Source organism: Cervus elaphus, chromosome 20, assembly GCF_910594005.1.
Source record: "Cervus elaphus chromosome 20, mCerEla1.1, whole genome shotgun sequence".
Classification (NCBI taxonomy): domain Eukaryota; kingdom Metazoa; phylum Chordata; class Mammalia; order Artiodactyla; family Cervidae; genus Cervus; species Cervus elaphus.
Genome location: NC_057834.1, coordinates 30218107 through 30290195, shown reverse-complemented (window position 1 = coordinate 30290195; position 72089 = coordinate 30218107). Strand labels below are relative to the sequence as shown.

Here is a 72089-nt window from a genome sequence, read left to right as displayed (position 1 = left end):
TTGTTTCTTGAGGTAAGCCTGTATTGCTATGAACCTTCCCCTTAGCACTGCTTTTACAGTGTCCCATAGGTTTTGGGTTGTTTTGTTTTCATTTTCATTCATTTCTATGTATATTTTGATTTCTTTTTTGATATCTTCTGTGATTTGTTGGTTATTCAGAAGCGTGTTGTTTAGCCTCCATATGTTGGAATTTTTAATAGTTTTTCTCCTGTAATTGACATCTAATCTTACTGCATTATGGTCAGAAAAGATGCTTGGAATGATTTCAGTTTTTTTTTAATTTACCCAGGCTAGATTTGTGGCCCAGGATGTGATCTATCCTGGAGAAGGTTCCGTGTGCACTTGAGAAAAAGGTGAAATTCATTGTTTTGGGTGAAATGTCCTATAGATATCAATTAGGTCTAACTGGTCCATTGTATCATTTAAAGTTTGTGTTTCCTTGTTAATTTTCTGTTTAGTTGATCTATCCATAGTTGTGAGTGGGGTATTAAAGTCTCCCACTATTATTGTGTTTTTGTTAATTCCCCCTTTCATACTTGTTAGCATTAGCCTTACATATTGTGGTGCTCCTATGTTGGGTGCATATATATTTATAATTGTTATATGTTCTTCTTGGATTGATCCTTTGATCATCATACGTAGTGTTCTTCTTTGTCTCTTTTCACAGCCTTTATTTTAAAGTATATTTTATCTGATATGAGTATTGCTACTCCTGCTTTCTTTTGGTCTCCATTTGCATATAATATCTTTTTTTCAGCCCTTCGCTTTCAGTCTGTATGTGTCCCTTGTTTTGAGGTGGGTCTCTTGTAGACAGCATATATAGAGGTCTTGTTTTTGTATCCATTCAGCCAGTCTTTGTCTTTTGGTTGGGGCATTCAACCCATTTACATTTAAGGTAATTATTGATAAGTATGATCCCATTGCCATTTACTTTGTTGTTTTGCGTTCGAGTTTATATACCCTCTCTGTGTTTCCTGTCTAGAGAAGATCCTTTAGCATTTGTTGAAGAGCTGGTTTGGTGGTGCTGAATTCTCTCAGCTTTTGTTTGTCTGTAAAGCTTTTGATTTCTCCTTCATATTTAAATGAGATCCTTGCTGGGTACAGTAATCTGGGTTGTAGCTTTTTCTCTTTCATCACTTTAAGTGTGTCCTTCCATTCCCTTCTGGCCTGAAGAGTTTCTATTGAAAGATCAGCTGTTATCCTTATGGGAATCCCCTTGTGTGTTATTTGTTGTTTTTCCCCTGCTGTTTTTAATGTTGTTCTTTGTGTTCGACCTTTGTTAATTTGATTAATATGTGTCTTGGGGTGTTTCGCCTTGGGTTTATCCTGTTTGGAACTCTCTGGGTTTCCTGGACTTGGGTGACTATTTCCTTCCCCATTTTAGGGAGGTTTTCAACTATTATCTCCTCAAGTATTTTCTCATGGCCTTTCTTTCTGTCTTCTTCTTCTGGGACTCATATGATTTGAATGTTGGGGTGTTTAACATTGTCCCAGAGGTCTCTGAGGTTGTCCTCATTTCTTTTAATTCTTTTTTCCTCCCTGTTTCATTTATCCTATCTTCTCCCTCACTTATCCTATCTTCTGCCTCCATTATTCTACTGTTGGTTCCCTCCAGAGTGTTTTTTATCTCATTTATTGCACTATTCATTATTGATTGACACTTTTTTATTTCCTCTAGGTCCTTGTTAAACATTTCTTGCATCTTCTCAGTCCTTGTCTCAAGGCTATTTATCTGTAACTCCATTTTGTTTTCAAGATTTTGAATCATTTTTACTATCATTACTCTAAATCCTTTTTCAGGTAGACTCCCTGTCTCCTCCTCTTTGGTTTGGTTTGGTGGGGATTTATCATGTTCCTTTATCTGCAGAGTATTTCTCTGCCTTTTCCTCTTGTTTAGATTGCTGTGTTTGGGGTGGCCTTTCTGTATTCTGGCAGTTTGTGGTTCCTCTTTATTGTGGAGGTTCCTCCCTGTGGGTGGGGTTGGACAAGTGGCTTGTCAAGTTTTCCTGGTTGGGGAAGCTTGCATCAGCGTTCTGGTGGGTGAAACTGGATTTCTTCTCTCTGGAGTGTAATGAAGTGTCCAGTAGCGAGTTTTGAGATGTCTATGGGTTTGATGTGACTTTGGGCAGCCTGTATATTGAAGCTCAGGGCTATGTTCCTGCATTGCTGGAGAATTTGCATGGTATGTCTTGCTCTGGAACTTATTGGCTCTTGGGTGGTGCTTGATTTCAGCATAGGTATGGAGAAGGCAATGGCACCCCATTCCATTACTCTTGCTTGGAAAATCCCATGGACGGAGGAGCGTGGTAGGCTGCAGTCCATGGGGTCGCTAAGAGTCGGACACAACTGAGTGACTTCAATTTCACTTTTCACTTTCATGCATTGGAGAAGGAAATGGCAGCCCACTCCAGTGTTCTTGCCTAGAGAATCCCAGGGACGGTGGAGCCTGGTGGGCTGCCGTCTATGGGGTCGCACAGAGTTGGATATGAATGAAGCGACTTAGCAGCAGCAGCAGCAGCATGGAGGCTTTTGGATGAGCTCGTATTGATTAATGTTCCCTGGAGTCAGGAGTTCTCTGATGTTCTCAGGTTTTGGACTTAAGCCTCCTGCCTCTGGTTTTCAGTCTTATTTTTATGGTAGCCTCAAGACTTCTCCATCCATATAGTACCAATGATAAAACATCTAGGTTAATGGTGAAAAGATTCTCCACAGTGAGGGACACCCAGAGAAGTTCACGAAGTTATGTGGAGAAGAGAAGAGGGAGGAAGGAGATAGAGGTGACCAGGAGGAGAAAACGGGGAATCAAAAGGAGAGAGACAGATCTAGCCAGTAATCAGTTCCCTACATGTTCTCCATGCCTGGAACACACAAAGAGATTCAGAGGGTTGGGTAGAGAAGAGAAGGGGGAGGGAGGAGATAGAGGTTAGCTGGGGGACAAAAAGGAGAGTCAAAAGGGGGAGAGCACAATCAAGCCAGTAATCACACTCCTAAGTAAAAACGGGTACTGAAGATTTGATTCTTAAAGGTACAAATTTGATAACAAATACCAAAAAGCAAAAATTAAAAATCTAGAATAGAGGTTAGACTCTCAAAAATACATTATTTAAAAAAAAACACACAAAAATTTTAAAAAATATATATGAAGTTTGTTTTAAATATCAAAACAAATAAGTTTATTTTAAATAGGTGCCTTTTTTTTTGCAAGGTAATTGTAGGTTATAAGAATGAAAATTAAAGGAGTAATAGAGAACTTAAAAAAAAATTTTTTTTAAGTTTAAAAAATAATAGTAAAAATATATCTAGGAATTTCTCTGGAGCTGTTGCGGGCAGTGTGGGGTCAGTTCAGTTTCAGATAGTTCCTTGTTTCAGCTAATACTTCTCAAATCTATAGGCCCCTTCCATTGTGCTAACTACAGGGTTTTAATCTGTTGCAACTGTCACTTCCAAGGTGGTTCCGTCTTCTCTGTTTATTTTGGCTTCCTCTGTTTGCAGGTCTCTTCAGCGTCTAACTTCCGCCCTGACACAAGGGGGATTAGGTGGTCACTTATCTAGGCTCACTGTTCAGTCGCGCTGCAGGGAGGGAGGCTCACTGTAAGCAAACACCACTGTCATGTGTGGGGAGCGCTCGCAGTGTCTGGGCCGCACTGGGTTTGCCCCTGCTCGCGGCGTGTGTGCTTTCCCAGTCTACACTGCTCAGGCTCCATGTTGCTCTGCCGGGAACTGTCTACAGCAGGCCCTGGGTTGCGTGCACTTGCCAGGTGTAAGCCGCTCAGGTTCAGGTTCTTGGGTACCCCACAGGGGCACAGACTCACTTGGGCCTGTGTTTTGTGCCCTTCCCAGGTCTGAACAGCTCAGGCGACCAGGTGCTTGGCCAGCGCAGTCTCCCCAGGTGCGGTGCGTCTTATCTCCTCCCCCGTCCCAGTCGCTGTCCACGTGCCAGGCATGCTGTGTGTCTCTTCTGGGGAGCTGATCTCTGGCTGCGACCTTCCTGGTGGATGTCAACCATTCAGAATCCCAGGAAGTCTTGGTTAGCAACTGGGAGCCTGCACGCAGTTTGGTAGGGGATGCCGTCTCTGGGGCCGAGATTGTCCCTTTCCTTCTGGCTCTGGCTGCCGCCCGCCTGCCTCCCTGCCTCCAGCAGGGGATGGGCCGGTCGGCAGCCACTAGCTCTCCTCTGGTATTCACTCAGTCCTTTGTTCTGTGAGCGGGCCAGGCAGTTAGGTTTAAGAAAAGCCTTAGGTTAGAGCTTTTCGTAGGATAGTTCTTTCTCTCTCTCTCTCTTTTTTCTCTCTCTGGCTATCCCACAGTTCTGATTGCTATCTCAGATTGCCCTCGGGGCAATCAGGCCTGGTCCTTACCCTAAGCAATGCAGCCCACACCTCCCTGCTCAGTCCCTGCTTGCTGGTGGTGGATGCAAACCTCTGGGCTACTTCTCCTCTGGTTAGGCACGTAATCTGTGGGTTTTATTTATTTATTTTTCCTCCCAGTTATGTTGCCCTCTGGGATTCCAAAATTCCCCACAGACCCGCCAGTGAGAGGGTCTCCTGGTGTTTGGAAACTTCTCCTCCCATTCCTGGGATGAGTCTCTGTCCCTAACTCTTTTGTCTCTCTTTTTATCTTTTATATTTTGTCCTACCTCCTTTTGAAGACAGTGGGCTGCCTTTCTGGGTGCCTGATGTCCTCTGCCAGCGTTCAGAAGTTGTTTCGTGGAATTCGCTCAGCATTCAAATGTTCTTTCGATGAATTTGTGGGGGAGAAAGTGGTCTCCCCATCCTATTCCTCCGCCATCTTAGGACCACCACCCTAAGTATTTTAAAGAAAGAAAAATAAAAAGCATATGTTCTTGGCTTACTTCACTCTTGTAGTCACAAAAAGTCTAAGTCAGAGTTTACAGTCAGGTTCCATGGAAACCTCACATGTGAGTTCAGCAAGAAATTGTGAATGAAAACTTACTGTTTTTATATGTTGTGTGCTGCTCAGTGCTATCGCTTACAGTGAGGGATGGTGACCCAACAGCCCTGCTAGCAATTTCATTCAGAGGGCTTTTAGCCCCACTGTGTGACACACAGGTAGGACCATGCTCGTTAAGTTAGCTCATTCTCAGTTTGCAATGTGATAATTGCTGAGGACTGTACTGCATGGATGGGGTGATTATACGCTGATGACGTCAGCCTCTCTTTTCCATTTGCCTCCCCAAACCTCCTCTTGTAAGCCAGCAAGCCACCAGCTGCCTTAAAAGTGGTGAGGAAACTTACCTAGTATAATGGAAAATCACAGGGAAATTTTTATTCTAAAGAAGGAAATTTGGTGTGCCACAACTCAGCTCTTCATGTAGCTTTGCTATTATTGTAAACATTGCAGAACATGGATTATTTGTTGTATGTAAATTTTAAATTGTATTGTAAAGTATTCACATTCCTTGCAATCTTTTCACTTGGTTGTGTTTTTATACCTTTCCATTTTATATTAATAATTATGTTTTACATGACCAATGATCACCTGTGATGATTTTCAAAGATGAGTCATAAGATGAAAGAGAAACAGTTTAGACCTAGGCTTGTGGAAAGTTCTCTTGAGGTTAATGATGAAAATGACAGTCATCTGAATAACTTCACTGCACTGATAAAATAAAAGACATAAAAGAAGTTCATTTTTACAGTAAAGGGCGATTATCAATGGCTTTCACATGGACTGGTATTTGAAGTTCTCCTAGTCCATTTTGGTGGGCTCATGTTGACAGAAGTCCACTTCTGATCCCCAGAACCTGTGAATGTTACTTTATTTGGAAAAATGGTCTTTGCAGATGTGGCGGATGGTTTTAAGATAAGGATATTATCTCATATTGTATGGTGATGCAGTTACATGTTCTTATAAGAGGGAGATGAGAAGGGTAGCTGACATAGAGAAGAAGGTGATGTGAAGCCAGAGCAGAGTTAACATTCACAGTTTCCAGGGATATCTTTAGGGGCCATTATTTAGTCTACTGCATGTAATATGAGACACTGAGAATGTTCCACTCTCAAAAGTACAACAAATCAACAGCAATGACAAGTCACACGATACTGAAGAGGCTTTGTATAAGAAACTGAAGAAGCAGAATTTCTTTACCCAGGTTGATGAGTTAACAGACCTCAGAAATAAGTATTCTGTAGTATTTGCAAGATTTTTTAATGATGATAATATTTAAGAAAACCTTTTCTGTGGCAAAGTGTAGAGCAAAGCAAGAAAAACCCAGGAAATGTTGAGTGTCTTAGTTTCTAGAAAAGATGGTTATCCTGGAGGCGAGTACAACTAATGGTGTGCCATTAATGGCTGGTTCCATGAGAGGTTTCACCTTTAGTTATTAAAAAAAAAATCCTGATATTATCACATCAGACTGACTTCTTCAAAGAGAGGTGCTATTGAAAAACCCTGGGAAATGATTTAAAAAACTTATGGTGATGCTACAAAAAAATGCTTAACTTTATTAAACAGAGACCTATTCATTCAAAAATGTTTAAAAGTCTATGAAAAAAAAGCTGGATAAAGAACACACGTGTCCTGCTACCCACATATATCTGGTGGCTGGCAAAGTAAGACTTCTTAACAGGGGGTTTGAACTGAAAGGTGACTGCTTTCAAGAAAATAGGAGGCCAGATTTTGCTGGGTACTTTGAAGATGAAGAATAAGTACAGAAACCAGTGTTCTTAGCAGGCATTTTTGATCCCATGAACAAGCTGAATAAGTCTCTGTAAGGCCCTGAAGAAAATATCTGAACTTAAGTGACAAGATTTGTATTTGTAAATATAAATTAGTAAATACAAGATCTTCTATTTAAGAGGAAACTGAGTCTTTGAAAAAATCACATTGTAAAGCAAAATTTCACTTTTCACTGCTGCTTGGGATTAGAAGAAACCAGCAAGTTTCGAGTCTTACTGAAAATGGCCTGGAAATAACAGAGAACAAAACTGAACAGTTTTTTTTTTTTCCCTCTACTTCCAATCCAAATGGATGACTGGGTGAGGAAACTTTTTTTTTCCTGAATGTTCTGTGCTTGGCTTTGATAGAAGAGAAAGAAATTCATGATCTACGATTTGATCACACACCAAAGATGAGATGTACTGTCTTGCCCCTGGACAAGTTTTGGATTTTGCCATTCATAGAAAAACAATAATGGAATTCCCTGGTGGTCCAGTGGCTGAGACTTCAAGCTCCTGATGCAGGGGGCCTGGCTTTGATCCCTGGTCAGGGAACTAGATGTCACATGCCACAACTAAGTGTTCACATGCTGCAACTAAAGATTTCACATGCCGCAACTGAGACCTGGCACAGCCAGATTAAAAAAAAGAAAGAAAAACAATAAAATTTTGCTGCAGTATTCAACTACTTACATGGGTACGAATGTTTTTTCTGGTATACCAAGCATCACGAGGACAGACAAAAATGATCTTACTTCATTTAATTCTTTACATAAATTTTTATTGAAGCATTGTTGCTTTACAGTGTTGTGTTAGTTTCTGCTGCATAGCAAACTGAATCATTTTTTTGTATACATACATCCTCTCATTTTTAGATTTCCTTTCCATCTAGGTCACCACAGATCAAAAAATGATCTTATTTCATTTTAAAATGAAATTTAAATGAAATCCATTTAAATGGATTTTAATGAAATGAAAATGAAATTCACTCCAAGTTCAACTGAAAATTAAATATTTGTGTAGCAAAAAAAAATCTGGCACAGATTACACATTACAGAAATAAATTTTATGCTTGAAACTAACACAACATTTTAAATCAACTATACTTCAACTTAAAAAATTTTTTTAAAGAAAGTTTTTCTGCACTTGTAGTTTCAAAAATAATGCTTTAATACAAAAAGTCATATATATATTAATTTTGTTACTGCTGCATTTATATTTGAGCCAGATCACAGCAAACAGCAAGAAAATATTTTTTAGTTCTTGTATAAATTTGTATCTTAACTAGATTTCTATTCAGCTTGTTTGGCTTATGACTTAAATAGATTAACTATTCAATAAGTATTAATAAAATGTCATGTAGGTAGCATTAATTAAAATAAATATATAGCTGTTATTTAATCTAAATTACCTAAGCCTACTTTAGGAAAAATTAAGTCTTATTCAGTTTAAGTCAGTTATCCAACAAAAATTCATTGTTTCCTTATGAATTTTAAAAAATTGTGAAAAGAAAGATTGATTTAAAAAAAGATAAGCTAAACTTAATTCCAAAATTTTTCAAGAAAGTCTAGCTAAAAAGTAATTTTTAGTTTTAAATAGGAGAAACCTGGGAAATAGTACACATAGTATATCTCATTAGCATCTCACAGAGCAGGAATTTATTAGAAGACTTTTAGGCCTCGTTGGATAAGGTAAAAAAGTCAAGGTAATAGAGGGAAAACTTTGGAAAATTAGAAAAGTTTTCTCCATCTACACTAATAATTTGTGGTAGAGTTGTGATCCTTTGTAGGGAGGGAGAACCACACAAAAAAATACAGTAGTAGGTGGGTCAAAATAAGTAAATCTGCAGAAAATCATCATTTTCTTCTAAATAGAGCATTGACCATTATTACCTACACCTTCCTGATAATATAAACAAGAGATTTAATAATTTCTAAGTAAGGCTTCCTTGGGACCTGAAAATTATTTCCGGGTTTTTTTCCAGGGTAAGTAGATTGAGAAAGGCTGGCCTCAGCAGTCAATTGGCCTCCTCTTCCTCTCTCATTTATTAATCAGGATCCAGTTAGGGGTCAGACACCACACTAGTAATTTGAGCAGGCAAAATTTAACATAAGCATTTCTGTGGTAAAAGGCAGTTAACTGAAAGGGCTAAGAGAAGACACTAAGGAGCACAAGAAGAGGAAATAGAAGAAGCAACTTCCACCTCCAGGGCTGAGAGAAAGAACATCCAAAGAGGAAGCAAAGACTTTAGCAGAGCGTACCCACCACACAAGGCTGAAGTTCAGATCCTGGGGGAGAGAGTGTGGCCATGGGACAGGCTGGGGACTGGGACCCTTTGCCGCTGTGCTGCAGTGTTCTCCTCCAGCCACAAAACACAAAGAAACCATATGGGACTAAAAATAACTGTGCACGCACAGTTGGGACAAATTCTGAGTAAAAGATACAAAGAGACTGGAAAACCCACTTATGAAGAGTCCAGAGCAAAAGTATGGGGTTGGGAGTAAAAGCAGGGTCGACATCTGGACAAACCCTTACCCTCACCCCATATAAAGAACAAGCTCGCCCCCTCCAACCCCTGGGGAGTGAGCAAGCAAGGGAAAATGTTGTCTGTTTCACTCTCCTTCTGTTGCAGCAGGAACCCCAATAAAGCCTTGCCTGGATTTCTTGTCTGGCCTCTAGTCAATTTCTATTGACATGGAACAATAGACTGGTTCCAAATCGGGAAAGGAGTACATCAAGGCTGTATATTGTCACCCTGCTTATTTAACTTATATGAAGAGTACATCAGTCAAAATGCTGGGCAGGATGAAGCACAAGCTGGAATCAAGATTGCTGGGAGAAATATCAATAACCTCAAATATGCAGATGACACCACCCTTATGGCAGAAAATGAAGAACTAAAGAGCCTCTTGTTGAATGTGAAAGAGGAAAGTGAAAAAAACTGGCTTGAAACTCAACATTCAGAAAATGAAGATCATGGCATCTGGTCCCATTACTTCATGGCAAATAGATGGGGAAACAATGGAAACAGTGATAGACTATTTTCTTGGGCTCCAAAATCACTGCAGATGGTAACTGCAGCCATGAAATTAAAGGACGCTTGCTCCTTGGAAGAAAAGCTATGATCAACCTAGACAGCATATTAAAAAGCAGAGACATTATTTTGCCAACAAAGGTCCATCTAGTCAAAGCTATTGTTTTTCCAGTAGTCCTGTATGGATGTGAGAGTTGGACCATAAAGAAAGCTGAGCGCCGAAGAATTGATGCTTCTGAACTGTGGTGTTGGAGAAGACTCTTGAGAGTCCCTTGGACTGCAAGGAGATCAAACCAGTCAATCCTAAAGGAAATCAGTCCTGAATATTCACTGGGAGGACTAATACTGAAGTTGAAGCTCCAATACTTTGGCCACCTGGTGCAAAGAACTGACTCATTGAAGAAGACCCTGATGCTAGGATAGATGGGAGGTAGGAGGAGAAGGGGACGACAGAGCATAAGGTGGTTGGATGGCATAACCGACTTGATGGACATGAGTTTGAGCAAGCTCCGGTAGTTGGTGATGGACGGGGAAGCCTGACGTGCTGATGTCCATGGTCTCAAAGAGTCAGACATGACTGAGTGACTGAACTGAACTGAACTGAACTGGGGAAGGCCAAGAACGTGGTCAGTATCCACTGCAGCTTAGTCTACAGGGAAAAAGAGAAATTCGCTGGACAAACTCACTGTAAGGTGCTTCTGTCAGGCCTCTCTCATGTCACTTGCAGCCACACTGGAGGTGGAAAACAAAGGACTCCAGAAGTAGAGAGAGAAGCCCCCTCCTCTGGTAGAGTCCCTCCAAGTGCCCTCAATATTATTAACAGAGACAGCTGGCAATGCAGAAATGTTCATAGTGTCCCAAAGCAGGCCAAAGAAAGATGGATTTGTATCAAAGGCAATAAATTGATAACTGGCACATTGCATCTTCCTGCTAACCAAGACATCTCCCAAGTGTTCTACTTAGGACATTCTATTTCTGTTAACAGAGAATGGGGAATATTTCCAAGCATATATCATCACATAATTATATCTTTATAAACTTTCTAACTGAACATATTGAGTGTAATTGTTCCTCAACAGAATACATTTCCCATCCTCTTAATGTATTTCTATTCTGATCAGTGAAAACCATATTAAGTAGATTGTACTTTTCATCAACAGTTTAAGTTGATGGCTTTATGGGAATGTCATTTTCAAGCTTTTAAAGCCATATGATGTTTCAAATGATACAGCTACAATAGCTTAAATTTTCACTGTCATCTTTCAAGTAATAAGATGATATTTTCAATACCTGATGGCTTGAGATTTTTTTGTGTGTGAAATAAAAAATCTAGGGAGCACTGAGTTCCAAAAGAATCATTCTAGTCTACATTGAACATTAGTGCTCTATAACGCACTATTGTTCAATAGTTTCACCAAGGGGTTTCTTGTGAAGCCTGAACTGACTAGCTTGTAACTCACATGACTCTCCCATTTTATATTTTCTTCTTATTATGGCTGATTCACTAGTATATTTCTCTCATACCCTTTTTGATATTCATGATCTTTTGCCTAATTTATGTACAGGTGTATTATTTCATTAGTCTCCAATACTACATGTGCAAAGTTAATACACACACAGAAAATATCTTCCCTTAGGTTTTCTCTTTATACAGAAGACTAATACAGAAAATCTTAGGTGCAAAAACCCTATGTCTAAAAGTTTAAGTTGTTTTGATATAAAGGTAAAAACTTATAGAAAGTTGCCTAACTGAATAGTGTTTGTTTCAGAATAATCGGTTTTACCAATTTTTAAAAGGGTCTTCCTGACCAGGGATGGAACATGCGTCTCCTGCATTGGCAGGCAGATTCTTTACCACTGAGCCACCAGGCAAGCCCCTGCCATTGAATTTTGTCTAGTCTTGGTAGTAACAACAACCAGAAGACTAAAAATAATTCTTGCTTTTGGTAAAAGGTGTGGAAAGTGGCTATGGCAACCAAGTAGTATTCCTGCCTGGAGAATCTCACAGACAGAGAGACCTGGCAGGCTACTGTCCATAGGGTTGCCAAGAGTTGGACATAATTGAAGTGACTTGGCATGCACGCATGCAGCAACTAATGAAGATTTCATGTCTTGAAATATTTTTTGGAGAACATAGTTTTCTGACAGGGCCAATGTATCAAGTTAAAATCATTGTGTGTGTGTGTGTGTGTGTGTGTGTGTGTGTGTGTGTGCACTCAGTCATGTCCAACTCTTTGCAATCCCATGGACTGTAGCTTGTAGGCTCCTCTGTCCATAGAATTTTCCAGGCAAGAATACTGGAGTGGGTTGCCATTTCCTTCTCCACGGGATCTTCCTGACCCAGGGATTGAACCTGCATCTTCTGCATTGATAGGCCGATTATTTACCACTAGCATTAAAAAGAAGATAGTTTTAAGGGTAATGTCTTGGGTTCATGATCACTTGGGGAGGGGAGGGGTTTGGAGGCATCAAGTCTACTCATTCAATAAAACACACTGGCTAAATTTCAGAGAAAACAGTCCAAGATGGGGCTCAAAGATAAAAGAGAAGAATTTTTCCACTGCGTCAGTTCAGTTTCTTGCCTTCTACTTCATCTGCTGTTCCAGCTGGCATCCTTACTCATTAGATCTTGCTGAGGGGTTCCTGATCAATGCTTACCACTATCTTAGAAAATAGAGCAGATGAGGTCATAGCACCATCTGTAGGTCCCCAACCAGCGAGACAGTTTGAGTTCTTCAATCTGATTCTCCGAGGCAGTCTGAGGGGTCACATGGTAAATAAGTCAAAATCCAGAGAAGAATAGCTAACATCTATTGAGTGCTTATTCTTTGGCAACCACTTTAAACACAGTATTTCTTTTAGTCTTCATAGTAACCAAATGATGTTTTACAGTTGAAGAATTGAAAGTTTAGTCAGGAGAAGTCACTTGACTGAGATCACACACATGATGGCAAAGTAGTGAATCCAGGGTTAGGAGCAAGACAATTCAACTCCAAAGCTTATGCTTTCAACCATCACCCTGGATGTCTTAATACATCATCTACAAAGAAATGGTATTACCCAACTGGGAATTCTGCTGAGGTTTGCTACATACTTGCTGGACAGAGACTTTAGATGATGAATACTAAACATATTAGACACACTATCTTCTTGAGAAATTTCATTTGCGAATTTATGGATTTTTATTTTTAAGAATTTGCTAAATCTACCCTTCCTCCAACCCCACATCCTCCAACTAGAAAAGTTTAGTGTTTTTTCCTTTCTGACTTTCTAAGGTAGGCTCTGTTAATGCACTATGTAATGGACTGAACGTCATGGCGGCTACCATGTGGAGAGAGGTTGAACACTTTAGTAAGAGAGGAGCAAGATCCACTTTGGGGAAAAAGAAAATGTTCTCCTTGTTCTTCACCCTTCCTTACCACATTGAAGAATTGTTGCTGTTCCTTGTTAGGATTGAGATACGTGTGCCGTGAAGTGAAAGTTGCTTAGTCGTGTCCCAACCCAGGGGTCCCAAAGATCGAACCCAGGTCTCCTGCATTGCAGGTGGATTCTTTACCAGCTGAGCCACCAGGCAAGCCCAAGAATATGAGTTAGTAGCCTATCCCTTCTCCAACGGTCTTCCCGGCACAGGAATCCAACCAGGGTCTCCTACATTGCAGGCGGATTCTTTATCAACTGAGCTATCAGGTAAGAGATGGGTGTAGATATCAATAGAATAGAATCTATCTTTTTCCACTAGAGACCAATTAGGTTTCTTTGCCAATATCTCATCAATGTGTTTCATGTTATAATACAGTTCAAGATTAACCAAGGGGGAAATAAAAAGAAAGAAACTTCAAACTGCTTTCACTCTGCATCCATTTCTTTCCAAAAGAATAAATATGATATAAAATTGTATTAAAAGATATAACATTAAAAAATATAGTACCCATATACGGACATGGTAATTTAGCAAGGATCAGCAGCTTAATATCAGATATGAACTCATGAAACAAAAAGTTTAATGAAATTTGCTCAAACCGTAAGAACCAGGATAATAATTCATAAGTAAAGTCTTGAGATTTTAGAGGAAAAACTATTAGCACTTGAAGCAATAATAATGCAGCTCAGTGCAAATTAGTAATTAAGGCAATTTGTGATACTAAGTAAAACAGTGACAAGTGACGATTTATATCTCTCTGTTATGATTTTTATTACTTCGGGATCAAGAATATAAACACAGTACTTTTGAATCTAGAGACAATTCTTAATTATATATAACTGTTCATGAAATTTCTGGAACATCAAGGCCTTTGATTTTCCTTGGTTTAGCTGATTCTCTTTTCACTGTTCAACACTCCCACAAGACGTTGGCATCACATAAATGTCATTGTCTGCAAAGATGGCTGTTGTAAGAGTTGGAGCTGGGAGAAAAAGGGAGGAAAGGAAGATAGGGACATGAATGGCCCGAGAGTGTTGAGAGGAGACTGTAGGAGGACAAGCGTGGAAGCAGGAAGACCAGTTAGGAGGTTATTTCAATAATCTAGGCAAGAAGTGATGGAAGCTTAGACCAGGCTGGTAATTAGAAGTTGACTTTTAAAAAAAGTGGTTGAGTATATTTTGAAGGGCACTCCTTGATAGCTCAGTTGGTAAAGAATCCACCTGCAATGTGGGAGACCTGGGTTTGATCCCTGGGTTGGGAGGATCCCCTGGAGAAGGAAAAAGCTACCCACTCCAGGATTCTGGCCTGGAGAATTCCATGGGTATTTTGAAGATGGGAGAAAGATAAAAATCAAAGGATAACTCCAGGGTTTGGGAGCTGACTGGGAAGAAAGATCAGGGGTACAGTTTTAAATATATTAAGCTTGAGATATTAGTAAAGCGTTGACTTGGCATTCCCAGGTCAAAATTTTTTTTCGAGACAATTAGTTGCTGGGGCCGGTTAACAAGAGTGACATTGAGGCATACCCCCACCTCTTACTTGGTCTTTTCCTCAACAGTGTATATAATGCAGAACTGCCTCCTAAACATTATCGAAAATCCAGTCTCAAATCTAATTTCAAAATACACTCTACCCTCCACATTCACAGTTTCATATTCAGAATTTTCAGTCTTCTCTGGGTTTGGTTGAATCTAAGAATGGGGAATCTGCAATATGGAAGGTCCTCTGGGCTATAGAATTTTATATAAGGCAATTGTGCATCCGTGAATTTGGTATCTACCGGGGTCCTGGAACCTCTGCCCTGCTCTGATCACTGCAGGACAACTATGTACCATTCCATTTAAACCCACTTTTGAATCTAGAGAAGCTTAGTGCCACCCTCTTTCTCAATACATTTCACTGAAGTTATTTTCTCTTTCAATTTCCACCTCTTTTCCCTTCCCTCTTGGGATGATGATATCACACCACCGTAATGGGAATGCTTGGGGTCATCTGTGTTTTTCAGTTTACTAGATTGCTTTCCCACAAGCATTATCTCAACTTTCTCCAGTCTTAAATAATGAGCTTTTTCTTATGTTCTAAGCATAGTTCATCACTTGTATTTATTTTTCTTAAATCTGATGTGTTTCCTTCACCAGACTCTGAGTTCTGTGCCCAGAAATTGTAGTAGCTCTTTATAAATATTTATTGAAGTCAGGAAAAAATGAATGAATGGTTTCAAGCTACCTAGCTTTTCTGCCTTTCTGGATTTGGGCTCACAGTCCTCTCTCTAGAATATTCTATCTCTCTTGGTCTTAAGGCCAAGACTAGACTGATTTTCATTAATGCTTGAGTAATAAGTGTTTCTGTTATTTAGACCCACCTGTATTATTAAGCACCCACTTTTCATACAAAAGTGGGTTGGAGACTTACATGATCTATTTGTGACTTCTCCACTTTTGCTGCCTTCATCTCTAAAGGAAAATAATGATAATACCATGTTTTATAGCTTTGAAACTCTTTTCAAGCATAGTACTTTGTTTTATCCTGACAAGAATGAGAGTTGGAAAAGGCATACCTAACCATAGGCATAGCTGAGTTACTCTCTCTCTCCTTTTATATCCCTTCAATTTATTCTTTTGGGTTTTTGATCCCAAAGTAGCTTGAAGGAAAAACCATTTCTGTTTAGTTTTGCCATGCTTCCTTTGAGAAGATAACTGCAAAGGGTGATATAGGGTTGTAGATAGGAAGCAGTAATTTTGTACAGTTTTTGAAGAACTACTGTTTATCAAAGAGCCCTCATGATGTAACAGCTCACAATAAGTCCTCTATAAAGTTTAGTTTCCATATTTTCTCAAAACAATCTCTCCTTTTTGATCACAGATTAGTTTTTTCCCCCAAGTCACTCTACCCCTCCTCGGGCTCTATTGCTGCAGCTCCAGCATCAGAGAACCTGCCTAGCTCTCTTGTGCCATTTGGCCAAGGACAGTGCTCCTGCGATCAGACCCAGTGGGTGAATCAGCTGTCCCTCTCAGCCACCTGTTTTACAACCTGGGGGGCAGAAAAAAAAAAAAACAAAAAACAAAACTGTATCTCTGTTTTACTCTGAGTTTGGGAGACTATTTCTGCAGTTTTTGTGACATAGCTCTAGGGCCTCAGAGGCTGTCATTTCTCCATTGTAACAACAGAGGGAACCAATGCACCCTCTAAATTTAACTTTCTCCCAGATCACGTGAGTCACCAGTAGCCTCCAGGACATTAAGATTTCAAACTTTTGGAGGTGACGGAATTCCCTGTCATAGCTGGCTCACACCGACTTTCCAAAAAGTGTCTGCAGAATGAATCCTGCATCACATTATCCTTCTCCATCTGAAGGGCAGTAACCTTGACAGGAAAAGAAGTGTGATTCAGTCCTTTACATACCACAAGGGGACAGAATACCTGGAGGAAATATTTAGAGGTAGTGCCAAGAAACCCAGTTAGTCATCTGTAGGAACTTTGCAGTCCCCTGAGGAGGAGTCATGATGAGAAAGGTTCTAGTGGTCACTCTAAGTCCAAGTGTAGAATTATAGAAATAAGCAAATCTTACTGAGATCCCACCTACTGTGTGTCAAGTACTTCATGAGATAATCTACATTTGTTATTTTATTTAATTATAGCAAGGCAAATGGACTTCCCTGGTGGCTCAGATGGTAAAGCAAGGCAGATATTTCATCCTGTCTTCAAATTAGCCAAAAAATCTCTGCCTAAGAGAGTTTGGTTAGTTTACTCAGAGTTACATAGACAGTTAAATGGTAGATTGAAATTAAGTCTGACTCTGAAGCCAGGGTGTGGTCTCCAGACCCACAGGAAAAGCACCAGCCAAAGGCCCTGGCTCAGCCTCCTTCTAGAGCTGCTTCTGACATTAAAGAGGATGTGGATATTGAAAAGATGGTAAATGTCGTGACAGACCACCAAAATGGTTCACCTACCTTAGGTGTAGAACAAGGCAATGAGAACAAAGTCTCTTGAAATACCAGAAGAAATGGGTTCTATTACAGGACTACTCGGGTGGCCCAAAGTTTATGATAATCATTGTGCCTTAGCTCAAGCTGCTATAACAAATTACCAGAGACTGGGTGGCTTAAATAACAATTTATATTCTCATGATTCTGGGGGCTGGAAGTCTGAGATCAGGGTACCAGCATAGTCCGGTTCTTAATGAAACTCTCTTCTTGGCTTAGAATCTGCCAACTTCTTGTTGTGGCCTCACACAACAGACAGCAGAAGGAGAAGGTGAAACCACTTGGTGTCATTTCCAGGGCTCCAAAGAGCTCTGATAACACAGCCGTTTATGTCTCAATACAGCAAGAATTCAGTGAGAGGCAAAGTGATAGATAAGAAGTGATTTATTAGAACAGGATGCTTGTGAGGCTTACAGGCAGACAGGCAAGAAATGCTTTGTCCCAAGAACTTACTGCACTACAGTTTTATAATGAAAGGAAAATCAGGGTGGGGGAGAACTTCTTGTTCATTCTTTTTTTTTTTACTTTTTTTTTATTTTTTATTAGTTGGAGGCTAATTACTTCACAACATTTCAGTGGGTTTTGTCATACATTGATATGAATCAGCCATAGATTTACACGTATTCCCCATCCCGATCCCCCCTCCCACCTCCCTCTCCACCCGATTCCTCTGGGTCTTCCCAGTGCACCAGGCCCGAGTACTTGTCTCATGCATCCCACCTGGGCTGGTGATCTGTTTCACCATAGATAGTATACATGCTGTTCTTTTGAAATATCCCACCCTCACCTTCTCCCACAGAGTTCAAAAGTCTGTTCTGTATTTCTGTGTCTCTTTTTCTGTTTTGCATATAGGGTTATCGCTACCATCTTTCTAAATTCCATATATATGTGTTAGTATGCTGTAATGTTCTTTACCTTTCTGGCTTACTTCACTCTGTATAAGGGGCTCCAGTTTCATCCATCTCATTAGGACTGATTCAAATGAATTCTTTTTAACGGCTGAGTAATATTCCATGGTGTATATGTACCACAGTTTCTTTATCCATTCATCTGCTGATGGGCATCTAGGTTGCTTCCATGTCCTGGCTATTATAAACAGTGCGTGATGAACATTGGGGTGCACGTGTCTCTTTCAGATCTAGTTTCCTCAGTGTGTATGCCCAGAAGTGGTATTGCTGGGTCATATGGCAGTTCTATTTCCAGTTTTTTAAGAAATCTCCACACTGTTTTCCATAGTGGCTGTACTAGTTTGCATTCCCACCAACAGTGTAAGAGGGTTCCCTTTTCTCCACACCCTCTCCAGCATTTATTGCTTGTAGACTTTTGGATAGCAGCCATCCTGACTGGCGTGTAATGGTACCTCATTGTGGTTTTGATTTGCATTTCTCTAATAATGAGTGATGTTGAGCATCTTTTCATGTGTTTGTTAGCCATCTGTATGTCTTCTTTGGAGAAATGTCTGTTTAGTTCTTTGGCCCATTTTTTGATTGGGTCATTTATTTTTCTGGAATTGAGCTTCAAGAGTTGCTTGTATATTTTTGAGATTAATCCTTTGTCTGTTTCTTCATTTGCTATTATTTTCTCCCAATCTGAGGGCTGTCTTTTCACCTTACTTATAGTTTCCTTTGTAGTGCAAAAGCTTTTAAGTTTCATTAGGTCCCATTTGTTTAGTTTTGCTTTTATTTCCAATATTCTGGGAGGTGGGTCATAGAGGATTTATGTCGGAGAGTGATTTATGTCGGAGAGTGTTTTGATCATTCTTGAATAGATGTCATGCTTCTATCAATAGCTTCTCCTCCAGGTTTGGCAGGGGAGTTTTCTGGTCCATCTGGTCAAGGCTATGGTTTTTCCAGTGGTCATGTACGGATGTGAGAGTTGACTATAAAGAAAGCTGAGCACCGAAGAATTGATGCTTTTGAACTGTGGTGCTGGAGAAGACTCTTGAGAGTCCCTTGGACAGCAAGGAGATCCAACCAGTCCATCCTGAAGGAGATCAGTCCTGGGTGTTCATTGGAAGGACTGATGCTGAAGCTGAAACTCCAATACTTTGGCCACCTCATGCGAAGTGCTGACTCGTTGGAAAAGACCCTGATGCTGGGAAAGATTGAGGGCAGGAGGAGAAGGGGACGACAGAGGATGAGATGGTAGATGGCATCACCGACTCTATGGACATGGGTTTGGGTGAACTCCGGGAGTTGGCGATGGACAGGGAGGCCTGGCATGCTGTAGTTTATGGGGTAGCAAAGAGTTGGACACGACTGAGAGACTGAACTGAACTGACTGACATGGTCAAGCTAGGTCCACAAATTAGTGTTTTTCATGTGTGCAGAGAGCATCTCCTACAGATCATTAACTTACTGAGCTCATTGTGCAGGATGTGGGTCCCATGGCACCATTGTTTTATTGCTTGGGGGCATGTCTCATGCTTCTGTTGCATGGTTTTGTGACTAAGCAAGCCTGCTTGGTTTTGTGGCTAAGCAAACCTGTTTTCTTGGATAATTTTTAATTTACAAGGGTCTCCCATATTTTTTCTACTTACTATCCCCTAGTGAGATTCATTATTTAATCACCTACTTTGTCCCTTTACTCTGTCCCTATCAAAAGCAAGCTTTCCTGCATTTCTTCTTAGAAGGGCACTAATCCTACCATTAAGGTGGAACGCTCATGACCTAACTACCTCACAAAGTCCTCATCTCCAAATACTATCACATTGATGACTGGGGTTTTAAAATATGAATTTGGGGTCACCAAGAAGTTCAATCCATAGCACATTGCAAAGAGATATTGTTCAGGAGAGAAGAAAGAACAAGAAAGAAAGGGGCAGTATATTCCTTTCAGTTAGAGACTGAAATTCCAAGTGGGTGGCTAGTATTTCCTGGTGGGTACCAGCCATGTGGAAAGACAAGGATCTAATCAGAAAGAACATTGGAATAAGGAAAGTACAGGGGAAAAGGAAACCTACAAGGTGATTCTGCAAGAAAACATACAGAAGAGGAAATTAAAATGGCTGATAAAAATATGAAAAAGGTGTACACTACTAATAATAACAAAAATAAGAACCATATCAAACATCATTTATTATTTATAAAATTAAAAAGAAAAAATTTTAATGATTTATATTGATATGTTTATAGTAAGTCATGCCTTCTTTGCTGATTAGAGCGTAGATGTATACAACTAGTCTACAAAACAGGTTTGTGACAATCATAAATTTTGCAGACATTAACTATATATTTATTCCCTTCTAATTTCTAGTGTTTTTTTTTTTTTTACTACATAATAAATTACTCCAAAAGTTAGGAACATATAATAATACATATTTGTTGTCATAATTTCTGCAGGAATAAACTCAAAACTATCTTAGATAGGTGGTTCTAGCTTAGGGGGTCTCTCAAGGGTTTGCAGTCAAGATTTCAACCAGAGGTGCAGTCATTTGAAGATCTGCCTGGGACTGGGTGCTTTTTGATGAGATAGCCACAAGCAAAGTAGACTATGAGGCACAGAGGCCTGGACATCCAGAATTATAGCCACAAGTGACCATGGGTGTGGAGGTGGTAGTAAACTCACGCCTTTAGTTTTAATAAGTGGGGTGTTCCCTCTGAGACACTGGCTACCAGAAATGCAGGCAGGGTTTTCTTTTCCTAGGTTTCCAGTGGTGAGGTGCCTCAACAGGAAAAAAGAGGAACTTTAGTGTCAGGTAGCCGTGGGTGAGGGGTTTCCCAGGTGGCGCAGTAAAAGAATCAGCCTGGTAATGCAGGAGACACGGGTTCGATCCCTAGGTGAGGAAGATCCTCTGCAGGAGGAAATGGCAACAGATTCCAGTGTTTGTCTGGGAAATTCCATGGACAGAGGAGCTTGACGGGCTACAGTTCATGGGGTCGCAAAGAGTCCGAGGCGACTGAGTATGCAGGCACGCACAACATGCGTGAGACCAGTTTATGAGGGGCCTGGAACAGTGAGGACTCCAAACTTGAACACCTCTCAACCTCCGGCGTCTCCTCCAAGCCTAATTCGATCCCGTCACTCCTAGGCCCTGCCCCCTCTAGGCCCGCCTCCTTCAGCCGGCAGGATTGGCTCTTCCCCTATTTCCGGCTTCTGGGACCTCCCTCCCCACCCCGCCCCAGGAGACGGCTTCCGGTGTTATGGCGGCTTGAGGTCCCGGCAGTCGGTGAGGCGGCTGCAGGCCCGTCCCTGCGGAGCCGCTGGTCCGGCGGGCGGGGATGTGACCGCAGTCCCTGCCGGCCTGCCCCGGGCGTCGAGTCAGCTCCGTGTCAGCCCCCTCAGTCCGCACCGATGGCGGGATCCGGCTGCGCGTGGGGCGCGGAGCCGCCGCGGTTTCTGGAAGCCTTCGGGCGGCTGTGGCAGGTACAGAGCCGCCTGGGTAGCGGCTCCTCGGCCTCGGTGTATCGGGTGCGTTGCTGCGGCACACCCGGCTCGCCCCCAGGAGCGCTGAAGCAGTTCCTACCGCCAGGAACCACCGGGGCTGCGGCCTCGGCCGCCGAGTATGGTTTCCGCAAAGAGAGGGCGGCGCTGGAGCAGTTGCAGGGGCACAGGAACATCGGTAATTGCCGCTGTCTCCCTTCTTGTCTTGCCCAGATCCCAGTTTTAGTGTGCTGTCTCTCAGCCTGGCGTTCCGTCTTCCGTCTTTTAGGCTGGAGAAGTGGGTCTCGCCCTGCACTCATCACCGGGTACAAGGCCGTTTCCCATCCCCCTTTCACTCTGCAGTACGGGGAAGATTGTCTGCTTTGCTCGTAGTAGATGCTCAGTAAATTCTGTTTTGCTTCAGTTCTCATTAGAGAATGTTGCACAGAGAATTATCTTCTCAGGTGAAAGGAGGTGTATCTTTAGTAGATTGTCATCTCTTGTACGGAAATTAAATATTTCTCGTACTTGTGACGTCAATACTAATAACTCGTATAGGTTGTTCTTGATACATATTTGGTATGGATTTGGGAGAAATGACTCCTAAATTTTACATAGGTGTTCGTATGGAAGTGTGAAAATTATACATGTGCACTTTATACTTTTAGCCAGGTAAGACCATGTTTCATCATTCAGATATTTAGAATGTAAGATATATGATGATTACTGGTGATTAATCTTCGAAAACAGTTTTCATTCTTATTATACCAACAGAGAGCTTATAATTAGTTATGGCTTTGGCTAATAAATGTCTTCCTGGCAAACATGATCCATATTTAATTTGAAGAGTGACCTCTTTAATACTACCATTGAAAGAAGAATTTCATAATACTAGTGTTGCTTTTTTTTTTTTCCTTTTCTTTTTCAAGGGTTGCTAAATGGTGTATATAACCTGGCTATTTAGGAGGGAATTTTTTTGGCCTAAGTACTTGATGAATCTCTAGGAGATTGTTAAAACGTCATCTTGAATGTCTTAATCTCTGCTTTTAGTATTTAGATTATAGAGTGCTATTTTGGATCAGGAAAGGATCTTCAGTTTTGATTTTGCATGTTGTGACATTTACGTTAAGAATACTTAGTATTTGGATTTTTCTTCTGATCAGTTTTGCTTGGCACCCTAAGTGCATATTCACCCATCACTGAGTGCTTGGGAAACACAGTTTGAATTATTGTGTCATATTTAATATCTTTTAGTAGTAATCTGCTGCTGAAGGTCATCTCATCTTTTTTTGTTAAGATAAAATAACCGAGTTGCCCAAAAATCTTACTCATGGGAAAAATAAATTACAGTGGCTTGCTCATTAAAGCTATCCTTATCTAGACTACCCCAGATTTTTATCTACTTTAATAGTCACTTAGTCTGGTTTTTAAAGTGTTGTAATTAATTTCTTTTTCCAGTGACTTTGTATGGAGTCTTCACAATCCACTTCTCTCCAAATGTGCCATCACGCTGTCTGTTGCTTGAACTCCTGGATGTCAGTGTTTCGGAATTGCTTTTATATTCCAGCCACCAGGGTTGCTCCATGTGGATGATACAGCATTGTGCCAGAGATGTTCTAGAGGCCCTTGCCTTTCTTCATCATGAGGGTTATGTCCATGCAGACCTCAAGCCACGTAACATACTGTGGAGTGCCGAGAATGAATGTTTTAAACTCATTGACTTTGGACTTAGCTTCAAAGAAGGCAATCAGGTAAGACATACTTTCTCTCTCCAGCCCCTCAATGGTCTAAAACAAATATTTTTAAATAACAGAGGTGATTTAGTAGAGACTTAAGAGATATTTGGGGCTTCCCTGATGGCTCAGACGGTAGAACATCTGCCTGCAATGCAGATGACCCAGGTTTGATTCCTGGGTCAGGAAGATCCCCTGGAGAAGGGAATGGCTTCCCACTTCAGCATTCTTGTCTGGAGAATTCCATGCACAGAGGAGGCTGGCAGGCTATAGTTCACGGGGTCTCAAAGAGGCGGACATGACTGAGTGTCTAACACACGTTTGAGTCAGGTAGGAGAGAGCTAGTACAAGAGGGCTCTGAAATTATTAAAAGTACTTTACATAGAACACTTTATTTTTCTTTGAGCGTTTGGTTAATTGTTGAATTACTATTACTGATGTCTTCAGTGATGGAAGAACTCATGTGACAGTTCTGGCAAATGGTCCATTCGCCATAGTTTATCTGCTCTTTGCAGAGTGTCCTTATTTATCAGCAGTGCCTCACAGGCAAGAGAATATCTAAAGAAATGAGCAGTTGTATGGAAAATGTACAGCTTGCCTTCGAGAACTATCTAGTCAATGAACCAAAGAATTATGATCCCCAAGGACTAAAAATTCTGGCATTCAGTTTGACATTGGCTTATCACACATTCTGAGAGGTAAATACACTGTAGAGATGGATGGAAGGTGGGCAGTTTTTGGTTGGTTATAATACTTACTCATTTTCTTTAGGATGTAAAGTATATTCAGACAGACGGGTATCGGGCTCCTGAAGCAGAACTGCAGAATTGCTTGGCCCAGGCTGGCCTGCAGAGTGATACAGAATGTACCTCAGCTGTTGATCTGTGGAGCCTAGGAATCATTTTACTGGAAATGTTCTCAGGAATGAAATTGAAACATACAGTCAGATCTCAGGAATGGAAGGTAAACTGAACCAGTGTTTCGCTTTCAGGTCCTTAATCCCACTGTAAGAGTACTCAATTCATAATGATTTTTGTTGAGGACTCTGATTGCTTTATCTCCTCCATATTCTCCTTACTGTTACCTTTAATGCTACTCCTCAGTCCCATAGCTACAGATGCGCTAGGGAGCATTGCATGCTCACTGTTTTTAGCTGGGGCCTGGCATGTTATAAGTGCTTAATAAAGTGTTTGAATGAATGCCTTTTCCTGAGGAAGCAAAAGTGGTTTGTTTTACAAAACAAAATTGTAACAAAAACATGTTAACAAAATGTTAACAAAATGTTAACAAAAACAAAAGTAATTGTATTACATTCTAAAGCATTACTAATACAGTAGTATTCTGTGAGGATTGTTAGAATGGATTTTGGTTATTCTTTTATGCGTGAAAACCTGGAGGCACGAATACGTAAAACCACTAGCTCAAGGTCATACAACTGGATGTTCTGGACCAAATTCTGTCCCTAGTAGTCAGAAGTTCAGTGTTCTGTCCATAGTTCCACACTGCTACCTATTTGTGCTCTATTTGTAAACTATCCTGAGAAAGTGACTGCTGCTTATAACATTGTTTGCTTGGGAACATGGGTTCTAAGTTCCAGCTAACATAGGAATTTACTTTTTGTATATTTGTGAGTTAAGAATTAACTGCAGTATGTTTTCAAACATATTGGGGCTTGAATGTTGTGATGGTATCAGTCCCTTTTAGGCTAAGTGTTTGAAAAGCAATACAGTGTTTAGGGATTACTGATTTTGATATGAAGGAAGTATTTTTTTGAGCATATAATACATAGTGTGTGTGGCTGTTACACAGAGTTTTATTTCTCTTAAACCCCTAGTCATCTATATCTGGTGAAATAGTTGTTAGAAGGAATACTTTAATAGCCTAGTAATTGTACCTTACTTTTGGCAAAAAAAAAAAAAAATGCTGCCATGGGAGTAAAACCATTATTACTCTTTGTCATTAGTACCTGCAAACAGTCCAGTGTACTTTGGGGGTACTTTCTCTAGTGCTTATACAGATAAACACATCAATTTCCTGCATTAGGTTTGACTAACTTTGAATTCTTCAGACTTTTTCTGCTTAGGACAGGGCCAGGTAGAATTAGATCACATTCAGTGATCTAGTTAATTATTAAATTAGGCATTTAATTTTTTTTCTTTTTTGGTGAAATTTAGAGGCTGATGTGTATTAAAGCAGTCCCCCCTATTTGCCCCTAGGTAAAAGTATCATTCTATATTTTATCACTTTCCTTGGAGGCACAATTACCAAATATGAGCTTAGGCTCTGAAGTTAAATCTCTAGGGTTTATATCTTCCCTTCACCTCTAAGTTAGTTATTTAGTTTACTAAATTACGGTTTACTAAACTGTAGTTTACTTTCAGTAAAATGATGATAAGAGTGTTGAAATGATATCTAATTCTTAGCATAGTGTGTGACCTGTGCTAAGTATTGATATTTGGTGATAATGATAAATTGAGTATTTTTACTCATGTACACACTTCCATAGCACTCCTAGGGAAAATGTTTTGTTTCACAAGGATTTAAGGTATGAATAATGTGACAGATGCAATTTTTAAATTCTGCCCTGGTTTCTCCTTGATGGTTTATTTCCATCTGAAAACCAGTTGAGGACTCATCATGAGGACACTCTGAGTCACCTAGCACACATTTATTTTCTCAGTTTGCATTAAATCACATTTCTGTGTGGTTGCCTTGGTATTTGTTTCTTTATTTATTCACCTAGTAAATGTTCACACAGGGTTAGATACTGAGAATAGAGAAGAAATGTTCCTCGTCCCTAGAAGTTTTATAATAATGTATGTAATCTCCTTCATTAAGATTATAAACTTTCAGAAGAGAGTGTTTTCTGTTGTATTTAACTTACCAAACTGTTAAGTGCTGTGTGCCTAGTACTCAACAAATAAGGACTGAATTGAATAACCAAAGAAGGACTTTTTTGTCTTTTTAGGCAAATAGTTCTGCTATTATTGATCACATATTTGCCAGTAAAGCAGTGGTGAATGCCGCAATTCCAGCCTATCACCTAAGAGACCTTATCAAAAGGTACATTACATGTACTTTAAACTTGCTTTTTTTCCTGGTTGAATTTATATTATTTTCTGGTTTGCTTAATCATGTAGAGGTTTTGCTTCCTTAGAATTAAAAATCTTTAGATATTCTATACAGACTGGTTTCTAATAAGAAACAAAGTAGTCAAGTCATTTTAGTAAATTTATTTTCAAAAGAGTGTTCTTGGCAAGTACCAGGTATTAGGCTCTTACTTCGCGCTGTTCAGTGGAAGATGGGTGACGAGTCACTGTATGTTGGGCCTTCTGTAACTCTGGCAGTTCTGTAAATGATGGGGAATAGGTGTTTAAAGAGTCTTTACTAACTAAAGACCAAGTTTACTTTGGAATGCCAAAATAATGTTTCATGTAAAGTAATTATATATTATACTTTAAATAATTACCATTGAAAACTCTGGGGACAGATAGAGTGTTTTGCTTTCACCCGCTTCCCTTAGTGGTAACATCTTAAAAATCTGAGTACAATGTCAAGACTAGGAAATTGATATTAGAGTCCATGGAACTCAGATCTCATCAGTTATACTTGCACATATTTGTGTGTGTGTGTGTGTGTTTTTACAAATTATAGTAGTTTTAAGTAGCTGCTAGTAGCTGATTGATACTAGGTATTGCATGTTGCATTTTACTTTGAAAAGAGGCAGTGTAAAATTATATAATGGATTCTAGGATAGAAGTCAAATTATATAATGGATTCTAAGATAGACTCAGAAGTCCAAGTTCTAGCATTGACTTTGTTATTTAGCTTGAGAGTTTTTTTGTTTTTAATGATAACTTTATTCTTTTTCTTTCTGCAACTAGTACTAGATTTGGAAGCTATAAAAAATCATGATGAGAAAAAAATTATAAGCTCATTTTCTAGTGTTAGCACTTTGCTGTATTTTCAGTATTTTCCTTCGTATTTTGTTGTGTATGCATGCAAATTATTCACACCTTTTTTTTTTTAGAATAAAACATAAATACTGAAAAAAAATGCATAGCCTAGTGAATACTTAGGAATATTATTGTATCTACCATTTAGGTTGAGAAATAGAACTTTACCAGCTACTCTAGAAGTCCTCTGTGTACTCCATCCCAATTGCAAGCCCCTTCTTCGTCCCTAAAAGAACCACTGCCCTGATTTCATTGTTATTACTTCCTTGTTTTTATTATAGTTCTGTTACCTAAGTTTGCATCCCTAAACACTATAGTTTATTTATTTATTTTTTTGGATTTTATTTTCTTTTTTCTTTTTTCATTTATTTTTATTAGTTGGAGGCTAATTAACACTATAGTATAATGTTGCTGTTCTATTAAGAATCCCTTTTAAGTTTCATTTACTCTAAAAGGTCCCTTTCCATCTCCTACCCGCCTTTTCCCTTGTTTATTTGTTGAACAACCTGGATTGCTGACTCAGTATAGTTGTCCACAGTCTGAATTTTACAGATGGTGTTATTGTAGTATAGTTTAACATATTGCACTATTTTCTGTAAATTGGTAGTTGTATATATGGTACTGTGTGTTTTTAGGTTAGCACATAACGTGGCTATCTCCATTTGATGTGTTAACAGCTATTAATACTCAATGCTCAGATCCATTACTTTGTTAGGAGTTGTAGAACAGTGATGTTCTTAGTCTCCTCGTTTAGTTAACTAAAGATGAAATAAATGCTTGGTTCTCTTAATTGGCTTGTTTTCATAATGAATTGATTCCCTATCATCTTTCAAAGTGGATCGTTTCCTTTTTGAAAGGTCAAAATATCATTATTAACTGATGAATCTAAATATATTTGGTGTATTTCAGTCTGTTCCAGTTCTTATACTAATTGAAGCTGAAATTATCTCATCTTTGATAAACTTGAGGCTCTGCAGGTTAGCTTTGGCATACCTTATTATCTTTAATAGCTTCATCACTATCTGGTGTGATAAGATGTTTCCAGTTCAAAGTATGCATTTCCTGCTCCAGACCTGGAAGTAGCCGTTTCTCCAAGAAGCCTGGTTTCTTTTAGTAGGAGGTAGTGTTTTAAAACCACAGTCTGGGATGTGAGGCGATCTGGTTGTGACATCTGTCACCCGTTCAGCTAAACTGGCTGACTGGGCAGCTGTCTCCTCCCTCCCTCCCAGCTCCATGTGCGGCCCTCCCGGAGCTGTGCGCTCGTGCGAAGGGGATGACCATCCCCGATAGAGGAGAACTGGTCTTTGGTCAAGGGTGTTCGAGTAGCTGTGCTCTTTGCTAGAACCTCCAAGTAAAAGGCACTCAGTCATGTTCGACTCTTTGCGACCCCCATGGACTATACAGTCCGTGGAATTCTCCAGGCCAGAATACTGGGTAGCCGTTCCCTTCTCCAGGGGATTGTCCCAACCCAGGGATCGAACTCAGATCTCCTGCATTGCAGGTGGATTCTTTACAAGCTGAGCCACAAGGGAAGCCCAAACAAGCTCAAAACCACAGTCTGGGTATTAAGAATACTCATTGCTATTGGGGTGATCATTGTTTCTAGGCCTGTTAAGTGGGTGGTGTTTTTACTTCTGTTTTATGTCTCTTTTCTTTTATGTCAAGAATTATGGTTCTTAAGGACAAAGAGAATGCCAGATTAGAATATTTCATTATTACTCATTTGCTTTATTCCACATTACACTAAAACAGTCTCAATAATAGTGCTATAGTAAGATTACTGAAAACAGTTGCTTTTGCATATGCTCTTCCTATTCTCCCCTTTGAAAAATAGTTGTAACCTTGTTGTCAGATTATATGGCTATTACATGCTATGCACTCTTTATTTTTCAAATGCTCTCATTTAGTCTTAGTTCTGTGTGTAACTAGATATTTAATATTCATCACTGGTGCTTGTATTCTAATCATTTTAGTCTACCGAAGCTTGTTCTTTTGATCGTAGGGTTAATATTCTCTGAGCTCTTGCTTATTAACAATAGTTAAACTGTGTTACTACACTTGAAAGTCTGTTTATCTGTTTATAAAAATCCTTGGCAGACATTTTTCTTGAGCATTTTAAACATATTACAGTTGATCGTTGAACAGCATGGGTTTGAACTACGTGACTCCGTAGTTCCGTTCAAACACAGACTTTGTTACTACATGATGTGCAGTTGGTTGAATCCGCGGTGCAGAACTGTGGATACAGAGAAACTGGATATGGAGGGCCAGCTGTAAATTAAATCGATTTTCAGCTGGGGAGAGGGTGTGCTCCTAACCTGAAGTTGTTCAGGAGTCAACTGTAGTCCATTTTCTTTTAGCAAACAGTGTTGCTGTTGAAAGCAGAGTGCCAATGACACTTTGTTTTTAAGTAATTTGGTCTTTTGGTCTAAATGCCATGAGAATTTCATGTTTTTGTTAAAAGTCTAGTGATTTTACCAGAATAATACATTTTGATTGCTCTGGGTCTGAATTCTCAGGAAATATGTAGTTTTAGATCTTTTTGTTTGTTTTATGAAAGTATTCTTAAGTTATAGTCCTTAGTGTTTGTTCCATTACTTTGCTTTTTTTTCTTTGAAGCACTCCCATTCTATATGCATTATTAATAGATTTTCTCTAACTATTCAGTATTACCACTCTCTTGAATAGTTTTTTATTTATTTCTTTTTGATTTATTATTATTTCTTTTTGATTTAACAATTTTTTCTCCTTTCTGCCTTCTGTTTATCTTTAGGACATCATCTTTTGTTTTTATTCATCCTTATGTTACTTCTAGCTTAAGCTTAGTTTATGAAATGATTTTTTTCCTTTTATTCCTAATTCTTTCCTGAGTTTTGTTACCTGATTTTTGGTATTTTCTAATTTTGATTTATGTTACTCTTTAGTATCTTATATCTTTGTAAAAAATACTTTGGGCTCATTTTCAGATGGTTGGTTACAGTGTTCCTCTGTGTTGTGGTTATGTCTTTCTTGCATGCATTTGCTGTCTGAGGGCAGGTTATTTTGTAGTCTTCTTTCCTTGTTTAGGAACTTTGTTGTAATACTTTGTGTGTGGCTCATTTTTATGTGAAATTCATTTTCCTAAAATTAGAGACAAAGATGTAGCTTTTCTAACTGTACACAGCTCCTCCTCCTGTTTTTTTGTGTGTCTTTTTTTTCTTGAGATCCTGTGGGCTCTTCCCGTTCCCTACTTTTTCCTGATATCTTTGTCTCTTTCTTGCTCAGTTTTTATTTACCCCATCAGTGTGGGTTCTCTTCCCGAGATTTCTTTTCTCTGCGGGACTCTGCCCTAGAAGGCAGCTTCAGCTGATGGTTTTGAGAGGTTCTAGTGTCTAGATTACTTCAGCCCCGTCAAATCTTACAGAGGACCCCTTGCATTCATTTGGAATGTATAATAACCCCTTGATTAGTTTAAAGTGCTTTTCTCAAGTTGGTTTTTTTGTGCTTTCCAGTGAATACCTGTTTTGGGGGATTATTTTTTTCTCTGGGTCATCAGATTAACTGTTGTTTCTCTCTGCTTCCTTCTGCATAGAAGCCCATCTGGTGCAAGTCTTATTGCTATTGATGGTTTGTCCCTAGCTACTTGGATTTTGTTGTCTAGTGAGGTTACTTACTTTTGTTAGAGATGTTGTCCATAAATTTTTTTATTTTGCTATCAAGTTGCTTTATTATTAGGAGGCTTTAACAAGACAAAAGTCATCTCACCTCTTTTTTTTTTTTTTTTAATTCAGTTACCATAATCTGTGTCTAGCTTTTTTTCAGTTAGTGTTACAGGATGTGGATCATTTTCCCATGTTGTGTTTATTAATCAAAAACATTTTAAATTAAAATATAGTATTATGTCTTCAGTTTAGTTCAGTTCAGTCGCTTAGTTGTGTCCGACTATTTGCGACCCCGTGAACTGTAGCACGCCAGGCCTCCCTGTCCATCGCCAACTCCCAGAGTTTACTCAAACTCATGTCTATCGAGTCGGTGATGCCATCCAGCATCTCATCCTCTGTCGTCCCCTTCTCCTCCTGCCCCTAATCCCTCCCAGCATCAGGGTCTTTTCCAATGAGTCAACTCTTCGCATGAGGTGGCCAAAGTATTGGAGTTTCAGCTTCAGCATCAGTCCTTCCAATGAACATCCAGGACTGATCTCCTTTAGGATGGACTGGTTGGATCTTCTTGCTGTCCAAGGGACTCTCAAAAGTCTTCTCCAACACCACAGTTTAAAAGCATCAGTTCTTCGGCATTCAGCATTCTTCATAGTCCAACTCTCACATCCATACATGACCACTGGAAAAACCATAGCCTTGACTAGATGGACCTTTGTTGACAAAGTAATGTCTCTGCTTTTTAATATGCTATCTAGGTTGGTCATAACTTTCCTTCCAAGGAGTAAGCGTCTTTTAATTTCATGGCTACAGTCACCATCTGCAGTGATTTTGGAGCCCTAAAAAATAAAGTCTGACACTGTTTCCACTGTTTCTCCATCTATGTGCCATGAATTGATGGGACCAGATGCCATGATCATATGGCATGTTGAGCTTTAAGCCAACTTTTTCACTCTCCTCTTTCACTTTCATCAAGAGGCTTTTTAGTTCCTCTTCACTTTCTGCCGTAAAGGTGGTGTCATCTGCATATCTGAGGTTATTGATATTTCTCCTGACAATCTTGATTCCAGCTTGTACTTCTTCCAGCCCAGCGTTTCTCATGATGTACTCTGCATATCAGTTAAATAAGCAGGGTGACAACATAGAGCCTTGACGTACTCCTTTTCCTATTTGGAACCAGTCTTGTTCCATGTCCAGTTCTAACTGTTGCTTCCTGACCTGCATGTAGGTTTCTCCAGAGAGAGGTCAGGTGGTCTGGTATTCCCATCTCTTTCAGAATTTTCCACAGTTTATTGTGATCTACACAGTCAAAGGCTTTGGCATAGTCAGTAAAGCAGAAATAGATGTTTTTCTGGAACTCTCTTGCTTTTTCGATGATCCAGTGGATGTTGGCAATTCTTCTTCCAGTGGATGTTGTGGTTTTTCTGCCTTATGTCTTAGGTATATATAATAATTTATTGAACTGTTTACTCATAAGTGGCATTTATATTTTTTGTAGTTGAATGATTCAGAAAGTCATGCTAATATAATTAATGTTGTGCTGAATATTTAGATGTTTTTATTTTCTTTATTGGTTATATTTTCAAAAGATTTGATGTACAGATACCTATTTTTGTGTTTTAGCATGCTTCATGATGATCCAAGCAGAAGAATTCCTGCTGAAATGGCATTGTGCAGCCCATTCTTTAGCATTCCTTTTGGTAAGTTGTATACATCTTTATTTTTTCTTGGTTATTTTATAATCAAGTAAGATATCAACTAATTTATATTCCCAAGCTCCTTTGCCTAATATTCATCAGTTTATTTGGAGGAGTTAGCATTTAACCGTGTTGTAATGAATTTAACAGCCCCTCATATTGAAGATTTGGTGATGCTTCCTACGCCAGTGCTGAGACTGCTGAATGTGCTGGACGATGATTATCTTGAGAATGAAGAAGAATATGAAGGTCAGTGCTTCCTAAATTTTATTTTAATGTGTCTTTCCTGTGTAGAATAGACATACCATTTCATAGCTTTCTCATATTTTGCTAGTTTATATAGTGAGGATATTGAGCTGTATGATCTCTGAAGTACACTTACTTTTGATGCCTGCTGCAGATTTAATGTGTCCCCCACCATTTTCCTATGAGAAAGCTCTAAGCCCCAATATTGGAGCTTTAGGAGGTAATAGGGTTAGATTAGGTCATGAAGCTGAGGCCCTTCTGATGGAACTAGTGGCCTTTGAAACAGAATAGACAGAGCAGTCTTTCTCTTTGTTCTCTTTCTCTGCCCATGTGAGTATACAGCAGGAAGGCAGCTGTCTACACCCAGGCACCAAATTTATCTGCACCTTGATGTTTGAATTCCAGCCTTCAGAACTATGAGAAACAAGTGATTGTTGTTTAAGCCACTTAGTGTGTGGCATTTTGTTAGAGCAGTCCAGGCAGACTGGAACAATTCCTCAGATCCTTTTACATCTGGTAAACCTTTACTAAATACAAAAAGAAGATTATCTTTCCCAGCAACTTCTTTCTTTCTGTCTGTGCTATTCCTGCCCTATGCTTTCACTTCTTTTTAGCTCTTATTTATTTATTTTACTTTTAACAGTTCATTCACTCAAAACATGTTTACTGAGTATGCACTTACCACCATGGATTTATTTCCTGTCTTTAGTGTAATAGGGGAGACAGTTATATAAACAATTACAAGTATATAAACAGTTATATAAATTTGAAGGTTATAATAAAGTACTGAGGCAGAAAGGAGGGCTATTTAACTCAGTCGGAGTGATGCATGAATGGGCATCTCTACAGACATGCAATATCTGAGTTCTGTTAGTAATTGAAGTTGCTTGACTAAAAGTTGAGGGGTTGAGCTAAAAGTAGCTCAGAGACACAGAAATGAGAGAAAGTGTGGCATATTCAGAGAACAGCAAATTGTTTGGGATGGCTGTATCTTAGGATATTGGGGAACAGTCAGTTAAAGCTAAAAAGGTAGCCAGAATACAGATATCTAGTAGACTTGTTTGATATGTTTAAGAATTTGGACTTTAATCTCAGAGATAGTAACACTGGAATATAAATTACACAAAAGAACTTTGTATCGGGGTAGAATAGTTCCTGGCTTCTGATAACTATTCAATAAATATTTGTCCATTGTAAAATGCAATAAAGAGCCGTTAAAATTTAAACTAGGAGAGTGTTATAGTCAAACTTGGGTTTAATAAGAGCATTCTGGAAGCAGAGTGGTGAATGGACTAAAAAGCAGGACCAAACTTAAAAAGATCAATTGTGCGCATGCTAAGTTGCTTCAGTCGTGTCTGACTCTTTGCAACTCTGTGGACTTCAGCCCTCCAGGCTCCTCTGTTCATGGGATTCTCCAGGCAGGAGTACTGGAGTGGGTTGCCATTTCCTCTTCCAGGGGATCTTCCCGACCCAGGGATTGAACCCAGGTCTCCTAGGTCTTCTGTGTCTCCTGCATTGGCAGGTGCGTTCTTTACCACTTCCCCCACTTGGGAAGTCCAGAAATATCAGTTGCTTAGTGCTGAACATTTTCTTTGTGGAAAATTAAACCATTACTGATGGAGCTAATTTTACCACACTGTTTCTTGTGAGGGTAAATCATTTTATGTCCCTCAGTTTTATATAGTTACCTAACAAATGAAACAAACCTGATTTCTTTGAATCTGTGACAGTAGTAGGAATCTCCAATCTATACTTTTTAGGATGCCTTTTTATCTGGAAGAATAGTCTTACCCTCATCATTATTTTGGAATTCCCAGGTGGCTCAGTTGTGAAGCATCCGCCTGCAATGCAGGAGTGAAGTGAATGGACTCTTGCGTGTCTGACTCTTTGCGACCCCATGGACTATACAATCCATGGAATTCTCCAGCTCAGAATACTGGAGTGGGTGAAATGAAGTGAAGTCACTCAGTCGTGTCCGACTCTTTGTGACCCCATGGACTGTAGCCTACCAGGCTCCTCCATCCATGGGATTTTCCAGGCAAGAATACTGGAGTGGGTAGCCTTTCTCTTCTCCAGGGGATCTTCCCACCCCAGGGATCAAACCCAGGTCTCCCGCATTGCAGGCAGATTCTTTACCAGCTGAGCCACAAGGGAAGCCTGGAAAGGGGACGCTGTGGCTGCATGGGCCAAGAAATGAACCTGGGCCTCCCTTGTGGCAGGCGAGAATTCTACCACTGAACCACCCATGCGCAATTCAGGAAATGTGGGTTCAGTTCCTACTCTGGGAAGATTCCCTAGAGAAGGAAATGGCAACCCACTCCAGTATTCTTGCCTGGGAAGTCCCAGGGACAGAGGAGCCTGGCGGGCTGCAGTCCATAGAGTTGCAAAAGAGTTGGATACCACTTGGCAATTAAACAACAACAGCATTGTTTTAATTAGGTCATTATGGTACAGTAGTTCTAAATAATCTCTTGACATCTATTTCAAATTATTAAGTCTTTTTTAAGTGTCTACCTACTGTATTTAATTCTGTCTCCTAATAATTTTGATTGCTATAAAATTCAAGCGTGGACTTTCTTGAGTAAACCTTAGGATAGAGTGTATCTGTTCTTTTCTGTGTATCTTGCTGTCTAACACCTTTTTTCCTACTTCGAAATACATTAAGCATTTAAATGCTCAAATGTTAATTTAAACATTTAATGGCATTTAAACATTTAAATATTTAAATGCTATTATATCTTACTATTTAAGAGTCTTACATGAACTAAAGTGCAGCAGACTTTTTAGTACCATTAAATACCTTTGTTAGTTCTGATTAGCAAGGTCATCTTCAAATTACAGTAGTTTTAGGTAAGTTTGCCTTGCTGGAAATATATATGTTAGGACAGCTGTCTTATAATCTTGATGGTAGTGGGGAAGAAGTTAGATTCAAACCTTCCAGTGAGACCAAAATAAATTGCAAGTTTTGTATATGTTAGAGTATTAAAACAAGGAAGAAGGGAGAGGGTAAGGAGGGAAGGAAAAAGGGCAGGCAGGCAGGAGCGGGTAAAGGAAAAAAAAATTAGCTAAAAAATCATAGGAGATTAAAAAATATATATATATTCCTGGAGTGGAGAAGGTACAGTGTGCACTAGTGTGCCCAGAATTCAAAATTATAATTCAACAAATTTTACCTTGACGTAACCACCATAGACAAAATATTTACAGTTCCTACCACAGAAAGAACCCTTATAAAGCAAGCCAAGAGATACTGTGTAAAGGACACAAACAATTTATATGAAAGGATGTGCAACATATCTCACACACATTTCATTCTCATTTGTTGAAATATTAATACTGTACTCTGATATCTTTGTCACTTGTCACATCGACAGTGAAGATGTGGGTGAGGTATAGGAAAGCATATTCTCGTATGTCACCAGAGAGAGTATAGGTTGGTGAACCTATATGAAAAGCAAATTGGTAACTCTAGCAATTACACGTTCATATTAATTTTGACCTAGCAGTTCCATTTCTAGAAAGTTAATTTGTAAGTACACAAGTGAAATGAGATGTATATACAAGTTTATCTATTACAGTATTATTTATAATGACAAGCAATTTGGGCATAATTTAATTATTCATCAGTAGGACACATTAGAGAATTTATCAATCTTTTATAGAGTGAAATATTAAGTCACCATAAAAATAAATGAGAAAATTTTGTGTAATGATATTGAAAGGTCTAAAAATGTAGTTTTAAAAAAGAGTGGAACTTTTTATTTAAAACATATATGATTATGTTTGCTTGTGTAAGCTTATAAAGTTTTTGGAAGGTTACAGAAGAAACTGATAATGCTTATTGTCTTCAGGGAGGGGAACAGGATGACATTTTGGAAAGTTGCAAGAAAACTTTTCATTTGGATTTCAAATTATTTGACTGTATTAACCAAAACAGATTTAAAATATAAAAAGAAAATTATTAAATGCATTAAATTTATATTATTCTTAAGCATAATTTTAAAAGTTAGAGAAAATGACTTCATTACCTAGATATGGATTCTTGAATTCTTGAATTTAAAATCTGAAAATAATGAATGCTTGCAAATTACATCAAAGTGATTACTGCTGTATTTATTAATAATCAGATGTTGTAGAAGATGTAAAAGAGGAATGTCAAAAATATGGACCAGTGGTATCTCTGCTTGTTCCAAAAGAAAATCCGGGCAGAGGACAAGTAAGTGAATATTTTTCATAATTTGAAAATGATTCAGTGGTTTTTAAAATCCTGTACAAAATGTTTTAATTTTATAGAAAGATACACACAAAATGTTGCTAGAAATTAAGAATTTGCATTATCACAGTTTTTACTTTTTTGTACTGCTTTCTTTTTCCAAAAGTTCTATAATATGCATGTACTTTTTATCAGTTAAAAAAATTTTTTCTTAAGTGTTAATCTACTTTTAAGCCATTATACACAGCCAGCTGAATCATATGCTAATTTAGGTCAGGGTCAGCTACAGAAATATTTGGCCCAGTTTTTTCTAATTAAGTACAGTTGGAAAACCATTTAGGTTAGGTTCTGATTGTAATAGAATTATCAGTGATAATTTAAACAAGGAAAATGTACTGGACTGAGAATCCTGAAAGCTGAGTTCAAGTTTCAACTTGGCTTGTTTTGTGAGGAACCTTAGTTTTTTCATCTATAGAATATATAAGCTAAAAGTATGATCACAGTTTCTGAAGAAAACTCTGTGATCCTAAATTAAGTCTTTCTTGTATCTGTAGGTTTTGTTTTTTTTTTCCAGAAAATAGAATATAGTTTTATTCTATTTCTTAATCTTAACATCACTGACATTTGAGCTGGATAATTCTTTGTTTGGGGAGCTGTCAGGTACATTATAGGATGTGTAACATCATCCTTGGCCTGTGCTCACTGGATTGGTCTCTTTCCACCCTCCTCCTCAGTCGTGACACCAGGAATGTCTCTCTAGCCAGTGCCACATGTCCCCTGGTGAAATCACCTCTGGTTGTGGATTTTGTCTTTCATGGTTAAACATTAGGAAAATTCTTGGCAACTGAAAAAAAGTGAAAGAAATTTCACTCTCCTCTTAGTGAAAAGTTATTATTGCCAGTCTAGTAATAACAGCATTTACCTCGTTCAGTGTCAGGAGCATACTAATAACTGCATCCTTGCTGTTTGTTTATTCAACCATATTTGTTGAGCGTAACAGGTGGGATACAACTCTGAAAGAAGCAGACAGAACAATGTATAGTGATAAGTGCTGTGGAGGAAAAGAGATGGTAGAAGAGATATAGAGAGTGCTATGGAGGGGTGGAGTGCAGTTTTAAATAAGCAGGTGAGGAAGAACATAATGGATTACACTTGAGTCAAAATTTGAAGGAGGTAAGGAAGAGAATTCTAGCAGAGAGAACAGCAAATTTCAAGCCCCTGAGTATGCCTGGTAGGTTTGAGGAGGGCAGTGTGGCTATGCAAAGTGAGAAGAATGGAGAATAATGGGAGATTAGCTCAAGGAAGTATGGGAGTATAGGACAGATAAAGGAATGAGAAGGAAGGGTGTTGGAAGATTTTTGAATTAAGGATTAACATGATCTGACTGAATCTGAGTGGCAAGATAGAGAAACCGGAAAAGTCTTTTCAGGGGAGAAGTATCCATCTTTTAAGATGATAGGAAAAAAATAAGTATGACCAAAAAGAGTAACAGCAGCGTGGTGCAGCTGAAGTGTGCTGGGCCTGTGACCGAAGGTGGACGGAGCAAAACCATCCTCTGCTGTCAGCGCAGTTTTGGGCTTCCCTGGTGGCTCAGCTGGTAAAGAATCCACCTGCAGTGCAGGAGACCTGGGTTCCATCCCTCAGTTGGTAAGATCCCCTGGAGAAGGGAATGACTACCCACTCCAGTATTCTGGCCTGGAGGATTCACCCCTACACATTCCATGGGGTTGCAGAGTCCAACATGGCTGAGCAACTTTCACTTTCATGAGCAAAATGACATTGGGTTTATCAGTGCCGAAGAATTGATGCTTTTGAACTGTGGTGATGAAGAAGACTGAGAGTCCCTTGGATCTCACGGAAATCCAACCAGTCCATCCTAAAGGAGATCAGTCCTGAGTATTCCTTGGAAGGACTGGTACTGAAGGTGAAACTCCCAATATTTTGGCCATCTGATGTGAAGAACTGACTCATTGGAAAGGACCCTGATGCTGGGAAAGATTGAAGGGAGGAGGAGAAGGGGATGACAGGGGATGAGATGGTTGGATGGCATCATTGACTTGATGGACATGAGTTTGAGTAAGCTCTGGGAGTTGGTGATGGACAGGGAAGCCTGGCATGCTGCAGTCCATGGGGTCACAGAGTCGGACACGACTGAGCAACTGAACTGAGCTGACATGACTGAGCGAAAGAAATAAGTTTCTTTATCAACAAAAGAAATAAGCTTCTAAGTGGAAAGTGAATGCAACTTTTGATAAATTCTTAAAATCACAGATTTAACGTCTTTCAGTTATTGAAGATGTTGCCTAGTTGGTAAAGTCAGCATGAATTTTTCAGTTCAAAATAACATGTTAATTTTTTAAGGAATATTCAAAAAATACTGGAATATAGATTATGCTTCTTACAATTATAAACAGTAGTCAAGATTAAAATGATAGAACTCTAATGTAATTAATTACATAATAAGTTATAAAATGTGTTTCCTCTATTTATTTTACAGTGATATAATGTGTAAAACTGTAGGTTATCCATGAAGCAAGAAGTAAGATAGGAAGCATTGTATTTCTTGTATAAGTGCATGTCTACTCATTTATTGAACTTTGGTCTCAATAGATTTTGGAGTAATTACTAATCAATTTAAAAAATCAAAAAGAACTTCATATTCTCATTGGACATCATTTAATCTTCCTTTTATATTTAATGAAAAAGTATTTATTGCTAGAAACTACAGCTAAACACATCGGTTTTGGGAAGAAAAAGAGATATAAAATATCAACTATATCTAAGATGAGTAAAATGGGCATCAATTTTTAGCATTGGATGGTCTCAAACTTTTTCTTTTAAGAGCAATGCATAGCTTAAAATGTCATAGAATGGAAGAGGCAGAATCAGTTCTACATGTCCATTTTACAATATTAATGAATTCAGAACATGCCATCACAGGCCAAAATATCCTAGGTCTAATTGTCACAGTTTATCCTTAACAGAAATATTTGCATGACCAATCATAGGCAGAAATATTTGCATGACCAATGCAGGCAGAGTCCATTAAAAAAAGAAAAAGTATTGGATTTGAAGTTGTTTCTTTTTATGTCCTGGAAGTTTTTATGCCCTTTGGAAATACTTTGATTTTTCAGCTAGGAAAAGGGTTCCTAAGAGAGGGGAAGTGAAAAGGGATAACCTGCCTGAACTTATAGGTAGGTCCACTTTTAGGAAAAGGTGCAAATGACAGTTAGGAATCTGGAGATTGATGTCTGTCTCCCCTCGCATCCACCTTGAAAGTCTCTTGAGTGTCCTAGAGTGCTGGCACCTCAGTGTGAAGAATGTTGATGGAACAAAGGGGGCATCCGACTGAGGTGGGAGAGGCAGTTCTTCCCCTGGTTCACACACTTACACAGTAACTGAGGGTCAGTCAGTTCACTCGCTTATAACTTTTGCTTTAGATTGTCATAGTAAATTAAATTAGACTAATAAATTAAGCTATTTCATCTACCTAGGAAAGGAAATTACCTAGTTTTAAATTTCTTCCTTACTATAGTTATGGCTTCTACAAATCTTTGAGGCACTGTTGAAATGTAGTTGTTCTCTGGGCTGTTCGACCCTGTCTTCAGCAAGTGTTTAGCACTGTTCCACATACTTTTATAAACTTGGCAAAAGGATGTATGTTTTGATGGAACTTTTTTCAGAATTGAACTGAGTTCTAAGTATTCTAAACTTGGCTGGTCCGTGGACCAGCAGCTTTAGCATCTCCTGAAATCTGGTTTAGAAATGAAGAGACTCAGGCCCCACCTTAGATCTACCAAAGCAAAATCTGCATTGTAACAAGGTCACTAAGTGATATACACACACGTGCACACGCGTGCGTGCACACACACACATGTGCAAAGTTGGAGAAGCACTGTTCTGAAACAGTTTTGATGAAAATGAAGTTACTTTGTTTTGTCTGTTCTCTTACAGGTCTTTGTTGAGTATGCCAATGCTGGTGATTCCAAAGCTGCTCAGAAATTACTGACTGGAAGGATGTTTGATGGAAAGTTTGTTGTGGCTACATTTTACCCACTGAGTGCCTACAAGAGGGGATATCTGTATCAAACTTTGCTTTAATCAGTAACCTGAGGACTGTTTCCTGTTTCTCCTCTTCCATTTCCTGGGTTATTCTACATCTGAATGCAGGAGTACCCCCCTTATCATTTTAAGGGAATACTTTGTATATTTATTCAATCCTACTAATGTGCAGCCATTGCGCAAACAGTGACTGCATTGCAGACATTTGGCTCTGAGTAGGACAAGACCTCTTAGCTGTACATTGAGGGGTTTTAGAGCATCCACGGGGCATCTTTTTTTGTGCAGTAGGGCAAGTGCTGCTCTTCAGTATGTAACTTAAAAAGATATCAACTATTTCATGTGATCATGAAGCAGGGACGAATACTATCCTGTCATAGGAATATTAACAAATTTGTTAGCGTTGGTGACATCACTTACAGATTATTCCTTTATGTTGTCAGATGGTTCTTCCTTATTGATATCCGTAGTTGGCACTGGATGCTGTCAGTAATTTTAAGTAATTGTCAAGCAGCAGTTCCCTACTGTGTTCTTAACACTGAGTTACGATTTTTTTTAAAGGAGTACTGTAGTACTGAATATTCCTTTAAAGAAACTGCGGTGAGCCTATCTCTATATTTTTTTTTTTAATTAAGGCTTTTAAATAGAAAGCTGATGCTTGATCTTGCACAATTTTTATGTCTAGTATGTATGCTTGAGTGAGTGTGCAGGTATGAAAGGTTAGAGAATATTTGAGTAGCATTCTTTATAGTGTGAATCTTGTGGGTTAATACAGTCTATGCCCATCTCTTCCCTACCTGTTTAATGTCTATAAGATTTAGGATACAGGTTTTTTGGGAGTTGGTGTGTCTGAAAGAATGAAATGAGAAAATAGTCCATTCCTGAGAGGCCCAGAACACACAAGTCTAGACTGGATTACATTGAAACTCTCTTAAAGTGAGAAAACTCTTGTAAGAGTTTTGGTACACATAGATTGCCCCATCTTTCAGGGTCTGCTTTAGACCCTGCATTAGCTCATCTGTTTTATACTGACTCTTCTAGGATCATTATAAGATTTCTCAAGATAGAGTTCTGCCTACTATGATGGAAAATTTATGTTGGTTAAAAAGAAAGAATGAATTGTTCAGTGAAAGGAAAAGAAAAAAAATAGGTGAAGGGTGCATAATCAAGGATTCTTTATTTCTTCCTTTTTCTCTCATCTCCCTCCCACACCTTCTTTTCCTCTTCCCCCATTCTTTACCTCTATCCTAAGCTGAAGAGAAGTTAGAGGAAAGCATCCTAGTTGGTCAGGTGGTCTGACTTTTGACTGCAAGGAAGTTAAGAAAGGTGTAGCTATAATAAGGTGGAAGTAGAAAGAAAGAAAAACTCATGAAGAATTCTTAAAAGGATTCATAGCAATCTAACGTGACCCCAAATAGAGGCTACTAGTATTCCTAAGTTCATGGGCACAGATTGATTACATGGTTTTAGGAATGATAATCAATGGATTCCTCTCATGTTACAGTAGATTGTCTTCAGAGGTTTAAATCTTAGGAAATCTTTATAAAGCACTGATTATACAAAAAAAGTTATATACAGGTTATGAGTTTTTGTTTTCTTAACTAAAGGAAAAATTTATTTATTTATTTATTTTCCTAAGGAAAACACTTTTATATCTTTCCCTGCTGGAAGGCTCCTCGTAGAGGTTTTCCCTGTGGGTGCCATGCAGGTTATTGAGAGCCCAATTAAGAATTTATGTCTTAGAGGATGAATTATTTTACCCTGTTCACACAGTTACTATTTGATATTTTAGTTAATCATAGTTACCTAATTCTTCAAAACTCTCTTTAATATTTATTATGAAGCCAAATTTGGTATAAGGAGGACAAATAATGAATTGCCAAAAGACCTTGTGGCCTGGTGCCCAAGGGAAATTTGTATAAGTAACTTCTAATATGTGCCCTTAGAAGGAAGAGCTATTCTTTTTCATTTTGGCCCTTTCAGAGGTTTATTAGCTGGTTTGGTTTCAGGTAAAAATTCAAGAGAGTATTGTGGAGACCTAAGCTTTCCTAAAACATAAATATTTGTATGGGTAGCAGCTTCTATGATGATTAAAAACACCAGGTCCTTCCATACATACTGATGAACACAGTGCAAATAAGTTCTTTTTAAGGGCAAGTATTTTAGGTTAGCACATACACCTTTCTCATTTCCCTTCCCCACCACCACCAAAAAGAAAAGTCCTTACAAGTAAACTGCAGGTGGGCTTCTAAGCGTAGTGCTGCAGTGTGCTGCTAGCATCTTCATGCTGAATTTCACAGCATTCTTTGATCGTCTTATTGTTGATGAGTATACATCATGAGTATATGGAGTGTTTAACACTGTAGAATTTTATTACAGCAGATGCTAACTAGATTTTAAGTGTGCTGAGGGAATAACTGATGAGCCTAAGTAATCATGCATTGAATTAAATGTTTCATATTTAAGCCACAAAATTGAAAAAAGATGCCTCCTTTGATTTAAATTGTTATTTTATAGCTCTTAGCCCATTACTACCAAAGATGACATTTGCAGATTTTTCTCCCTCTTCTAATATTATGAGAAGTTTAATCTTGTTAACTTTTTTAAACCTGAACCAAATATTAAAAGATGCAGTTTTCATCATCCTTTAGGATGAAATATATACACAGAGATTTTGATTCCTTGAAGTTTTAAAAACAAATTTTCTTTTGGAGAGGTAGGGTAAATATACGAAGGTTCATGTTCACGTAACCCCTACCAGTTTGGGAAAATTTTATCTCAGGTAATTTTTCTTTCCCTGAATTAATATCTGTGCTTCCTTCCCTCTTGCCTTCAAGTTTCTTCCTTATTGTCCCATGATGTTGTCCTGGTACATTTTTGTCCCAGAAAAGGCATGTAAATTGATTATTCTGTAGGAAATCTTTGGTTCTTTGGAAACATATTTGGAGGAGGTGGCTAGTTGGCCACTTTCAAAACTTTAATGCTGTATTTAGAGAAGAATAAATGGGATTGGGTGCCTCAGTAAAAGATAGCACTAGCTAAAAGAAACTATTTGCTGCATTTTAAAGGCATAATAACAAAATGAGCCTCTTGCAATAAGAGATTGATTGCATTTATTATTACTGGATGTCTTCCCTGTCTTGTGGCCATGAGTATAGCACATCTTTAGAAAAAAAATTCTCTGCTATGCCTTGGGCCACTACTATGGCTGCTTTTAGAACAAAACCACAAATACAGTTTTTCTCATCCTTCTCCCTGTTTTCATTGAGACAGGTATTGCCTTCTTTTTAAAGGTACTCTGGCTGCTAAATAAAAGAGTGCTGAGCTATGTTAAATTAGCCTTTTAAAAAAAAATCTGAATTATTATTTAACTTCTCTTCTAGAATCATGTTACTTGTACTTATATTTTAACCTTTGAGCAAATTTATTATAAGGGATGCTGCCAGAAAGAGTGCTGCCATGTAAAGGAAGTTGAAGAGAAACTATGGGCATAATGTTTGTTTCTGTCTTAGTACACTGGGCTTTCACCCTGGTAAGGGAATCAGTTACCTTTCTGGAATAAATTATAGTCAGAGTTACAGTACTCAAATGCTGTTTTAGGACTCATTTGAGTTATTTCTCAAATGCAGGTAACTGACATTTTGGCATCCTTTTCTTAGACTTTTGTCCTAACCTTATAAAATTAGGCCTAGCTTACATAATTTCTGCTACTAGTTATACTTGGCAGTGTGACATGTTATTTTTTATAATTTAATGAAAATCAGCACCATAGTAACTGATGGTAATTATACTGACATAGTTACTGGGTGAGGGGGTGGGGGAGACACTCAGTAACCACGTGTTTTACCTGGACTTTCATGCGAGGGTACGTGCCAGGTGGCTTTATTCAGATTAGGGTGCAGATGGAAGCGCATCATGACTTTTAGTCTGGTGGATGTGTAGACAGTCAGAGATTTAAGCAAGTGCCTTGTGTTTCCTGGAAAATACTAAACTCATTTGGGTGAAACCTTCCCAGATGATAGTAGTTACTGCTCCTTTCCCTTCCCCTGGAATAACTTCTGGTTTGAGTAATGTAGTATAAAATTCCCAACATTTCTTTGGTTTTTCTTTTTTTTTTGGTATGTGTGAAACTGTTCATATTTGTTTTTTTTTTTTTTTCCCCAGTATTACATATAATGGAAAGCCAGAGTCGTCTAGCAGAATCTAATTCTTCCTTGGATGTAGTTCCATTTTTAATATTACGTTCCTTCTTCAAATCTTACTACTCTAGCTCTCTGATAAAATTTATTTCTTGTTAATTGTGGTCACAATACAGACCAAACTTTGGTCACAGCTCAAAAGAATTTCCATTTCTTAAGGTGCTCAATAAATCACCTTTACTTTTGAGATGTTAGCCTTTTCAGGTTAGTATCACTTCCTAGCTTTCTCAGTGAATAAAAGAATGTTGAATCTCTGTGAAATGGAATTCATCTGAGCCTCTTGTGGTATATATTTGGGTAAGTTACATTTTCTTAGTGTTAGAGGAGTATGATTGTTTTTGTTTTTGAAGTACCCCAAATGTTAGAGAGTTTATTCTGTTTTAGATTAGCGTCTTCTCTGACACCACAGGATATATCATGTTTGTTATCCAGTGTTTTTCACTGCTTTTTAAATTCACACAGTGATTGACCAGTAGATTTACACAGTGATTGACAAGTACTTGTGGACATTTAAGAAGGTAAATAGTTTTAACTGCTGCAATTCTGGACTTTTATAGGAGAAATAGGCTGTAAAAGAAATACCTGTAAACCAGAGAGCATTTAGAAAATTGTCTATGGGTGGTCATGAAGGTGATCTTCAGGATATGAGATACACAGTTTACATAACCTTTGTTCTCCTGATGTGAAGTTTGTATTCATTTTCCTACAACTCAGCACTTTTGTTGTCCGTTACACTATTTAGAAGGATTGTTTTATTTGCTTTATTTGTGCTTTTCAGAGAGTTGTCATAATCATGGCAGTTACATTTGTGGCACTATCAATGCCAAAATTCATGGGAAATTTATCAAATGATTGCAAGCTATTTCCCATTAAATAGAGTAACTGTCGCAGTATCCTAGAGGAAACTGAGAGCTTTTTTGAAAGTCATATATGTTTTATGATTAGCTTTGTGGTCAGAGAGAACAGAGCATTCTGTCTTGTTTTGCCTTATGTGACCATTGATCCATGTGACTGTTGATCCTTGTTGTGAAGTAAAAGAGCTTATTTTGTTATACTACTTTGTATAATGAAAATAAGTCACATTCTGAAGAAAAAACCCCAAACTGGAATTGTCAAAATTTTTATTCCTATTTGCAAAACTCTTAGGTAATAACATCAGAGCTATTTCTTATCATAAACTCTTGATTGTCAGCAAGAGAATTGTATGTAGTCGGTTCTGTCCCAGTTGGAATTCCCTTCCCTTTCTAAACTCTCTCCTTAATAGTATTCATGATGTCAGAATAGTGAGTGTGTAAAAGAAAATGTAATGAGGTGTTCTGTATCACACATCCAAAATCATGTATTTATGGACTCAAAATCTTTTCACTTATTTGAATTATCTGTAGCTATATTATTTTATTACCATGGGTTGTCAGAAATCTACCAGATTTAAGAGTAAAGAAGAGAAAAGTAATATAAACAGATGAGGGGAAGAAAACGGCTTCCTTTTTCAGGTATTATTAATTGTTCATATAGTTTATGACCTAAAAATGATATTTATTTTTAAAAATCCAAGTTTGGTACCTGTGACATAGAAACATTGCCTTTTCTATACATTCCTCATCATTGTTTCCCTGGAAAATTATTTTAAGAGTGTATGAGACCAGATTAAATATCCATATTCAGTTTGGTCAAATTTTTAAAAATAAATATTTAAATGAGACTCTATCTTTTGTGTATTTGGCATACATCAACACTTATGCAAATCAAGGGTCAGAAAGAAACGGGATTCGCCATCTCTGTGTTTGCCTTTGCACATTGGGTGCGGTGGGTGACATAGTATGCACTAGCTGCAGTGTTGTAGCATCTTACGAAAGTAAGTAGTGTTAAGTACAATATCGAAAAGGTTAAGATGCATCTCGGTGGAATATTTACTTTGCAGAGTATAAAGCTGTCATATCTCTTTCCAGCAGAATTTAACTCCTTCATTCTTTTCTTTTTTTTTTTTTTGAAAAAAAATCATAAATAATTTAACATTCCTTTATATCCTCCTAACTGTCAAATCTGGGGTAGAACAGATTTTTTCCCCCCAAAGGACTCCATCTTTGTTCTTTTGTTCACTCTTTGAAATCCAGTTATGATCAACAGATTTTGATAATTTATGGCTTCCTGTATCGGCACTGGAGTGGTTGGTTGTGAATATTAAAACCTACTGCTGTTTTCCCTCAATAACATGTAATAGCTGTGTTTTTGCTTAGAAGGTATGGTTAGAAAAATGTGAATGATCACTTAAACCAAAGCCAGTTATAAGGAGTATTCTCTCCTGTTGGTTTACCTTCACCTCAGAACTACAAGAACATTACAGTACACAATAGCTGTCTATAGCATTTGTACCCGTTGTTTCAGGAGTTTATTGGTCTTGGCATTTCTTGGCACAATGGCTCTCTGTTCTTGGTGATGTCTTATTTTTTTGTGATTTTTTTTTTTTTAATAACTGAGTGGGACTATAAATGTAGATGTGTATCAGTACCAAGAAATTCTTTTCTCAAATCTCTGTATTTCTGATTTCTATTCAAGTCTTTTAAACATGTTTTTTCTTGCTGAGTAGCAAAGAACTTTTATTTTCCACTTTCCTATATGCTAAAAATGTATGGACACAGCATTTCAATTAACTGAATTGCATATAGTTTTTTTGCTGAAAACTCTATCTGTAAACACAATTGCCTTGTTCAGTTTTGTTGTAAACTGACTTACCATAAGATGCACTGTTGATATGCTTTTTGATGTGTGTTTGTTTGATAAGGGTGATAAAATAAAGCTTAAAAACAAATGAATTGCTTTTTATATTTCAACTATTTCTGTGTTTAGTATAAACATTCAAGTTTAGATAACAGGTAAGTATACTTATTTATGATTTAATTTTTACTGAGAGCTACCATTGAAAACTTTTCATGTAGCTTCATTCATTTCTAAAGAGTATAATTTTTCACTTTTGAAAATAGTGCATACACTGACAATACCAAAATGTAATTTTTTATTTTGGAGTAAATGTTTTTGATTACGTAGAAACAGCCTAATCTCATGAAAAGAACCAGAATTCATAATTGAGAAACTTGTGTTCTAATCTTGGATCTTTTATCAAGTTGGATGACTTTAATCGAGTGACTTAATTTCTGACAACAGTATGAGATCGTAGGTTCAACCATCAGTTGTGGAGCATCTCCTAGATGATGGTACTATTTTAGATTATGTCATGTTTAATGTTCCCTTTTACATTTATGAAAACTAAAGCCCTAATAGGATAAGTAAACTTACCCAACATTTACTGTGACTTAGAGATGGTAATCATATCCTGGTCTCTCTAGGTGTGGCATATTTTTTAGGAAACCAGTGGCTGTTCTGTATGATGAATTCAAGGGAAAGAGACTGCCGAGAAGGATACCCTAAGAGACTGTTTCAAGAGCTCAGACTAGGGAAAATGAGTATTTAAATTAGTAATTCTCACACTCCGTGTATAACAGAATCACCTGGGAGGGCTTGCTAAAATGTAGATTGCTGGACCCCACCTCTAGAGTTTATGGCTGTAGTTTTTGCTGGGTTTGAGACTTTGCATTTCTACCCAGTTGTTGGGTTATGCTGCTGCTGGTGCTCTGGAGACCATCCTTTGAGAAGCACTGGTTTCAACAAAAGGTGTGGGCTGTAGGATTGAAAAGCCAGACCAGATTCTAGCTAATTGGGAGTCGTTTTCAATCCCTTCTTGCTCCCTGATAATTGCAGTAATAATAGTAACTAATTAAGCACTTCTTTTGTACCAGGCCCTGTGCTAAATGCTTTTTTGTACATTATCATTTTTTACCCCACATTTAATCCTTAATCACAAGCCTGTGAAGAAGATACTGGTATTCACTTCATTGGGAGGGAAATGCTCATTTAGATGATTTTACTGCCGATGGTTACATAGTAGGTAAATGAGTGCCTGGCTCTAAAATAATGCTCTTAACACCACTATGCTGGATTGCCTTCCAGCTAGCTCAACAATTACGGGCCATCTTCCATTTCCTCTAATACTACTTATTTTAGTCCTTGATCTCCTTACTTTATCTTCTAACAAGATCCTCATCTTTAGTCTCATGCCCTCCAGCCTCTACTTTGCAATGTTAACAGTTTTAATTCTCAAAAGTAAACCTGACCATGCTACTCTGCACTTCAAAAATTCTTCACATTATTTCCTGTCTCTTTTCCTGCCTATTTGCCTTCAAAATAATACCTAATTCCCTTAGATTGGCACATAAGATTTTTCACAATCTGGCTTCTACAAATCCTGCTGCGTTTCCTCCCTCTCTCTGTTTATAATGTATGTCTATACTAAACTAGCCATCTTTTTACACATTCCATGCTTTTTCCTATATTTGAGGACAGGTACCGTGCATACAAAACCACTAGTGCGGATCTGTTGGTGGAGAACTGCTAAGGTCAGGCACAGGGACCAGTGTTGTCATGCATCTGGACCTGCAGAAGCTAAGTCTGCCCAACCTTTTTACAACCATGAAAGCTTTATCACACACTTGGGATTTAGCATTGATACAGAAATATTCAATACACAGTCTATATTCAGTTTGTCTCACTGTCTCAGTATCTTTTATAACTTTTTTTTCCCTCCTCCCTAAGACCCAATCAAAACTCTTTTGTGTTTAAAAATGCCTATTGGGAATTTGTGGGATGTTAGTGTCCTGCAGAATAGTTCGCAAAACACTAGCTTAGATTTATATTTAAATCTGTCCCTTTTCTTGTAATAAATGCTAATGCTTCATTTAAAATGTGTTTTCCAGCCATTCCTTGGTGGTCCGGTGGTTAGGACTCGGTGCTTTCACTGCCATGATATGGGTTCAGTCCCTAGTCAGGAAATCAAGATCCTATAAGGTATGTGGCACAGCCAAAAAATTAAAAAATTAAGTGTGTTTTTAGGGGAAACAATATTGCCTGAACTGTATATTTTATTTTGTGGATTTCTCAATCCACAGGGGAAGTAGAACTATAGTTAGTAAGACTATGTCTGACAAAATAGTAAATATCCTACAGAAAAGTAACTATTTTCAAGACCATGCCTTTGAGTTTGTGAAAAGTTTTATTCGTTTGCTTTTGGCTGGGGTTTTTGCTGGGGTTGTGTTGCTCTGCGGGCTTGTCTCCGGTTGCAGCGAGCAGGGGCCGCCCCCCAGCTGCGGTGAGCAGGCTTCGCGTTGCAGTGGCTTCCCGTTGCGGAGCACAGGCCGTAGGGCATGCAGGCTTCAGTAACTGGGGCACATAGATTCTGTAATTGCAGCTCCCCAGCTCTGGAGCTCAGGCTCAGTAGTTGTGGCACATGGGCTTAGTTGCTCTGCGGCCTGTGGGATCTTCTCAGAAAGTGAAACTTGCTCAGTCCTGTCTGACTCTTCATGAGCCCATAGGCTATATAGTCCATGGAATTCTCCAGGCCAGAATACTGGAGTGGGTAGACATTCCCTTCTCCAGGGGATCTTCCCAACCCAGGGATAGAACCCAGGTCTCCTGCATTGTGGGCAGATTCGTTACCAGCTGAGCTACTTGGGAAGCCCAAGAATACTTGAGTGGGTAGCGTATCCCTTCTCCAGTAGATCTTCCTGACCCAGGAATCAAACAGGGGTTTCCTGCACTGCAGGCGGATTCTTTACCAGCTGAGCTACTAGGGAATTCCGGGATCTTACCAGAACAGGGATCAAATCTGTGTCTCCTGCATTGGCAGGCAGATTCTTTACCACTGAGCCACAAGGGAAGCCCTATGCCTCTTAAATTTAATGTACAAGCAAGTAGATTTTTTTAAAAAAATTCTGTTTCTAATGACATAAATTCTATGGTCACAGAAAACTTGGAAGAATTAAAATATGTTTCTTTCCTGTCCTTTTTCTTTGTCACTAAATGTGGATTTAGGGCAGAAGAATTGGCATGCTGAAAATGGCATATGCTTCAAGGCCTAAACTTAAAAAAAATAATTTAATGGAATATGTGACTTTAAAAGGAAAAGGAAGGAACAAGTAAGATCCAAGGAACCATCTTAATTGACAGATGTCTTCGTGATCTTTAATAAAAAAGATAAACTTTTATTGCACAAAGTTCCGTGACGAATAATGCTTAACACATGTTTGGGAATCATACCACACAACATCCCAGGGGCCTGCTAATTTACCAGGTGTGGTAAAGTTTTGACTCCATGAGGCATTCTGGTCATCATTTGTAGCTAACTGGAGAACTCCTTCCCAAACTCTTTAGTGAAATCAGTTGTACTGTATCCTGACTTTCTGTATTCTGTGAATTAGGTGACAGGGTATCAAAGTTGTCCACTAGTAGCTGGGTTTTCCTGAAAGAAGATGGAAAATAGCATGAACATTCTTGCTCGTCTGGAATAAATGCTACTATGTCAATTTTGCATGTAGAAGTTTCTTTCTAATACAGTCTGCCATTACTCATCACTTATATAGTATTATTAGATTAATTATGTTTCTAGACTTTAATCATACTTAATAACTTGAAAAGTTAGGGATAATTCTGTTTTTAACCACAGAAACCAAAGGATCTTTTTCATGCCCTCAGAAATAGCAGGTCTTTGACTTTCCTCCAGAATCAGTGTCCTGTGTTGTGGTTCTTGTTGTTCAGTTGCTCAGTCATGACCAACTCTTTGCGACCCAATGGACTGCAGCATGCCAGGCTTCCCTGTCCTTCACTCGTCTACCAGAGTTTGCTCACTCATGTCCATTGAGTTGGTGATATCATCCACCATCTCATCCTCTGTTGCCACCTTCACCTCTTGCTCTCAATCTTTTCCAGCATCAGGGTCTTTTCCAATGAGTTGGGTCTTTGCATCAGGTGGCCAAAGTATTGGAGCTTCAGCTTCAGTAACAGTCTTTCCAGTGAATACTCAAGGTTTATTTCCTTTAGGATTGACTGATTTGATCTCCTTGCTGTCCAAGAGACTCTAAAGAGTCTTCTCCAGCACCACAGTTCAAAAGCATCACTTCTTCGGTGCTCAGCCTTCTTTATGGTCCAACTCTCACATCCATACATGACTACTGGAAAAACCATAGCTTTTGACTATGCAGAGCTTTGTCAGCAAAGTGATGTCTCTACTTTTCAATATACTGTCTAGGTATGTCATAGCTTTTCTTCCAGAGAGCAAGAGTTTTTAATTTTCTGACTGTAGTCAACATCCACAGAAAATAAAATCTGTCACTATTTCCACTTTTTCCCCATCTGTTTACCATGAAGTGATGGGGCTGGATGCCATGATCTCGTTTTTTGAAGATAATGGATGCCATGATCTTCGTTTTTTGAATGTTGAATTTTAAGCCAGCTTTCTCACTCTCCTCTTTCATCAAGAGGCTATTTAGTTCCCCTTCACTTTCTGCCATTAGAGTGGTATCATCTGCGTACCTGAGGTTGATATTTCTTCCGGCAACCTTGATTCCAGCTTGTGAATCTTCCCACCCAGAATTTTGCATGATTAGTTATAAGCAGGGTGACAGTATACAGCCTTGACATACTCCTTTCCCATTTTTGAACCAGTCTGTTCCCTGTTTAGTTCTAACTGTTGCTTCTTGACCTGCATCCAGGTTTCTCAGGAGACAGGTAAGGTAGTCTGGTGTTCCTGTCTCTTTTAAGAATTTTCCACAGTTTGTTGTGATCCACACAGTCAAAGGCTTTGGCATAGTCAATGAAGCAGAACTAGATGTTTCTTTAGAATTCCCATGCTTTTTCTGTGATCCGGTGGATGTTGGCAATTTGGTCTCTGATTCCTCTGCCTTTTTAAAATCCAGTTTATACATCTGAAAGTTCTTGATTCATGTACTGTTGCAGCCTAGCTTGAAGGATTTTGAGCATTACCTTGCTAGTGTGTTAAATGAGCACAATTGTCTGGTAGTTTGAATATTCTTTGGCATTGCCTTTCTTTGGAACAAAAACTGATGTTTTCCAGTCTTGTGGCCACTGCTGAGTTTTCCAAATTTGCTGGCATATTGAGTGCAGCCCTAGCACGTTAATCCTCTTTTAAGATGATTATATTTAGCTCCTTTCCTATGATCTAAGTGACCATAGCCATTCTCACACAACCTCAACCTGTATGCCAAACATGTATTTATCGAATATGTATTTCATCCCAGCCATTTCCTCCCTTTGTTGCACACCAGACTAATATATCAAATATCCTACAGATATTTGCACTTGGATACTTCAAATTTTGATATGTCTGAAAGCCAGTATGTGATCTTTATCCCTACATGATGCATAAAATAGAGCTGAATTGAATAGAAAAGAGACAAAAAATATCATAAGGCTGAGGTTATGAAATACATGGGTAGCAATGTAGCCAGTGTTGCCCAGACGTAAGGACCAAAACTGGGAAGCTGCCAGTACTCTCTCAGGTTACCTTGTCACTCTCTGCTAGCTTCGGGGTGTGCCTGCTTTAGTCCTGTCTCTCCTCTTCCTCTTCTTCCTGCTGCTGCTACTACTGTTACTTCTGCTGTTTTCCCTCTGGATATGGTTGCCCACAGCACAAACAATTAAAATTCCAGCCACGATTTAAACACTTTGTCCTTCTATAGATCTGATCTCAAGCTATCAGAAAAGATTAACTATTTGGCACAGTATTTTTAAGTGTCCATTCTAGATCAGTAAGATATGACCAGATGCTGGCCTCCATTGTGCAGACTATTGTGACTCTTCCTTTGGCAAGGAGCAGCCCTTGTAAAAGGGACAGTTGCTCATTAGCTGAGGAGATATCTCAAAACTTACCTTGAAAAAAAATTGAGTATTTACTTCCCTGGTGGTCCAGTGGTTGAGACTCCATGCAGGGGGCGTGGGTCTGATCCCTGGTCAGGGAACTAAGATCCTACATGCTGTGTGGTGAAAAAAAAACCTGCCTTGATTGTCCTCTTTCCTGGTAATAGCCTATCCACCCAGTTACCTATGTTGGGAACAGGAACCACCCAGTTTCTCCCTCATTGTCAATATGCAGTCAGTTAAGTCCTGCCCATCCTACACCTTAAATACCATTTAAAATTTATTCCTTGACCTTTATGCAGTTCAGGTGCATGACTACAAGCTTCCTAATACCATACCGTAGAATTAGACTTAGCATCCAGTGACAGCCTCTCCCAGAAAGTGCAGAGGATTTGCTACTTAAGCTCACCAAATGGCTGACATTTGCAGAAAACCTATGCTTTGTGCAGAGCCAGAGAAAAGATGAGTTATGAATGCCCCACTTCCTATTCCCAAATTTACCCTTTGGTTCACTCACGGTCCTCTAGACATGAGTAGGTAAGAACATGGACTGATGGCAAGGGTGAAACTCTAAATGTGTTCCTTCTACATGGAACAGCAGAAGTGGGGACCAAGTGTTCAACCAGCACTTTGATTCAGAGATGGTTCCCAACTTATCATCTCTTCTTGTCATTGCTGCATAGTCATCAAGGACCTGAGCATCTGACTTTTAGATGGTAGCCAAGAGAACTTGGAGGTTGGTGCTCTGATGATAGGTCACATGGAGCTGTAGCCTCTGACCTAGGCTGCTTCAGAGTAGTGACTTGGTGTCATTTTCAAGGTTTGGGCAGATTGGAATTCTGCCACTCAAAATGGCTTCCATAAACTTATTCATATACCTGTTTATGCACATAATCACTTTCTTCTTCCAATTCGAAGGAAAATCAGCTAACTGGCTAGCCTTTAGGAATAGGGACAATCTATCTGGCAAGGCCTATTGATGGAGCAACACCGATTGGCATTACCAGTTGGACATAATGGCCAGGGTTAAAGGAACAGAAGGTTCTTTTTCTTTTTAGTATCTGCTCTTTTCAATGCCGTTATTTCCCCCAGTATCTTTTTGGACACTACATCAGGGCTACTTGTCTGCTTACAAAGGCCAAATTACTACAATAAAAGACAGAGATAATCTGATGCCATACACGTGAGTGTATGAGAGAGACAAAGAGAAAGACACAGAGATGGAATTAGACATTTAAAGACCAGGCAAAGGAAGTGACTTGGAAATGCAGACAGACTGGTAAGTTTGAGTGATAAGGGATTGTATGATTCACCATCGCAGTTTTAGACTTGGAGAGACCATCATATGTTAATACCATGACTTAAGCAGCTGCCTAGGGCTTCCGTGGTAGCTCAGACGGTAAAGAATCTGCCTGCAATGCAGAAGACCCAAGTTGGATCCCTGGGTCAGGAAGGTCCCCTGGAAAAGGGATGGCAGCCCACTCTAGTGTTCTTGCCTGGAAAAACCCATGACAGAGGAGCCTGGCAGGCTACGGTCCGTAGGGTCCCAAAGAGTCAGACATGCACGCAAGCAGCTTCTTAAACTCTCCAAGCCTTGGTTAACTCATTGTAACAGAGATAATGGTTGTAATTACATCATAAAATTGTTATGATGACTAAGTGAGCTAATTCACATGAAGTGCCCCATTAAGAGTTTCTTCTTTGCTTTTGCATTGTTTTCAGCAGCATCCTGTTTAATCGTATCAGGCGACATGTTGAACTTTTCACAGCTTTCTCCTTTCAGTATTATCTCCATTTTTCCGACCCTGTTGGTTTAGTACACAGTTAATCCTGACCACATTTGATGTAAGAAACATCCCAAATAGAAGGGTTTTTTTAATTTTGCAAATCCGTCCTTTTTTATTTCTAACAAGTTTGCAGTTGGAAAAGCCATTTCTACTTGGAATTGTTGGAAAATGTGTCAACTATGGTGGATTCAGAGTATAATTATTAAGGCTTTTTCATTCTTCCCTGTTATTACTGTTGTTATTATTGTAAGTTCTTAAGCCTTCCTTGGGAATAAGTAAGTATAAACTATATATTCTTTACCCTTTGATGTTGTGGGCAAAAAATAAATACTGCAACCATCAAATTTTTATTTCATATAAAATTATTATGAAGTTAACCTCATTAATAGAGTTTTGCTATCAGGCAAGTCTAAATGAAGATTGGAGCAAGATTTTTGTTGTGGATTTTAGTATTCTCTTTTCTCTCCAAAGATTTTGAGCATTTCACTTTGTGTATTGCTTATAGCTGTGTGATTAGCTGAAAGAGGATTATTATTTCAGGATGAAAAACTTAGTAGATTGCCTGATAATTAATTTACAAAAGATATTTTTCTGTCAATGTAGGTGCGACCCTGCATGAGCTAATTTTGCTCTTAAGCTGTTGGTTTAATGTGTCAAGAGTAAATTTTGTGACCTAATTCAGTCTATCCCCAGTGTGGCCAGGATTTCCAGCCTTAAGTCCCTCCTTAGGTATGCTTTTCACAATTGGCTTCAACATCGCTGAACAGTTTTGTAGATATGCTCCACATGCCTATGCTCTGTGTAGGCAGACTGTAGTGCTTGGATAAAGTCCACACTTCATTCATTGCTTATGATGTTTCTTTGAGTTCCAGAAACATGATCTGGGACACTAATTTTCTCGTTTTTCGAGAGAAAACAAAAATCACACACACTAGTAATGAGTGACCTCAGAGGATGTGAATGGGCTTTGACCACGACATGTCTCAGCCTTCTGGTTGCCTGACTTCACAGGCCTTTCATTATTCTTACACCACACCACCGTTCAGCCCTTCTAAAGTTCCTCAGCAACATAGAGACTTGAAACTTTGTTTATGGAAAAACAAAGTTCTTAATCAAGGTAAGTATGATAACTGATCTCTGTTAGAACTGCCCAGCAAATGCTCGTAGCCCATTTACAGAAGAGGGCAGGTTTGCCTGGCCATGCTGAGTTAGCAGCCAAGCCTGCAGGATAACATAACCCTTCTGTGATAGATGAAGTTGCATTTCTCCCACCTAAAGATATTATTTGTAATAAAACAGGTACCATGTTAAAAAAAATTAGATGGAATAATTAAGATACTATAAATAAGATCTGAACAAGAAACCAGGGAATCCCTGATCATTTTAACAGAGTTTTGAGGTGACCATCACAGATTGCAAAAATACTATGATTTTACAAGTTGCAATTCGTAGCTCCAGCGAGAATTCAGCTTTTCTTTGGGGGAGCAATTTAATGGGCATTTGGGCTGCGTAAAGGTAGTACTCACAGACTAGCGTGTGGAAATAAGGAGCCAAAACTGCTTTGTATAGCCAGGACTGTGCTCCTTGGGTACAGAGAAAGTTGAGTGGTCACCTGATTTTCTGCCAGTGGGGAATCCAAACACAAGAAATTGGTATTATTTTGTTTGGATATCAAAAATACGTTGCTCTCAGGAAGCTAAAAACCTACAGTACAGGTGCCATACACATTGGGTCCACTGAGATAGTTTGGAACTCTGGTGCAGTAACAGCATACATTTTAGACTAACAGCTTCCCTAGAACTGAGTCAAGAGCAGGTCCTCATCATGGCCACCAAATGGGTTTTCAGAATGCCCGCTGACTGGTCCCTCAGCCTCTTCTTCCACACCCCCTCTTCCCTCAGTTCTCTGTTCTCTCACAGCCTCTGCCATCAAAAGCCCTCAAATGAATCACCCCACAGCTACTATTCTCTTGGGAAATTCTAGCCTCACCTACTGAAGAAGGAACTTTTTCTTCTCTCACTCTTCCTCAGCATTTCAGGGAAATGCTCCCAGCTTTGGTTAAACGATGAAGATGACTCCTTTCCAGACTGTGTCAGCTCCTGGGATAAGGGGAACCCGCTGTTCTTTCTGGACTGAGCATGAAGAGAATGCTCCAGTTCCAATTGTTTCCCCATCAATGACAGTAACCAGAGATTTCCTATTGACTTCACCTAAAGAATGAGTAAAACTCAAACTAACCAAGTGCATTTATTTTTTCCCTTTAAGAAATATGATAAAACATTAAAGATGACTATTAATTTGGCTGCTCCTTTCAACCAACATCCCCTTAGTTATTGAAGATTTGCTTTTTCCTAGGCCTGGCTATAAATACTTCTTGTTTCCTATAAAAAGGGAGGGTGGTGCTGACTCAAATTAAGATTCTTTTCTTTCTTAGTCCAAGTTTTCTCCTGATGGTAGTCCATCCTACTGTCAATGATAGTTTTTAAGAGCAAATCAGTCTCAGTCCATGTTATATTTTAAAGATTCTTAAAGGATGAAATATGTACTCACAAGGAAGAAAAGTTTTGCATATCAAGAGCAACATTGTTTTTTCTTTTGGAGCTAAACATCTGGTTTCTCCTTAAAGAACAGAATCTTCGTTGATCTTTATGTAACCAAAATGTACGTCTTAGGCACTCTTCAAGTTCAGAGGGCTATAGCTTTCTCTTCTACCCCAGTAGTTGGTAGGAGAAAGATTTTTTACGAATCTTGGAAGAGGGCTATGATCTTCAGAGCAATAGGAGATCTGTGTGCACCTCCTGAAGCTAATGTTAATACAGACACACAAACACACACAGATTCAAAGGAGAGAAGGGGAGAGGGGAAGTAGATTATGATATTATATATGTCTTTCTCTAAGTGGTATCATTATAAAATATTTCTGGAGAGAGAACTCTTTTCTGTATTCAATTTTTCAAAAACAAATTATGTTGCATTTACAATTACAAAAAGCCCACAATCATTATTTTGAAAAGAAATAGAGCATTAGAGAATGTATCACTCCAGTGGCCTGGTATATATGCTCAGTGAATGTAAGTCTCTTCTAATCTCTGATGAAAAGGAACTAACTGTACTTCCAGCAGAAAAAAGTTATAATGTGATATTCTAAAGCAATAAATTTCTATGATAGTACAGAAAATCACTTCTACTGCCCTGAGCAGCCAAAATTATAAAGTGTTCTTAAGTCAGTGGCTGTTCTATGGGTTAATTCTTTGAGAATATCTAATCTATATAAAACCAGAGAGCAGTATTTCTAGCAGAAAATGTTCTTCAGAAACAAGTGTAAAACTAGACAAAATTTTCAAAAAACAATCATTTCAGGAGTCTGGGAAAAGACCAAAGACAACAAATCAGGAAGTATTTACTTGTGAGAAACTGCTGAACTTCTGAACAAGCAGTGGGAGTCTGTGGCATTCTTGCCTGGGAATATTTCCTCTTCCCCAAGCCCAAGCTTGATAGTACTACCAAGGTGGGGCTGGCTGTATAAACCAGCGGCTTCACTGCTAGAAGGGGCTGGGTTGATTTGGATGGAAAGTGAGAAATCCATATTCACTGGCATTGTCAGTAAAAATGGCAAATTTTATGAGAAACAAATGAGTGAATTTCATGTTCTAGAAAACTGTCCTTCAAAATGAGAGCAAAGGAAAAGGAAGGAAAGTTACAAATATTCCCATATGTTAAAAAATGTTAGGAAATTTATTCCTAGTAGGCTTGCCTCCAGGAAATGCTAAAGGATATACTGCAGGCTGAAAGGATATTGTGATGCCAGATGGCAATTTGAATACACACAAAGAAATGAAGAGTATCAGAAATGGTAAATATGTGTGCAAATATGACTTTAAAATACATTTTAATATTTCTTCTCTTAACTTTTTTTTTAAAAGATCTAAGATTGTCTTTGTTCATGCACTCAGTTGTGTCCAACTCTTTATGACCTCATGGGCTGCAGCACACCAGTCTTCCCTGCCCATCACCATCTCCTGGAGTTTGCTCAAACTCTTGTCCATTGAGTTGGTGATGCCATCCAACCATCTCATCCTCTGTTGTCCCCTTCTCCTCCCACCTTCAATCTTTCCCAGCATCAGAGTCTTTTCAAATGAGTCAGTTCTTCACATCAGGGAGCCAAAGTATTGGAGTTTCAGCATTAGAATCAGTCCTTCCAATGAATATTCAGGGCTGATTTCCTTTAGGATTGCCTGGTTGGATTTCCTTGCAGTCCAAGGGACTCTCAAGAGTCTTCTCCAACACCACAGTTCAAAAGCATCAATTCTTTGGCACTCACCTTTCTTTATAGTCCAACTCTCACATCCATACATAACTACTGGAAAAACCATAGCTTTGACTAGATGGACCTTTGTTGGCAAAGTAATGTCTCTGCTTTTTAATATGCTGTCTAGGTTTGTCATAACTTTTCTTCCAAGGACCAAGCATCTTTTATTTATTTTTTTTCCTTTATTTATTTATTCAGTGGGTTTTGTCATACATTGATATGAATCAGCCATAGATTTAAATGTATTCTCCATCCCGATCCCCCCTCCCACCTCCCTCTCCACACGATTCCTCTGGGTCTTCCCAGTGCACCAGGCCCGAGCACTTGTCTCATGCATCCCACCTGGGCTGGTGATCTGTTTCACCATAGATAATATACATGCTGTTCTTTCGCAACATCCCACCCTCACCTTCTCCCACCGAGTTCAAAAGTCTGTTCTGTACTTCTGTGTCTCTTTTTCTGTTTTGCATATAGGGTTGTCGTTAACCATCTTTCTAAATTCCATATATATGTGTTAGTATGCTGTAATGTTCTTTATCTTTCTGGCTTACTTCACTCTGTATAATGGGCTCCAGTTTCATCCATCTCATTAGAACTGATTCAAATGAATTCTTTTTAATGGCTGAGTAATATTCCATGGTGTATATGTACCACAGCTTCCTTATCCATTCATCTGCTGATGGGCATCTAGGTTGCTTCCATGTCCTGGCTATTATAAACAGTGCTGCGATGAACATTGGGGTGCACGTGTCTCTTTCAGATCTGGTTTCCTCAGTGTGTATGCCCAGGAGTGGGATTGCTGGGTCATATGGCAGTTCTATTTCCAGTTTTTCAAGAAATCTCCACACTGTTTTCCATAGCGGCTGTACTAGTTTGCATTCCCACCAACAGTGTAAGAGGGTTCCCTTTTCTCCACACCCTCTCCAACATTTATTGCTTGTAGACTTTTGGATAGCAGCCATCCTAACTGGCGTGTAATGGTACCTCACTGTGGTTTTGATTTGCATTTCTCTGATAATGAGTGATGTTGAGCATCTTTTCATGTGTTTGTTAGCCATCTGTATGTCTTCTTTGGAGAAATGTCTGTTTAGTTCTTTGGTCCATTTTTTGATTGGGTCATTTATTTTTCTGGAATTGAGCTTCAAGAGTTGCTTGTATATTTTTGAGATTAATCCTTTGTTTCTTCATTTGCTATTATTTTCTCCCAATCTGAGGGCTGTCTTTTCACCTTACTTATAGTTTCCTTTGTTTAAGCATCTTTTAATTTCATGGCTGCAGTCACCATCTGCAGTGGTTTTGGAGCCCAAGAAAATAAAGTATGTTACTGTTTCCACTGTCACTGGATGGATGGATCATTTTCACGGATCCATCCATCACATGATGTACTCTGCATATAAGTTAAATAAGCAGGGTGACAATTTACGGCCTTGACGTACTCCTTTCCCAAATTTGAACCAGTCTGTCGCTCCATGTCCAATTCTGTTTACTGTTTCTTGATCTGTATACAGGTTTTTCAGGAGACAGGTAAGGCATTCTGGTATTCCCATCTCTTTAAGAGTTTTCCACAGTTTGTTGTGATTCACATAGTCAAAGGGTTTAGCGTAGTCAATGAAACAGAAGTAGATGATTTTTGGAACTCTCTTGCTTTTCCTATGATCCAGCAGATGTTGCCAATTTGATCTCTGGTTTCTCTGCCTTTTCTAAATCCGGCCTTTACATCTGAAAGTTCTTGGTTCACGTACTGTTGCAGTCTAGCTTAAAAGATTATGAGCATTACCTTGCTAACATGTAAAATGATTGTGTGGTAGTTTGTACTATTTTTGGCATTGCCCTTCTTTGGGATTGGAGTGAAAACTGACCTTTTCCAGTCCTTTGGCCACTGCTGAGTTTTCTACATTTTCTAGACATTGAGTGCAGCACTTTAACATCATTATCTTTCAGAATTTGAAATATCTCAGCTGGAATTCCATCACCTCCACTAACTTTATTCATAGTAATGTTTCTTAAGGTTCACTTGACTTCACAGTCCAGGATACCTGGTTCTAGGTGAGTGATCACACCATTGTGGTTATCCCTGTCATTAAGACCTCTTTTGTACAGTTCTTCTTTATATCCTTGCCATCTCTCCTTAATATCTTCCAGTTCTGTTAGGTCCATACCATTTTTGTCCTTTATTGTGCCCATCTTTGCATGAAATGTTCCCTTGGTATCTCTGATTTTCTTGAAGAGATATTTAGTCTTTCCCATTCTATTGTTTTCCTCTATTTCTTTGCATTGTTCACTTAAGTAGGCTTTCTTATCTCTCCTTGCTACTCCTTGGAACTCTGCATCCAGATGGATATATCTTTCCTTTTCTTCCTTGCCTTTTACTTCTCTTCTTTTCTCAGCTATTTGTAAGGCCTCCTCAGACAACCATTTTGCCTTGTTGCATTTCTTTTTCTTGAGATGGTTTTTGTCACCACCTCCTATACAAAAGAATAATTTTAACACTTTACTTTTGGATTTATAACATATCAATATGTAATATATATGAGAAAATGAGGCTATATTGGAGCAAAGTTGTTCAGCTTGCCAGGATTGTTACTGTTAACCAAAAGTAGATTGTGAAAACTTAGAAAGCATACTATATTTCTTAAAGTATCCGTAGGAAAATAGCAGCAAACAATTATAGTCAAACCAGCAGAGAAATTAAAATGCTGCACAAAAAGTATTTAACATAGGGAGAGCAAGAAGGGAAGAGCCGAAGTCAAAAAAGACATGAGACCTAAAGAAAACAAATAGCAAAATGCCAAGTATAAATCCAACCATATTAATAATTCCTTTAAATGTAAATGGGCTAAACACTGATTAAGTGGCAGAAGTTGTCAAACTAGACAAAGGTCAAGATACAATTATATGTTGTCTATGAGAGATAAATTTCAGAATTAATGACACAGCTGGTTGAAAATAAAAAGATAAAAAAAATATATACCAACTCAATTCTTAAAAAATGGGCCAAAGACCTTATCACCTCACCAAAGAAGATATATAGATGGTTGGTGAATAAACATGAAAAAATGCTCCCCATTATATGTCATCAGAGAAATGCAAATTAAAACCATAAGATATCACTGTACTACTGATTAGAAGTATACAGATACTTAATTAGTCACCATTTTTTTTTTTAGACATCACCGTGCAATATTTGGGCTTCCCTGGTGGCTCAGCTGGTACAGAATCCACCTGCAATGCTGGAGACCTGAGTTCGATCCCTGGGTTGGGAAGATACCCAGAGAAGGGAAAGGCTACCCACTCCAGTATTCTGGCCTGGAGAATTCCATGGACTGTATAGACCATGGGATCACAAAGAGCTGGACACGACTGAACAGCTTTCACTTCACTTCACTGTCAGGAAGCATTTAACAAAAGGCTTCCTGTGTGCTGTTTTGGATCTGTCAGGAACCCTCTGGCCCTTATTGATTCCTGAATATTCAGGAATTAAGAGGAGAGGCACGCCTTTCCTGGGGCTGAGGAATCCAGGCATTTCTCATTACAGTGATAAGTACCCTCTTCCTTATTATGAGCCATACGGTAAAAGGTGACCGGTAAAAGGTGACCGTTTGCAACTCTCTCTTTGATAGGGATCATCTTATGTTTTGTAAGTCTGGAATTTTAATCTTTGTCTTTGCTGAGAATAACCACCTGGTAAGACAGTATATATGCCCACGCCATGTTGATTAAAACACCTTTGCTCCATCAGAGCTTTGGTCCCCGTGTCCTTCTTTCTTTCTTTCTTCCTTTCTTTCTTTCTTCTCTCTCTCTCTCTCTCTGTCTGTCTCTCTCTGTATTTCTGGCTAATTCCTTGGAGCGCGGAGGCCCGCTGAGCTCACTTTCTTGCCCTGGCTTCTGAGACCCTCTTGAGAAGGCGCACTGTGCCTTCACCCACCTGAGAGGGCGCCCGGTGCCCACGTGCAGCAGCGCGAGTCCTGAGAACAGGGCTCTATTGGCTTTCCGCGTAAACCAGGGGATGTCAGCCTCTTTCTCTCTCTTACTTTCTTATCGTCAACTCCGGATCACCAGGTTCCGGTCCATTAAAGGACCAACACTTCACTTCATGCAATATTTATCTAAATGGATGGTGAATGGTGAGAATATTATTTACTATTTTGGAAGTTAAAAGATTGGAGATATATGGATTTATTGAAATAGTGATTAAGAACATGAAATTTTTAGTCAGACAAATATGTGTTCAAATTAAAACTGGTATGAAACCTTGTAAAAGCCACTTAACGTTTCTAGTGAAAGTGAAAGTTGCTTAATCATGTCTGCCTCTTTGCATAGTTCATGGATACTTTTACTGGATCAATCGTGAAGAGAATAGGCAATGAAAAAAATGACCAAAATAATTATTAGAAAATGTTCTTAAATTTTTGTACATATTTGGAAAGATTTCATGTTGTTTGTTAATTGAGTGTGTACTTTCCTTATTCTTAAAAATAATCCAAGCTGACTATAATCAGATGCTATAATCAATGAGTCACCAACTGCCATTTGGAAAGTTTCATTTACATTTTTTAACTTCTAAATTACTTTTTATAAAATTACTATTTCTGTGTACTAAATTGTGACCTAAAGCTGCATCTTTTATGGCTAACAATAAATATCAATCTTTAAATAGTTATTTAAACAAAAATGATCTTCAAACAAAATATTACAAGTTTTTTTTTTTTTTCATAGTTACAATAGTACCTAATAAAACCTAATACTAGTAGGGTAATATGAAAAAATAAAAGTCAGTCAGTTGTGTCTGACTCTTTGAGACCCTATGGACCCTGCCAGGCTCCTCTGTCCCTGGGGTTTTCCAGGCAAGAATACTGGAGTGGTCTGCCATGTCCTCCAGGGGATCTTCCTGACCCATGGATTGAACTCTTCACTCTTATGTCTCCTGTATTTATAGGCAGCTTCTTTAACATGAGCACCACCTGGGAAGTCCATAGGATAGTATAGTACATATAGGATAGTATAGCCCACATAGGATAGTACAGTGACAAATAAATAAAAGGAAAAGTCAACTTTCAAAAAACACAGATCAGTAGAATTCTACCCTGATGTAATTTAGTAATATTTTGGTGAGAAGATGAGAGTTTGTAGGTTCATTTCAATCAAGGCTATTATGTTCTTGGGTGGCCTGTTTATATTTTAATCACTCATTCATTATTACTGCTGAAAATACAGTACAACTAAATTTACCCTTTTTCTGTCAAGAGAAAAAACCCAGAATCTTTTTTAAAATCAGCCTTATGGCCAAGACAAGACCTAGTCAGAAGTTACTTGAGTACAATGTCAGAAAGGTCATGGACTCTTTTTTTTTTAATTAATTAATTTTAATTGGAAGCTAATTACTTTACAATATTGGTGTGGTTTTGCCATACATTGACATGAATCAGCCATGGGTGTACATGTGTCCCCACCCTGAAGCCCCCTCCCTCCTCCCTCCCCATCCCATCCCTCTGGGTTGTCTCTATTTCTTTGCATCGAACTTGGACTGAACATCTGTTTCACATATACATGTTTCAGTGCTATTCTCTCAAATCATCCTACCCTTGCCTTCTCCCACAGAGTCCAGAAGTCTGTTCTTTATATCTGTGTCTCTCTTGCTGTCTTGTGTATAGGGTCATCTTTAACATCTTTCTAAATTCCATATATATGCATTAATATACTGTCAGTTCAGTTCAGTTCAGTCGCTCGGTCGTGTTTGACTCTTTGCAACCCCATGAATTGCAGCACGCCAGGCCTCCCTGTCCATCACCAACTCCCGGAGTTCACTCAAACTCATGTCTATCGAGTCGGTGATGCCATCCAGCCATCTCATCCTCTGTCGTCCCCTTCTCCTCCTGCCCCCAATCCCTCCCAGCATCAGGGTCTTTTCCAATGAGTCAACTCTTCGCATGAGGTGGCCAAAGTATTGGAGTTTCAGCTTCAACATCAGTCCTTCCAATGAACACCCAGGACTGATCTCCTTTAGGATGGACTGGTTGGATCTCCTTGCAGTCCAAGGGACTCTCAAGAGTCTTCTCCAACACCACAGTTCAAAAGCATCAATTCTTCGGCACTCAGCTTTCTTCACAGTCCAACTCTCACATCCATACATGACCACTGGAAAAACCATAGCCTTGACTAGACAGACCTTTGTTGGCAAAGTAATGTCTCTGCTTTTTAATATGCTATCTAGGTTGGTCATAACTTTCCTTCCAAAGAGTAAGCGTCTTTTAATTTCATGGCTGCAGTCACCATCTGCAGTGATTTTGGAGCCCCCAAAAATAAAGTCAGCCACTGTTTCCACTGTTTCCTCATCTATGTGCCATGAAGTGATGGGACCAGATGCCATGATCTTAGTTTCCTAAATGTTGAACTTTAAGCCAACTTTTTCACTCTCCTCTTTCACTTTCATCAAGAGGCTTTTTAGTTCCTCTTCACTTTCTGCCATAAGGGTGGTGTCATCTGCATATCTGAGGTTATTGATATTTCTCCCAGCAATCTTGATTCCAGCTTGTGCTTTTTCCAGCCCAGCATTTCTCATGATGTACTCTGCATATGAGTTAAATAAGTAGGGTGACAATATGCAGCCTTGACATACTCCTTTTCCTATTGGGAACCAGTCTGTTATTCCATGTCCAGTTCTAACTGTTGCTTCCTGACCTGCATATAAGTTTCTCAAGAGGCAGGTCGATTGGTCTGGTATACCCATCTCTTTCAGAATTTTCCACAGTTTATTATGATCTACACAGTCAAAGGCTTTGGCATAATTGATAAAGCAGAAATAGATGTTTTTCTTGAACTTTCTTGCTTTTTCAGTGATCCAGCAGATGTTGGCAAATTGATCTCTGGTTCCTCTGCCTTTTCTAAAGCCAGCATAAACATCTGGAAGTTCATGGTTCACGTATTGCTGAAGCCTGGCTTGGAGAATTTTGATCATTACTTTACTAGTATGTGAGATGAGTGCAATTGTGTGGTAGTTTCAGCATTCTTTGGGATTGCCTTTCTTTGGGATTGTAATGAACACTGACATTTTCCAGTCCTGTGGCTGCTGCTGAGTTTTCCAAATTTGCTGACATATTGAGTGCAGCACTTTGACAGCATCATCTTTCAGGATTTGAAAGGGCTCACCTGGAATTCCATCACCTCCACTAGCTTTGTTCCTAGTGATGCCTTCTAAGGCCCACTTGACTTCACATTCCAGGATGTCTGGCTCTAGGTGAGTGATAACACCATCGTGATTACCTGGGTCATGAAGATCTTTTTTTGTACAGTTCTTCTGTGTATTCTTGCCATTTCTTCTTAATATCTTCTGCTTCTGTTAGGTCCATACCATTTCTGTCCTTTATCTAATCCATCTTTGCATGAAATATTCCCTTGGTATCTCTAATTTTCTTGAAGAGATCTCTAGTCTTTCCCATTCTATTGTTTTCCTCTATTTCTTTGCACTGATCACTGAGGAAGACCTTCTTATCGCTCCTTGCTATTCTTTGAAACTCTGCATTCAAATGGGAATATCTTTCCTTTTATCCTTTGCTTTTCCCTTCTCTTCTTTTCACAGCTATTTGTAAGACCTCCTTAGACAACCATTTTGCCTTTTTGTATTTCTTTTCCATGGGGACGTTCTTGATCCCTGTCTCCTGTACAATGTCCAAACCTCTGTCCATAGTTCATCAGGCATTCTGTCTATCAGATCTAGTCCCTTAAATCTATTTCTCACTTCCACTGTATAGTCATAAGGGATTTGATTTAGGTCATACCTGAATGGGTCTAGTGGTTTTCCCTACTTTCTTCAATTGAAGTCTGAATTTGGCAATAAGGAGTTCATGATCTGAGCCACAGTCTTGTTTTTGCTGACTGTATAGAGCTTCTCCATCTTTGGCTGCAGAGAATATAATCAGTCTGATTTCGGTGTTGACTATCTGGTGATGTCCATGTGTAGAGTCTTCTCTTGTGTTGTTGGAAGAGGGTGTTTGCTATGACACCATAATATACTGTATTAGTGTTTTTTTTTTTTCTGACTTACTTCACTCTGGATAATAAACTCCAGTTTCATCCACCTTATTAGAACTGATTCAGATGTGTTCTTTTCAATAGCTGAGTAATATTCCACTGTGTATATGTACCACAGCTTTCTTATCCATTCATCTGCCGATGGACATCTAGGTTGCTTCCATGTCCTAGCTTTTGTAAACAGTGTTGTGATAAACATTGGGGTAAACATGTCTCTTTCAATTCTGGTTTCCTCGGTGTATATGCCCAGCAGTTGGATTGCTGTGTTGTATGGCAGTTCTATTTCCAGCTTTTTAAGGAATCTCCACACTGTTCTCCATAGTGGCTGTACTAGTTTGCATTCCTAGCAACAGTGTAATAGGGTTCCCTTTTCTCCACACCCTCTCCAGGATTTATTGCTTGTAGACTTTTTGATAGCAGCCATTCTGACTGGCGTGAAATGGTACCTCATTGTGGTTTTGATTTGCATTTCTCTAATAATAAGTGATGTTGAACATCTTTTCATGTGTTTGTTAGCCATCTGTATGTCTTCTTTGGAAAGGTGTCTGTTTAGTTCTTTAGCCTATTTTTCGATTGGGTTGTTTATTTTTCTGATATTGAGTTGCATGAGCTGCTTTTATATTTTTGAGATTCTTTGTCAGTTGCTTCATTTGCTGTTATTTTCTCCCATTCTGTAGGCTGTCTTTTCACCCTGCTTATAGTTTCCTTCATTATGCAATTGCTTTTAAGTTTAATTAGGTCCCAGTTGTTTATTTTTGCTTTTATTTCCATTATTCTGGGAGGTGGGTCATAGAGGATCTTGCTGATATTTATGTTAGAGAGTGTTCTGCCGGATTTCCTCTAGGAGTTTTATAGTTTCTGGACTTACATTTAGACCTTTAATCCATTTTGAGTTTATTTTTGTGTATGGTGTTAGAAAGTGTTCTAGTTTCATTCTTTTACAGGTGGTTGATCAGTTTTCCCAGCACCACTTGTTAAAGAGATTGTCTTTTCTCCATTGTATATTCTTGCCTCCTTGGTCAAAGATAAGGTGTCCATAGGTGCATAGATTTATCTCTTGGCGTTCTGTTTTGTTCCATTGATCTATAATTCTGTCTTTGTGCTAGTGCCATACTGTCTTGATGACTGTAGCTTTGTAGTATAGTCTGAAGTCAGGCAGGTTGATTCCTCCAGTTCCATTTCTTCTTTCTCAAGATTACTATGGCTATTTGCTTTGACTATTTGAGTCTTTTTGTATTTCCATACAAACTGTGAAATTATTTGTTCTAGTTCTCTGAAAAATACCGTTGGTAGATTGATAGTGATTGCGTGTAATCTATAGATTGCTTTGGGTATATACTCATTTTCACTATAATGATTCTTCCAATCCATAAGCATGGTGTATTTCTCCATCTATTTGTGTCTTCTTTGATTTCTTTCATCAGTGTTTTGTAGTTTTCTATATATAGGTCTTTTGTTTCTTTAGGTAGATTTATTCTTAAGTATTTTATTGTTTTCGTCACAATGGTGAATAGGATTGTTTCTTTAATTTCTCTGTTTTATCATTGTTAGTGTATAGGAATGCAAGGGATTTCTGTGTGTTAATTTTATATCCTGCAGCTTTACTTTTTGATTAGCTCTAGTAATTTTCTGGTGGTGTCTTTAAGGTTTTCTATGTAGAGGATCATATCATCTGCAAATAGTGAGAGTTTTACTTCTTTTCCAATCCGGATTCCTTTTATTTCTTTTTCTTCTCTGATTGCTATGGCTAAAACTTCCAAAACTATGTTGAATTGTAGTGGTGAGCATGGGCACCCTTGTCTTGTTCCTGACTTTAGAGGAAATGCTTTCAATTTTTCACCTTTGAGGATAATGTTTGATGTGGGTTTATCATATATGGCTTTTATTATGTTGAGGTATGTTCCTTCTATGCCTGCTTTCTAGAGAGAGTTTTTATTATAAATGGGTGTTGAATTCTGTCAATAGCTCTCTCTGCATCTATTGAGATAATCATATCAGATAAAATAGACTTTGAAATAAAGACTGTGAAAAGAGACAAAGAAGGACACTGCATAATAATGAAAGGATCAATCCAAGAAGAAGATATAACAATTATAGATATATATGCACCCAACATAGGAACACCTCAATACATGCAGTAAATGCTAACAAGTATGAAAGGGGAAATTAACAGTAACACAATAATAGTGGGAGACTTTAATACCCCACTCATACCTATGGATAGATCAACCAAATAGAAAATTAGCAAGGAAGCACAAACTTTAAATGATACAGTGGACCAGTTAGACCTAACTAATGTCTACATTTTTTTCTGATCACAATGCAGTAAGATTAGATATCAACTACAGGAAAAAAAAAAAACTATTAAAAATACAAACATATGGAGGCTAAACAACACGTTTCTGAATAACCAGCAAATCACAGAAGAAATAAAAAAGGAAATAAAAATATGCATAGAAACAAATGAAAATGAAAACACAACAACACAAAACCTATGTGATTCAGTAAAAGCAGTGCTAAGGAGAAAGTTCATAGCAATACAAACTTACCTCAAGAAACAAGAGAAAAATCAAATAAATAATCTACCTTTACACCTAAATCAACTGGAAAAAGAATAAATGAAGAACCCCTGGGTTAGTAGAAGGAAAGAAATCATAAAAATTATAGCAGAAATAAATGAAAAAAAAAAAAAAAAGGAGACTCTAGGAAAAATCAACAAAACTAAAAGCTGGTTCTTTGAGAAGATAAATAAAATAGACAATTAGCCAGACTCATCAAGAAAAAAAAGGGAGAAGAAGCAAATCAACAAAATTAGAAATGAAAATGGAGAAATCACAACAGACAACACAGAAATACAAAGGATCATAAGAGACTACAATCAGCAAATATATGCCAATAAAATGGACAACTTGGAAGAAATGGACGAATTCTTAGAAAAGTGTAGTCTTCAAAAACTGAAACAGGAAGAAACAGAAAATCTTAACAGACCCATCATAAGCATGGAAATCAAAAGTGTAATTAAAAAAAAAATCTTCAAACAAACAAAAGCCCAGGACCAGATGGCTTCACAGGTGAATTCTACCAAAAATTCAGAGAAGAGCTAACACCTATCCTACTCAAACTCTTCCAGAAAATTGCACAGGAAGGTAAACTCCCAAACTTATTCTATGAGGCCACCATCACCCTAATACCAAAACCAGACAATGATGCCACAAAAAAAGCAAACTACAGGCCAGTATCACTGATGAACATAGATGCAAAAATCCTCAACAAAATTCTAGCAAACAGAATCCAACAACATATGAAAAAGATCAAACATCATGACCAAGTGGGCTTTATCCCAGGGATGCAAGGATTCTTCAATATTCACAAATCAATCAGTGTGATACACCACATTAACAAACTGAAAGATAAAAAGGTCATGAAAAAAAAAAAAAAGGTCATGGACTCTTAAACCCCAAGAAGTCTTTTCCAAAACTTGTGCGTGAGAAGTGAGCTCAACTAGGGCAGGGTGTGGCTTCCTAAATGAAGTCAGGACTTTAGAGGAGAAGGCACTGTTCCTCTCAATTCCCTGGGGAGAATAACTGGGGTGGTGGTTTAAAAAATACTTTAACATAATTGCTAATAGGACTTGTTCTGTGTGGCAGGTTCTTGGGATGATTTTCTTTCCCTTTTCTCTTCCTATCTCTGCCTTTTCTTTCCCTTCCTCCCTCCCTCCCTTCCTTGCTTTTCTTCCTTTCTATCACTTTTTCTTTCTCCCCCTTTTCTCCTCCTCCTTCCCTCTCTCCTGCTTCCTTTCTCCCTCCCTCCTTCCGTACCTCTTTTGTACGTTCCAAATTTTAATATTTATGATACTCATATAATACAAAAGAATTAAGAAAAAAACTTTTAAAAACACTGAAAGTTTCAGTCTTTAAATTTTCTGCTTTTAATCTTTCTTTTGGACAAAAAGGAAAATAAAAAATGAATCTCAAGCCCCGCAACAGG

At 38.6% G+C, this 72089-nt stretch overlaps 1 protein-coding gene across 1 annotated transcript; it reads left to right on the top strand.

Annotated features, from left to right (window-relative positions):
• Positions 1–21229: 21229 nt before the first annotated feature.
• UHMK1 (U2AF homology motif kinase 1) lies at positions 21230–48028 on the top strand. The gene is made up of 8 exons (XM_043876690.1): positions 21230–21676; positions 22936–23228; positions 23982–24173; positions 26179–26273; positions 32425–32501; positions 32649–32747; positions 36872–36960; positions 40912–48028. The coding sequence occupies exons 1-8, from the start codon at positions 21409–21411 to the stop codon at positions 41056–41058; spliced, it is 1260 nt and encodes a 419-aa protein (XP_043732625.1). The 5' UTR covers positions 21230–21408; the 3' UTR covers positions 41059–48028.
• The last annotated feature ends 24061 nt before the right edge of the window (positions 48029–72089 follow it).

Bases quoted from the DNA above. Each gene is read 5' to 3' on its own strand.
- UHMK1 (XM_043876690.1), top strand. From the start codon at position 21,409: ATGGCGGGATCCGGCTGCGCGTGGGGCGCGGAGCCGCCGCGGTTTCTG. The intron at 24,174-26,178 runs GTAAACTGAACC...TTGTCTTTTTAG, and splicing joins TCAGATCTCAGGAATGGAAG to GCAAATAGTTCTGCTATTAT. The intron at 26,274-32,424 runs GTACATTACATG...TTTGTGTTTTAG, and splicing joins CTAAGAGACCTTATCAAAAG to CATGCTTCATGATGATCCAA.